The sequence below is a fragment of the Octopus sinensis genome, linkage group LG16 (genome assembly GCF_006345805.1).
Source record: "Octopus sinensis linkage group LG16, ASM634580v1, whole genome shotgun sequence".
NCBI classification, from domain to species: domain Eukaryota; kingdom Metazoa; phylum Mollusca; class Cephalopoda; order Octopoda; family Octopodidae; genus Octopus; species Octopus sinensis.
In genome coordinates, this window is record NC_043012.1 from 15,305,832 (window position 1) to 15,377,920 (window position 72,089).

The window sequence follows — 72,089 nt, forward strand, 5'->3', positions numbered from 1 at the left end:
GCAGCAGCAGCAGTAGTAGTAGTAGCAGCAGCAGTAATGTGTATAGGTGGGTGTGTTGTTGTTTGTGTATATGTGACAGTTTCAAAAATTTATTACTCAGTTCTCTTACAAATAATATAAATGTTGTGTCTATAATAAATTAAATCTTTGATTCTGTTCCATAGTTACATACAAAACTATTTCAGAATAACATTGTAGATTCATTGTTATGGTACATTGGATGAATAAATATTTAGCCTTATATATCCACAATTATATATTTATCTTATATTAATGATTATCAGATGAATTTTATTTGTTTTACTTAAATTTGGTCTCACTTCGACCTAAACCAAAATTGAAGTGAGACGACAAACAGAAAAAGGTTTCTGCTTTGTTCTGTTTAGGTATTTCAAAATATTTTAAAATCAGTTTTTTTTTTAATGTTGTAACCTATCCATCTATTCTGTAAGTTCCCAGTTGTTTTATCTTTATAAAAATTGTTTACCATAAATCCTCAAGTATAGTTCGCCCTTGAGTATAATATGCAGGGGATTTTTAGGGGGCTGTACCTCTGAAAAACCTAAACCTTGTGTATAATACGCACCCCTTCTCTAACTTGAGTCAAGGAGGTCTATATAACGTCCTTGGTTTGTAAAAATGTATACGGTATCGTACTTTATTATTATTGTATATATTACATAATGCAAACGTGTAGCTTTTTTGTGCATTTTATTTGCAGAAAATAAAGAAATAACAGTAATAACATTTAATAAATGTTGCTTACTGCAAGTTATGGATGATTCTTTTATGACTTCATTGCTTTCAGGCTTAGCTTAAGGTATTTTCGCGCCCGACATCACAAAAGTGTCTGAATAAACATTGCTGGACAGCAAATAGAGACTCGGACATTGCTTAGAAAATAATTTTCATTTTTAACCTCGCATATAGTACACACTAGGGATTTTGACCTTTAAATTTTGGGGAAAAAATGCGGATTATACTCGAGGATTTATGGTACTAAAATTCAAATTAATTTTGAAAAATACTTTTAAAAGTCTTTAAAAATGAATCCTCTTTAATTTCAGGAATTTTCTTTCTTTATGTTTTGTGGTATTTTTGTCTGTAAATTAACATTTTATTTTCTCCAGATTGTTGATTTAAAAGAAGCTCGGAAACTGGCATCAGAGATAACACTAAAAGGAGCTACACTCTATGACCTCTTGGCAAAGGAAGCTGATTTACAGGTGAGTTTTTGCATGTCAGGATTTCATTGTTGAGGTTGTTGTTTGTAGAACTTCATTATTTACATTTCTTTTCTTTTTTCCCCCAGTCATTCATTGAATGGGATTGTTGGATTCAAGAGCAGGCATGGCTGTGTGCTTAAGAAACTCACTTGGGAACCACATAGTTTCAGGTTCAGTCCATCAGTGTGGCACCTTGGGCAGTTGTCTTTAACAATGGCCCAGGGCTAACCAAAAATGCTTTGTGAGTGGATTTGGTAGGCAGAAATGTGTTGGAAGCCCATTGTGTGTGTGTGTATATATATACATCATCATCATCATTTAGCGTCCGCTTTCCATGCTAGCATGGGTTGGACGGTTCAACTGGGGTCTGGGAAGCCAGGAGGCTGCACCAGGCCCAGTCTGATCTGGCAGTGTTTCTATGGCTGGATGCCCTTCCTAACACCAACCACTCCGTGAGTGTAGTGGGTGCTTTTTATGTGCCACCCGCACAGGTGCCAGACGGGGCTGGCAAACGGCCACGGACGGATGGTGCTTTTTACGTGCCAATGGCACGGGGGCCAGGCAAGGCTGGCAACGGGCACGATCGGATGGTGCTTTTTACGTGCCACCGGCACGGGGGCCAGGCGAGGCTGGCAACGGCCACGATCGGATGGTGCTTTTTACGTGCAACCGGCACGGAGGCCAGTCGGGGCAGCGCTGGCAACGGCCACAATCGGATGGTTCGCTTACTTGTCACCGGCACTGGTATCGCAGCTGCAATTTCCATTGATGTTGATCGACTTCGATTTTGGTTCTGATTTCTGATTTGATTTGATTTGATTTGATTTTGATTTCCGATTTCCACTTGCCTTAACGGGTCTTCACAAGTGGAGTTTTGTGTCCCAAGAAGGAAAGGTATGCATAAGTCAACTGGCTACATACCAGGTAGAGGCCACGGGTAATGGTCTCACTAGTCCTGCCGAGTCTTCTCATGCACAGCATACTTCCATAGGTCTCGGTCTCTAGTCATCTCCTCAGTGAGACCTAAAGTTCGAAGGTTGTGCTTCACCACCTCGTCCCAGGTTTTCCTGGGTCTGCCTCTTCCACAGGTTCCCTCAACAGCTAGGGTGTGGCACTTTTTCACACAACTATCTTCATCCATTCTCACCACATGACCATACCAGCGCAAACGTCTCTCTTGCACACCACATCTGATGCTTCTTAGGTCCAGCTTTTCTCTCAAGGTACTTACACTCTGTCGAGTATGAACACTGACATTACACATTCATCGGAGCATACTGGCTTCATTTCTTGCGAGCTTACGCATATCCTCAGCAGTCACGGCCCATGTTTCACTGCCATGTAGCATGGCTGTTCGTACACACGCGTCATACAGTCTGCCTTTTACTCTGAGCGAGAGGCCTTTTGTCACCAGCAGAGGTAAGAGCTCTCTGAACTTTGCTCAAGCTATTCTTACTCTAGCATTTACACTTTCAGCACACCCGCCCCCGCTACTGACTTGGTCACCTAGGTAACGGAAACTATCAACTATTTCTAGTTTTTCTCCCTGGAAAGTGGCAGAAGTTGGTCTCAGAGCATTTTCAGTGTTTATTGCTCCTGAGCATCTACCACATACAAAAACTATCTTCCTAGTTAGCCTTCCTTTGACATTGCTGCACCTCTTATGTGTCCATAGCTTACACTTGGTGCATCTTATAGAGTTTCTACCTACACCTTTTCTACAGATCGAGCAGGGCCATCAACCTGAAGGCATTTGTGATTTGTCTACCTTACTACTTATTAGGACTTTGGTTTTAGCTAGATTGACTCTAAGGCCCTTCGATTCTAATCCTTGCTTCCACACCTGAAACTTCTCCTCCAGTTCTGATAGAGACTCAGCAATTAGAGCAAGGTCATCAGCATAGAGGAGCTCCCAGGGGCATCCTGTCTTGAATTCCTCCGTTATTGCCTGGAGAACTATGGTAAATAGGAGGGGGCTGAGGACTGAGCGATGGTGGACCCCTACCTCTACCCGGAATTCTTCACTGTACTCGTTGCCAACCCTCACCTTACTAGCAGCGTCCCTGTACATGGCTCGCACAGCTCTCACTAACCATTCATCTATCCCTAGTTTCCTCATTAACCACCAGATAAGGGATCAGGGGACCCTGTCGAAGGCTTTCTCCATGTCAACAAAAGCCAGATACAGGGGCTTATCTTTGGCTAGGTATTTCTCCTGCAGCTGCCTTACCAGGAATATAGCATCAGTGGTACTTTTCCCTGGCACGAACCCAAACTGCATCTCATCTAGGCTAACTCTCTCTCTAATTAGTTGGGCTATGACCCTCTCCGTAACCTTCATTACCTGATCTAACAGCTTGATACCTCTGTAATTATTTGTATCTAGGGCATCACCTTTACCTTTGTAGCAGTTGACTATTATGCTGCTACACCAGTCATTGGGTATGACTCCTTCGTGTATCACCTGATTAACTATACGGGTGACTAGGCTATAGCCGACACTACCAGATATTTTGAGCATCTCTGCAGTGATTCCTGATGGGCCTGGGGCTTTCCCTGTCTTCATGCTTCTAATTGCCTTTACTACCAAGGAACTGTCAACTCGGATAGCTGGTCCCTCTGTTGGGTCAACATTTGGCAGTCTCTCTTTATCCCATTCATTTTCTTTATTCAGCAACCTGAATATATATGTATATGTATATCATCATCATCATCATCATCATCGTTTAACGTCCGTTTTCCGTGCTAGCACGGGTTGGACGGTTCGACCGGGGTCTAGGGAGCCAGGGGCTGCTCCAGGCTCCAGTCTGATCTGGCAGTGTTTCTACAGCTGGATGCCCTTCCTAACACCAACCACTCCGTGAGTGTAGTGGGTGCTTTTTACATGCCACCTGCACAGGTGCCAGAGGGGTCTGGCATCGGCCACGATTGGTTGGTGCTTTTTATGTGCCACCGGCACAGAAGCCAGTCGAGATATATGTATATATATATATATATATATATGAAAAAACAAGTCAAAATAGAAAATGCTAAAATAATTTTATAAAGAACATTTCAGTACCGGTTTCGGTCATTTTGAGACCTTTTCAACTGTAACGATTAAATAATTAAATTTAGAAAAATTAAAGAAAAGTTTTTTTAAAGGAATATTTGTATAGTGTTCAAATATAAATGGCATTCTGCCTTTCTCTGTCTCCCTTGTTTGCACTTGTGTGTTCGAGGCCGTTGTGAATCACAACGGCCTCGAACACACAAGTGCAAACAAGGGAGTCAGAGAAAGGCAGAATGCCACTTAAATCTGAACACTACTATAGAAATATTCCTTTAAAAAAACTTTTCTTTAATTTTTCTAAATTTAATTATTCAATCGTTACAGTTGAAAAGGTCTCAAAATGACCGAAACCGGTACTGAAATGTTCTTTATAAAATTATTTTAGCATTTTCTATTTTGACTTGTTTTTTCATATATATCAACTCGTGTGTTCCTTTTCTCCCTTATACATATATATATATATATATAGGCACATGAGTGGCTGTGTGGTAAGTAGCTTGCTTACCAACCACATAGTTCTGGGTTCAGTCCCACTGCGTGGCACCTTGGGCAAGTGTCTTCTACTATATCCTCGAGCTGACCAAAACTTTGTGAGTGGATTTGGTAGATGGAAGCTGAAAGAAGCCTGTCGTATATATATGTATATGTATATACATGTGTTTGTCCCCCACCCCCCCAACATCGCTTGACAACCGATGCTGGTGTGTTTACGTCTCCGTAACCTAGCAGTTCAGCAAAAGAGACTGATAGAATATGTACTAGGCTTACAAAGAATAAGTCCTGGGGTCGATTTGCTTGACTAAAGGTGGTGCTCCAGCATGGCCACAGTCAAATGATTGAAACAAGTAAATGAGTAAAAGAGAGTAAAGAGTATATATAATTAGCTGAGGCATTGCTAGACTTTATTCAGTCGATAAAAACTTTGATGAAGTTACATCTTGATTTCTCTTACTATTTATTTTTTGAAGGAAAGTCGATCCTCTGTTATTGCACGGCCCCTGGAAATAAACGAAGTTGAAAAAGGAATAAATGCATCAATGAAGATAGTTCAGGTAAGGTAAAACAGAATTCAAGTGGAATGGCACAGTTGGATGGATAAGTGATTGATGTTGTATCGAAGTGGAACTTGAGCAGAAAAGATGAGAGAAAAGACTGAAAGAATTAGGCTGGAAAAGATGTTGGAAAAGATGAGAGTTGAAGACAGTTTGAGTCATTGGCACTCTTCCTTACTGGTTTAGGTTGCAAGAGAAATGTTTATGATATTTGTTTCTTAAACAAGTCTTTTGAATCTGAAATCCTGTTTTCCTGTTTCACAGAGTGATATTCAAAAAACTGTTGCTATGTTGGAGAATATTGCTGCCGATGAATCAACTTTGGATAACAAAATTGAAAAGAGGAAAATAGAACTTGACAGAAATCAGAAAAGATTGCAGACTTTACAAAATGTTAGGTTGGTTGTTCACAACATTTCTGTGAGATTTTCTTTTCTTTTTTTTCTTTTGAATGAATTTTGAAACTCTTTATTGAATAACAAATGTCAGTCCTCCTCCTCATCATCATTTAAATTTGTTCTCCATCCTGGCACGGGTTCGATGGTTTGATAGGATCTGATGAGCTACAGGTCTACATTGAGATGCAATGTCAGGCTTGACATGGTTTCTATGGCCAGATGCCCTTCCTAATTAATGCCAACCACTTTACAGCCTGTAGTGGCTGCTTTTTTTTTCGTGCCATCAGCACCGGTGAAGTTGCTAAGTTACAAGGCAAGAAAATAACAAGAAAAGGAAAAAAGCTATCTTGAGTGAATGGGGGAAATGTTTTAGAGGATGGGAGGTGGCTTTATGGCAGGTGTGGGAGGTTAAAGCATGATAAAGGGACAGGTTCAGGTGTTATTTTTCATAATTAATGTTGAGCTACACTAGAAACTGTAAGTGTATAGAAGCAGCTTACAAAAAGTTTACCGTAAATCCTCGAGTATAGTCTGTTCTTGAGTATAATACGCAGGGGATTTTTAGGGGGCTGTACCTCTGAAAAACCTAAACCTTGTGTATAATACGCACCCCTTCTCTAACTTGAGTCGTGTGTAATTAAGCTAGCAACACCTAGTCGAACAAACACTTCCGCGCATGCGTAATACAATAATGGGAATGTAAATATGTTTGCAAATTGTTTTTGTTACATGTTATTCTGTGTTCTGAATACTTTTATTCTAATAAATGTTGCTTACTGCAAGTTATGGATGATTCTTTTATGACTTCATTGCTTTCAGGCTTAGCTTAAGGTATTTTCGTGCCCGACATCACAAAATGTGTCTGAATAAACATTGCCTGACAACAAATAATCTTGGACATTGCTTAGAAAATATTTTTCATTTTTAACCTCGTATATAGTACGCACTAGGGATTTTGACCTTTAAATTTTGGGAAAAAAGTGTGGATTATACTCAAGGATTTACGGTATATTGATTTTATCAACAGACATAGAATAAACTTCAGTTCAATATGAATGAGCTAGGTTTATTTTATTGCTCTGTCGGGGGAGGAATGGAGTCTCTATGGGCCTCTGAGACTGGTAGAAATAGAGAGCAGGTTATCTTCAGACAGGGACACCTGACTTGAATGTTTGCAATAATGTGGATTCTGTGAAAGGTTCCCAATGGCCTGATCATAGTATTGAGTACAACCATTTCACTCCTCATAAAGGCCACTACTGAATTTTCCCTGGTTTTGATGTCAGTCACTTTGTAGATAATATTCTCAAAAATGTTCATATATATATTCTCCATTTCATCATCATTTAATGTCTGTCTTCCATGCTGGCATGGGTTGGACGTTTTGACAGGAGCTGGCCAGGTAGAAGGCTACTCCAGGCTACTGTATCTGTTTTAGCATGGTTTTTATGGATGGATGCCCTTCCTAACACCAACCACCCTGTAGTGTGGATTGAGTGATTTTTACATGACACAAGCACAGGTGAGGTCAGTTTTGGCATGGTTTTTACAGCTGGATGCCCTTCCAAATGCCAACCACTTCATGCTTTTTATGTGGCTCCACTTCTAAAACATAATTTTTGTGTCCTTTATAGAGACATAATGAAATGATTCCACTAATCCTTAAACTGGCTTTCATTTCACTTGTACAATGTAAACTACAGAAAGACACGATCCAAATTTGTGGTGTTACCTAGCTTAAAGTGCAGTTGTTCATATCCAGCCTTCCCTGAAAAACATGTCTGAGCATGGGGAAATATCACCTTACATGGGGAAAAGTGAGGGCTAGTGGCAGGAAGGGCATTTGACATAGAAAATTTGCCTCAACAAATTCCATCTGAGCCATGTAAACATGAAAAGTGGACATTAAATGATGATGCTTTAGAAATATCTTTTTTGCATCAATATAATTCTTACAGAGAGTCTCATTTTTATTTTAAGGCCTGCTTATATGGATGAATATGAAAGACTGGAACAAGAATTAGAGAAACTATACGAAGCTTACATTATCAAGTTCCGCAATCTCACATACCTTGAACAACAACTTGAAGAATACAGTAAAATGGAACAAGATAAAGTGAAAGTTTGTATATTTCATTGTTGGTGTGTTACTGTATTTTTTGGTATACAAGTCAATGTAGAATATTTTAGGGTAAACATGTTGTGTAAACATCGAAACATCATCAGTTGCTTTCCAAATCCTGAAGCATTTTACATGGAATTTTTGGTCTGGGAAATTCAACTTGTATGCCAGGAAATATGGCATTTGTTCTATCAGTAGACTTGTTAGGTTGTTTGTAAACATCACATACTTGTGTACTATATTGATATTTGATTTATCAGCTGTTACATCTGTGGTATGACAGATTTTATGTTATTATTGATTCTCTAGGAAAATCAATATGCTCTGAAATCGACAGCCGAGGCATTACGCCAAGTTGAAAGAGACCCCAAGAATATTTTTGATGAAGATGACGAAGATGATGATTTCAGCCAAACCTCAGGTTAGTATCTTTGTTTATGATTTATTTCATGTTAGTATTTCCAACTTATACACGTGTCTTTTCTGATTTAATGGTATACGAGGGGCGTTCAATAAGTAATACCCCTGACCCACTTCCCATAGCAGTAGAGCAACGAAACTTGGCACAGTTATTAGTCTTTTTCTATATAGGAACCATCCAGAGTTACGCATTTCTACCATCGTTTGATGCAGCTCTGGAGACCGTTTTTGTAGAAGACCCCAGCTTGGCCCTCCAATCTGAACGTGACTTCAGAAATCAAGGCTGCATCATCTGGGAAACACTTTCCTTTCAAAAACAACTTCATGATTGGGAAGAGGTGAAAATCAGAGGGTGCAAGGTCAGGAAAGTAGGAGGGATGGGGAGGAGTTCATAGCCATACACCTGTGCTTCTGATCTGGCGACAAGCGAGTTGTGGACCGGAGCGTTGTCCTGCAGGAGGAGGATGCCTTTGCTGATCTTGCCCCGCCTCGTGATTTTGATAACTTCTCTTAATTTCCTCAAAAGTGAAGCATAATAGGCTCCTGCAATTGTGGTACCCTTTGCCAGGAAATCTGTCATCACTACTCCGTCCTGGTCCCAGAAGACTGTGAGCATGACCTTGCCAGCGGAGGGCTGCACCCTTGCCTTCTTTGGAGGGGGTGAGTCACGGTGCTTCCACTGCATTGACTGGGCTTTGGTCTCTGGATCATCGTGATGGACCCAGGTTTCATCCTGTATAATCAGTCTTTTGAAAAATTTTGACTCATCTTCTTGGCACATCTCCAAATTCACCCTCGAGCACTCGACGCGTTCCTGCTTCTGGAAAGGCATGAGCAACCTGGGAATCCATCTGGCAGACACCTGTTGCATATGCAAATGGTCATGAATGATAGTTTCCACAGACCCGGTACTAATCTTGACCTCATGGGCTATTTGGCGAATAATTATGTGTCGATCTTCCAAAATTGCAGCCTCAACTTGACAGACAGATGCCTCATCAATGGCAGAAGGGGGCGACCAGATCTGGGAACTGTTTCCACAGAGTTCCGACCATGTTTGAATTCACGATGCCAGCGTTTTACAAGGTCATATGATGGGGCATCATCACCATAAGTTACTTTCATTTCATCAAAAGGCTCCCGTGGTGTGCGTCCTTTCAAATACAAAAACCGGATCACTGCTCGGCACTCAACAGGCTCCATTTCACACTTGACTCGGTTCAAACACCTGTAAATCAGAAACCATAATTAATTCAGAGCTGTAATTTGCCACTTACTCTATAGAGATATAAATGATTGCACATGCAAAATTTCAGCTAGATCAAACAACTGCAAGTGGGTCAGAGGCATTACTTATTGAACGTCCCTCGTATAATGGTATTGGCACCTAGACTTGGTTTTAAATTCTTGTACTTAATTTAAGGCTTTAATTGTTGATTGGGCAGAATCATTGAGTGGGGGTCAGATAGGGACCTTGTAGTAATTATTCTGATCTTTTATCTTTTACTTGTTTTAATCATTAGACTGTGGTCATGCTGGGGCACTGCCTCGAATTTTTTTAGTTAAATGAATTGGTCTCAGGACTTATATATACTTTAAACCTGGTATTTATTCTATTGATCTCTTTTGCTGAACCATTAAGTTACAGGCATGTAAATACACCGTCAGAGGAGGCACATGGCCTAGTGGTTAGAGCAGCGGACTCGTGGTCGAGGGATCGCGGGTTCGAATCTCAGACTGGGCAGTGTGTGTGTTTATGAGTGAAACACCTAAGCTCTACGCGGCTCCGGCAGAAGGTAATGGCGAACTTTGCTGACTCTTTCGCCACAATTTTCTCTCACTCTTTCCTCCTGCATCTTGCAACTCACCTGCGATGGACCGGCGTCTCGTCCAGGTGGGGAACCTATACGGCAAGGAACCGGGAAACCGGCCCTTATGAGCCAGGCATGGCTCGAGAAGGAACAAACAACAACAAATACACCAGTTGTGAAGCAGTAGTGGGGAACAATCACAGACACAAAGGCTCACACATATATGATGGGCTTCTTTCAGTTTCTGTCTACCAAATCCACTCATAAGTCCATAATATGAGACACTTGCCCAAGGTGCCATGCAGTGGGTTTGGATCCAGAACCATGTGGTTAGGAAGCTAGCTTCTTACCCCACACACACACACACACCTTCACCTATCCTTTGCCTTTTCAATTCCAATCCTACTAAGGTCAATTTTGACTTTCATCTCTCTCCTGGAGTGGGTCAATAAAAAAAAGTGCCAACCAAGAACTGGCTCTCAGAATTGTTGATGCTTCACTGTGATAGGGCTGTTGGGTGAGATCATTCACTCCAAGGAATGGAAGAGGAGTAAAAACCTACAGAATTGGTTCCTAGAGCAGTGGAAGAATGTTATTTTCTCGGACAAGTCATCCTTTACCTTATTTCCAAACACCAGCCGAGTATATATGTGGAGAGAGCCAGACCCAGACTACCTTCTTCCAACTGTTAAACATGGAGGGGGATCTGTGGGGTGGGGCTATATCTTGGAAATCCGCCAGCCCAATGATTTTCCTTCATGGCAGAATTAATAAAGACTATTTAAGCATTTTATTTGATCAAATTCATCCTATGGTTGAGGATCTGTTTCCGGAGGGAAATGGAATCTTTCAGGATGATAATGCACCAATTCATACAGCTAAAGTTGTTACTGAATAGCACAAGGAACATTCTAGTGGAGTTGAACATCTTATCTGGCCACCACAGTCCCCAGATCTCAATGTTATTGAACATTTATGGTGCATTTTAAAAAAATAAGTAAGGAGTCGATATCCTCCACCATCATCACTACAAGAACTGGAGACTGTTTTAGCTGAAGAATGGACAAAAATTCCTTTGGAAACAATTCAAACGTTGTATGAGTCCATACCTTGTAGAATTCAAGCTGTAATTGCTGCCAAAGGCAGTCCTACCCCATATTAAAATAAATTAGTTTGAAATTTTAAGGTGTTTCCATTATTTTGTCCAATCCCTGTATATTATATAATAATGATGGTATGGTCATGGGGCTGGAATGCGTTTGATCATAAATTTGCTTGATCAGGGCTGATCTGGTGCCAAGTATCAATATCCAGTGGATTATATTTAGCTCATTCTAACACTAATAACTATTTCCTTGCACTGCACATTTGAATTTACAAGTTTTATGTGAAGTGAGAGAATCCTTTTGTAATTATTAAAAGCTCTAGAACCCTAAACTCTCTCTATGGTTTGTCTCTTTTCTTTTGCCTTACAGATGTCTTAGACAGTGGTTCTGAATTAGATGATAGTCAGGTTCAACGTCCAATTCGACCTGTCCACAGCAGAACAAGGCCTGAAGGTAAATTCTAGAAAATGAAAGATTCTGTTGTTAAGCAAGGCACCATACTCTACTTTCAGACTATTGTGCATGGCTCTATATTTTACATTCATATTATTGTTCAGCAAGACACCATACTTTACTTCCTACATGTAAAAAATGTGTTTCAAATTCTTATGATTCCTGTTATTTGTTTTGCTGTAGGTGCCAGCTTGACACATAGTGAGAGAAAAGCTCATGTGCAAGGTTCAATGTTCATTGATGACTCAGAAGATGTAAGTAAAAGAGAAACATCCAAAGATATTCCCTATTCTTGTCCTTACAGCTGATTGGAAAACTTGAAATATTTTCTGAACAAATTTAACTGTCTTTTTCTAATATACAAAATATGCTGGGGTTTATTCTTTTTTTAATGGCATTAAGTATTGGACAGCAGCATTGGACACTGCTATTGGCCTTAAGACGAAGGCATTAATCTCACATCTTCTTATCCTCTGCATCCAAATACAAATTCTTAGTTAAGTAGAATTACTTCTGATGATTAGAGTACAATCCTGAGTCTGTGGATTGTAAAATATACAAAAGAAAACCAATTTGGATTTACTGAAATTTTACAATTTTTAGTCCCAAGGAATTGGAATATGGCAAAGGCAAGAATAAAATACTTGTTCTTTGTGTGTATCCCAGTTTATAGAAATAAGTACACCATATCTGTGTGAGTTGTAAGAGTCAACTAAAAGTGGTTGGTGTCTTAAAAGGCATTAGGCCAGAAAGTTGTTTCAGATAGTATGTCAGCCTGAAAGAGCTGATGATAGCAATTCTTGAAATGTTCTGAATTTAAATAACTATCAAACCTAGCATTGGTATATACTGTAATTGAAAAAAAATACAGAAAAGTTGTGGTTGATGGAAATCTTGTTTGCTTGATTTACTTGACTGATTCCCTAGTATTTTCTTTTATCCAAAGCCAGGAACTTTTCAGCATCAGGTCACACACACTCACATATATAAAATTGTAAATTTTATTTATTTTCGCCACAGGAATCTGGCAGTGACTCGGATATCGATCTTGATGATAACAATGAGGGTGATCTTGATGACGATGAAGATATTGAAATAGCAGTGAAAGCGAAAACAGCACCAGGCAGTGCTGTGCTACGACACAAAATGATTGAAGAAGATGATGACAGCGACAACGATTTCTAATACAGTTCTTGGTAATGATGGAACGATTTTCTGCCTGATTATTGTGTAAAATATTTTAGTTCATTAAATTTTTTTTTTTTTTTACCAAAAACATACTGTTCAAAAATAAATAAACTATTTTCAGTTTTCTTTGGAGCATGGTTTAGTATTTAAAAAAAAAGTTTTTTTACTTGTTTCAGTCATTTGCCTGTGACCATGCTGGGGCACTACCTTGGAGGCTTTTTTAGTTGAACAAATCAATCTGAGGACTTATTTTTTTAAGCCTAGTACTTATTCTATTGGTCCCTTTTATGGGGACATAAAAAGACCAACACATAGGCGCAGGAGTGGCTGTGTGGTAAGTAGCTTGCTAACCAACCACATGGTTCCGGGTTCAGTCCCACTGCGTGGCATCTTGGGCAAGTGTCTTCTGCTATAGCCCCGGGCCGACCAGTGCCTTGTGAGTGGATTTGGTAGACGGAAACTGAAAGAAGCCTGTCGTATATATGTATATATATATAAGTGTGTGTGTCCCCCTAGCATTGCTTGACAACCGATGCTGGTGTGTTTACGTCCCCGCCACTTAGCAGTTCGGCAAAAGAGACTGATAGCATAAGTACTGGGCTTACAAAGAATAAGTCCCGGGGTCGATTTGCTCGACTAAAGGCGGTGCTCCAGTCAAATGACTGAAACAAGTAAAAGAGTAAAGAGTAAAGAGTTGTCAAGCAGTGATAAGGGGACAAACACAGACACAAACTCATACGAGGGGCGTTCAATAAGTAATGCCCCTGACCCACTTCCCATAGCAGTAGAGCAACGAAACTTGGAACAGTTATTAGTCTTTTTCTACATAGGAACCACCCAGAGTTACGCATTTCTCCCATCGTTTGATGCAGCTCTGAAGACCGTTTTTGTAGAAGACCCCAGCTTGGTCCTCCAACCTGAACGTGACTTCAGAAATCAAGGCTGCATCATCTGGGAAACGCTTTCCTTTCAAAAACAACTTCATGGCTGGGAAGAGGTGAAAATCAGACGGTGCAAGGTCAGGAGAGTAGGGGGGATGAGGGATGAGTTCATAGCCGCACGCCTGTGCTTCTGATCTGGCGACACGCGAGTTGTGGATCGGAGCGTTGTCCTGCAGGAGGAGGATGCCTTTGCTGATCTTGCCCTGCCTCTTGATTTTGATAACTTCTCTTAATTTCCTCAAAAGTGAAGCATAATAGACTCCTGTAATTGTGGCACCCTTTGCCAGGAAATCTGTCTTCACTACTCCGTCCTGATCCCAGAAGACTGTAAGCATGACCTTGCCAGCGGAGGGCTGCACCCTTGCCTTCTTTGGAGGAGGTGAGTCACGGTGCTTCCACTGCATTGACTGGGCTTTGGTCTCTGGATCATAGTGATGGACCCAGGTTTTATCCTATGCAATCAGTCTTTTGAAAAATTTTGACTCATCTTCTTGGCACATCTCCAAATTCATCCTTGAGCAATCGACGCGTTCTTGCTTCTGGAAAGGTGTGAGCAACCTGGGAATCCATCTGGCAGACACCTTTTGCCTATGCAAATGGTCATGAATGATAGTTTCCACAGACCCGGTACTAATCTTGACCTCATGGGCTATTTGGCGAATAGTTATGCGTCGATCTTCCAAAATGGCAGCCTCAACTTGACAGACAGATGCCTCATCAATGGCAGAAGGGGGCAACCAGATCTGGGAGCTGTTTCCACAGAGTTCCGACCATGTTTGAATTCACAATGCCAGCGTTTTACAAGGTCATATGATGGGGCATCATCACCATAAGTTACTTTCATTTCATCAAAAGTCTCCCGTGGTGTGCGTCCTTTCAAATACAAAAACCGGATCACTGCTCGACACTCAACATGCTCCATTTCACAATTGACTCAGTTCAAACACCTGTAAATCGGAAACCACAAGTAGTTCAGAGCTGTAATTTGCCACTTAATCTATAGATATATAGGTAATTGCACATGCAAAATTTCAGCTAGATCAAACAACTGCAAGTGGGTCAGAGGCATTACTTATTGAATATATAATTGTTCAAGAGGAAAACAAATGTTAAGGCGAGGAAAATATTTCAAATCATATACATTGTTATTATTGGAAAAAATTCAGTCCTACAGCTGGTTCTAGGATAAAGAAAGCCATTGTGAGGCAGTAACCTCTTACACAAGTCAAAAAATCAATAATACCATACAAATGAGGCACCAAACCTCTTACTATCCTTCGGCTCTTCTTTTTAAACTTCTTGATAAAGTTCTCCATTGTTCCTCCCTTATGGAAGAGGACTACAAACTCCTTCTCCACAGCATGGGAGGGATCTACAGTTTTTACTTTCGGTGGCATAATTCCCACAGAAGGTACTTCGGGACAAGCCAACAGTGTATCACAAACCGCTGGCAATGTCCCATTTTACTTATTTGCCTTGAGCCACGGGAGGGTGGTGTTCCTCTGCTTTGTCCAGCAGATCTTCCCTCCTCCCGCAGCCTTCGGATCCTTCTGTGGGCAACCATTGTTGCCCACCTTTCATTTTTTCCCTTTTTTCGAGGAGGTTTCCAAGTTTCTTACCACACAACCATGCCTGCACCTATAAAATTATTTGGTTTCACCAATTCTGCAAATTCAAAGGCAGGTATAATTTTCTACTGAAGACTTATTGTTCACAGACAGCTCACTACTATGTGACATAGAGGGTACTGTAGAGCAGTTATTCACCCCCGCTCCACATATCTTTAACATGATTCTACAAGTGTAACATGTAACTATCAGATGATGATATAAATGATAAGCAAAGTTGAAAGAAAATATAACTGAAATAATTTTATTCTAGTTTTGCAGAAATATCAGACAATTGTTAGATATAAGAGAAATAATGGTCCTGAAATAGAAAAACATGGAATAATAACTGATGTAAAGTATTTTCTGATTTCATCAATGCGAGTTCAATATCTGAAATGAGAAAGAAAAGTTTATTTAATAAAAGACAAAATACTCTGTTAACACTTTGCAACACAATATTTTGTCCATGGGGAGCAACTGTTATTTCCTATTTGCTTACCCCTGGAAAGTATGAGAAATGGCTAACATTTCCTTCAAACATTGCTTTTGTTACCTTTATTCAAATCCAAAGAATCCCTTTCAACACATGGCTATTGTTCCCCCACTACCCCTGCTCATGATTAGAGATGCACATGTTGTCAGCTGGTAAGGGACATTGCTCAAGTGGTTAAGGTCAAGCAAATGACAAGCAGATCTGTGGTATGGAGCAGAATATTTGCTATAATGAGATTTCTGCCACAGAAACTCAGTACTGAATCTGTCTGAAATGTAATGGAAAATAGGTCAGTTTCAAAATATTGGTGTTCAGGTCACAAAATCAAAGTTTGATGGGAACAGTAGTCATTTTCTTTGATTTCTAGATAATAGCAAATATGAAATAATATTTACTGACCAAAGACAAAAAAAAATCTTGTTATACAATGTTACACTATTTAAACAGTCCTGTAAGTATTGAGGACTGTTTAAATAATGTGTTGTTAGTTTAATAAGGATTAACAGAAGTTTTAATACGACCATAAGAAAACATTGTAAAACCACTTCAGAAAAATGATGGTGTTCTCTTAAAGTTGATATCCCAGAGAAATTTACAGAAAAATAAGTAGATGGATTGTAAAATTTTAGAAAACTTTTATCAGAAGATAGCAGTCATATGCTGGAATTAACAATCTAGCAGTAAAGATACCTTTGACCAAATATTTCTCAGATAATGAAAAACTCAACTTACATTTAGGCTGTAACACTTGGTCCATAGTTTCTCACAAGACGGTCAAATTCATTCTCCTGTAAATAATAAACATTTTCATAGATGATTCAACCCCAGAGTTAATGAAAACAAAATGTAACATTTTGTGGTTTTGGGTTCAATTCCACAGTATGGTAGGGTTTATGTCTTTTCCTAAAGCCTCAGGCTCACCAAAGACTTGAGAGTGAAATTGGTAGATAGGAACTTTATAAAAGCCAGTTGTATATGCATCATCCTCATCCTCCTCCTCACTTTAATGCCCACTTTTCCTTCTGCAGCCAAATACCAACTCTCAGCATGTCCTCATATAGAATATGAATGACATTGCTTGTATGTCAGTGACACACATTTACAACTATCACACAAAGGCAAGACAATGAGACACAAATACACTTACACACGTGGTAAAAAGTTTCTTTCTCAACCACATGGTCTTGGGTTCAGTCCCACAGCTGTTTAACTGGGATTTATGAAGCCGTGTAGAGTTTAACCCTTTAGCATTCAGATCACTGTCAGATATAATGCTTATTTATTCATAATGTTTTGAATCAATTATGCATTATCTTGCAGCCATGAGATTTTCATGATGTAGTTATTTAGTTTAGAATGACATGGTAGGACAGTGTGAGAGACCAGATCCGCCCATTATGAATATTAAAGGTAGAGTATTTGGGTAGGAAATGCCAAACAGTTGATGTGCATGATTTTGCTGATAATGTTTATAAAATACCTACCTTGTGTAAATAATCTACAACAAAAGGGTGGTTTTTATGCGAGTCCTTCAATTGAGAGATATATCTGTTACCGACCTGAAATAGATACAATACATGTGATGAGTGTAGACATATAAAAACGTCCTGGTCTAAATTAATAAGAAATAAGTTATTTTAAACATTTCTGTGTTAATATGTTTATAAAGGATTATGAAAATATATTTAGTTGCACAATGATAGTTTATGAGGCAGTTTGACTTCAACTGTGCATCTAAAGGAAAATGCAATAAGGAATATGTTACCAGCAGCAGTAGAAAATCGGTCATTAGTCATTAAGCTAAGAACAATTGAAATAGTTCTTTCTAGAATGAAAGATGCTCTCTTTCTCTCTCTCTCTCTCTCTCTCTCTCTATATATATATATATATATAGAGAGAGAGAGAGAGAGATAGACATAGTAAGAGTTTATAAAAGGTGGCGAGCTGGCAGAAATGTTAGCATACCAGGCGAAATGCTTAGCGGTATTTCGTCTGCCGCTACGTTCTGAGTTCAAATTCCGCCGAGGTCAACTTTGCCTTTTATCCTTTCGGGGTCAAATAAGTACCAGTTACACACTGGGGTCGATATAATTGACTTAATCCGTTTGTCTGTCCTTGTATGTTCCCTTGTGTTCCCCTTGTGGGCAGTAAAGTTTATAAAAGAAACCTCAACATTCCTCTAGTTCTGTGGAAGCAAAGAAATTGTTTCGCTAGATTGGAATAAATTTGGTTTGTAAAGTAAACTAAAATATTTTCATTTTTTAAGTACATTGGAAACTGGTTAGAACAACTTATGCTATAAGATAATCTTTGATGTATATATTTTGATTTTTGTTTTAAGGACAAGATATTTGAAAATGGACATCATATTTCTCCCCTTTTTTTCCAAGTAATTTAGTGGTTCATTAGTTCTGCAAGAAAGTAAAAAAAAATATCTTTCAAAACTCCAGTCAGAGTAACCACAAAATTAGTAAATTTCTTTGATTTGAATTGTACTAACAACATTTTCTTTCACACTTAATGGAATAGTTTTAATAAAGTGTAGAAACACTGCCAGATCTGACTGGAGCCTGGTGCAGCCTCCTGGCTTCCCAGACCCCGGTCGAACTGTCCAACCCATGCTAGCATGGAAAACGTACGTTAAATGATGATGATGATTGATTGGATAGTAGTACATTGCATCAAGCAATTTGGAACCCTGTCGGGTAGAGAAATCTTCATAAACAGGCAACTAGAGAACATTCAATAAATGATGCTGGCAGTGAAAAACAGATACTAAAATTATGACAAAACGATAATAATTAATGTGCCAAATTAGGGTTAGGGTTGAAAATTAGAAACTAGCTTAACGATTATAACAATTAAGAACATTTTGCTTTCTATAAAAGAATGTTTACTTACTTCTGGTGCTTTACCCAAATGTTGTGAAAGGACAATCATATTCACCAGGGTCTCTGGATTGTTGCTATCCTATAATATGGAAAGATGCAATTCATGTTTACCAAATATTTATAAATCAAACCAAATCAAATCAGATATCAGAAAGCAGAACCAAAATCGAAGTTGATCAACATCAATGGAAATTGCAGCTGTGATTCCAGTGCCGGTGACAAGTAAGCGAACCATCTGATCATGGCCGTTGCCAGCGCCACCCCGACTGGCCTCCGTGCCGGTGGCATGTAAAAAGCACCATCCGTTCGTGGCCGTTGCCAGCCTCGCCTGGCCCCCATGCCGGTGGCACGTAAAAAGCACCATCCGTCCGTGGCCGTTTGCCAGCTCCGTCTGGCACCTGTGCGGGTGGCACGTAAAAAGCACCCACTACACTCACGGAGTGGTTGGCGTTAGGAAGGGCATCCAGCCGTAGAAACACTGCCAGATCAGACTGGGCCTGATGTAGCCTTCTGGCTTCACAGACCCCAGTTGAACCGTCCAACCCATGCTAGCATGGAAAGCAGACGCTAAATGATGATGATGATGATGATGATAGTATGATATTCATTAATAAACTAATAAGCTAAAAGCTTGTGTGTATACATGTGTAACACACACACACACACCTCATACACATAGCACACACAGAAAAACAAATATTTCATTTTTACAGCTCAATTTGTTGGTACAATGAGTAGTTAACCAATAGCTTGATTGAATAAATAAGCCTTTTGTTTACATATGCCACAAATGGCATCAGTGCTAGAGCACCATACGAGTGTGATCATTGACAGACTGGCTAACCGGCTTCTGTGCCAGTGGCACTTAAAAGGCACCATTCGAGCGTGATTGTTACCAGCGGCACACTACTGGCACTCGAGCCCCGTGCTAGTAGAGTATTAAGAGCACCATCTGAGCGTGATTGTTGCCAGAGTGGCCAACTGGCCTCCGTGCCGGTGGCACGTAAAAGACACCATTCGAGCATGATCGTTACCAGCATCGACTTACTGGTACCTGCGCCGGTGGCGTGTGTAAAAGATTCAAGCGAGGTCATTGCGAGTGCTGTCTGACTGGCCCCGTGCTGGTGGCACGTAAAAGCACCCACTACACTCTCGGAGTGGTTGGCGTTAGGAAGGGCATCCACCTGTAGAAACTCTGCCAGATCAAGATTGAAGCCTGGTGCAGCCATCTGGTTCGCCATCCCTCAGTCATACGTCCAACCCATGCTAGCATGGAAAGCGGATGTTAAACGATGATGATGATGATGATGATGACATACACACAAGGTAGTGGTGAACAGTGAGAATGAGCGCTAACACTGCAATTGGAGGATAAATATTCTGATCCCTTTATAGGATTTATAAAGTACAAACCGTGTGATGCCAGCTGTGTTATATATGTACACAAGTTTGAATTCAAGGATGAGTTCCCAAGAACAAATAAAGAACATTTTTACTGCTGTTAAGCATATTATTTATATATGTCAACATTATATTTATTACATCTTAATTTAATCAAACTGGGAAGGCGGTGAGTTGGCCAAGAAACCATGATCGAGATTTCACAGTCTACCCAGAAATGACATTGCTATAAGCAGTAATGATATATTTCTCAAAAATATTTTTAACTCTATGAACCAGACAATGTAGAAGGTCTTTTGTTTTTTTTTTTTTATTGAAACAAGTAAGAAACAAGTAAAGAGATTTATTGTATTGCTCACTTTGTCCATCGCCTCATGAAGCAGTGACTCAGCGTCTTCAAAGTGTCCCTGCGCCATGCAGCAAGCAGCTTGACCATTCAATAAAAGTGGAGTGGCTGCATGTTTGTCCGCTTGCTCTTGGAAGATGTAGTAAGCGTCTTGATATTTTTCTCCACCCTAAGAAAGACAAGTAAATTTGAAGATACTGGTTCGAGAGAGTGAAATGGTGGGTGAGGATATGGTAAGTTTTTATAATACAGACCTTAGGCTCTGCTTTCTCTCTCTCTCTAAATTAGAATGTGTCTGATTTCTAATGTCTTTTAGGCAAAACAAATGATGATTGATCTTGGTCAGTGAACCTTAGTGAAATAATTCTCAGTTTAGGTGTGACTACATTGTATTAAAAAATCTAAAACTAGAATATACAGGGTGTCCACAAAGTTTGGCTACATGGGGTAAATAAAATCATAACATAAATAATTAAATATAAGAAACAATAATTTCTTAAAGTATGTGTTAATCCCCATCTACCCAAACTTTGTGGACACCCTGAATATAAATACATTTTCAGAACCAACCAAATCTTGTGGCATCAACAGACATTGGAAACATTTTACAATAGTATATAGTCAAGAATTTTCCTTCATAATTACAAGGTCCTGGGTCTGATCCTAAAGTATGCTATCTTGGGCAAATGTCTTTTGCTATGGCCTCAAGCCTCACTAGTGAAATCATTGAGATGGAAAATATATGGAAGCCTGTTGGAGGGACTCTAGCAATAATTTAAAGGTCTTGCTATATCACATTGATTTCTCCTGATAACTAGATTAGGGGTATCTTTGCCTGTGGTATACTCAGTCACTTGACATGCTAATTCAATAAGCAGGTAGAAATCAATTACTCATCACTTATTGATAGTTAATGCCATTGACATCGTATGACAACTTGACGGAGTGAGTAGTCATTGACAACAAACTGATTAGTTTACTTTGAGTTTAAGTAAACCACGGAGAACAAGCAAACTTTTTAAACAAATAACTAGGATTTTAAATATCAGCAATATTTGAAAATGCAGAATGAAAGCCTTAGGAAATAAATCAATTTACTCACCACGGCTAAATTAAACCAAGCCAATGCTAACTGGGTCAAAATACTATCTTCATCAGCGTCTTGCATTTTCTTCAGCTCTTTTCTGAAATGAAGATCAAATCCTCTCATTTTTGTCAAAGAAAGAAAAAACAAAAAAGCAATCAATATAGGTTAAAACTTGTCTAGCCCATTAGCATTTAAGCTGGCCATATCAGGTGAAAATGTTCCACCTGTTTTATGTTCAAACTAAGCAGATCTGGCCTCTCACACCTAACCAACAATGTCATTGTCAAAATAATCACATCACTGAAATCTTGAAGCTACAAGATAATGCATTCAAAACAATGTGAATAAATAAGCATTACATTTGACAGAGAAGTAATCTGAATGCTGAAGGGTGGGAGTAGTCCTTAGGTGTCTGGATTATAAGTAATAATATATTATCTAGCATAACACTATGTTTAACTATACAAGTTGCTTCAAGTGGAAAATGCTACAAATCTTCTGCTCAGTTTGCTGTAGATTATTTTGTAGATAGAAGACACTACAGATATGTAAATGTATATTTGTAAGAGGAAGACTGAAAATTGTAAGAACTAAACACTAAAGATTTTGAAATTTGTTTCTCACCAACTAGAAACGCATTTCTAAATTTAGATTTTTATCAGTGCCTCTTTGTAATCGACAAAAGCCTTCCTTAATTTGTTAATTATTTCCTTAATTATTTATTAAATTTAAAAAATGCTTTTTTTTCCCAATTTGTATAGTTTTTTTGTCCACTTTTCTTTCTTTTTAGAAATCTGTGACAAAACACTTGCATCAAAACAACATTAAACTGTCACATTATTGCATTTTAATTAGATTGTTTATAATATAATGCAAAATTATATAATAATTTTACATTTATCATAAGAGATGCAAAAAACAAGTGGGATTCTATGTTCCCTGGAATAGTGGTAGATTAACTAAAATTGAATGTAAAGAACGGAATTTAATCCTTCAGATCCGGATTGGGAAACTGAACTCTTCTTTTCTTCATTATATTTAATTTCCCATAATAGCTTGGCAACAAAACTAGCTGCACCGTTCAGTCCTCTTCTTTTATTACTTAGTCTGAGAAAGAGGAGGAGGAGGAACAGGACAGTATTCTAAGGCTTTTAGAAAAAATATTGGATAATTACAGGTGCAGGCTTGGTTGTGAGGTAAGAAGTTTGCTTCCCAGTTAATTCAAATTATAAACTTACTTGAATTACATTCCTTCGGTATTGTTACGTCATCCCATAAATAATGCGGTTTTTTTTCAATTGCATGAATTAAAAGTTAGAGGGAGCCGGGATAAACTACCTACATCAACTTGCTATAAAAGCAGGTAGTAATTTTAACTTGGTCTTATTCTTAGTGCATGTTTTGAAGAGTGCAGTTCGATTTTAACAGTTATTTTTTTCAAAGCTATGATGGAAGTGATGAAGGAGCATATTTGGCATATTTTGCTTTATGAGTTCAATAAAAGCGACAACATCACAGAAAGTGCAAGGAATATTAGTGCAGTATATGAGGATTGGACAATAAGCGTAAACCAGTGTCAACAGTGATTTCAGAAATTCCAAACCGGAAACTACAGCCTAGAAGACGAGCCTTGTCCTGGAAGATCTGTAGAGCTCGATGAGGACATCCTGCAAAGCCTGGTGGAAGAAAATCTCATTGTAACTGTTGTGGAACTCGCAGAGAAGCTTGGATTTGGTCATTCAACCATTCATTCAAGTCAGTGCTAGGAGAAAAACGACCACCTTTGGTTTCAAGATGAAAGGTATCCTTCCATCGAGATAATGCTCGGCCACATACAGTGAGGATGACATTCCCAAGGCTGGAGCAGTTTAAATGGGAAATGATGCCCCACCCCACCATATTCGCCAGACACTGCCCCATTTGATTATCATTTATTCCGCAGTTTGGATTAAAAGAGAACTTTGTTTATCTTAACTTTGAAAAGTAAATTCATTTATGGGATGACCCAACCTCTATGACAGCATATTGTCAAATTTTCAACAAACAGTAATCAAAATATACAAACATATTAAATACACTAAATTATAAGGTTGTCCCAAAAGTTCGTAGAAAGTCTTGGAAAATAATGGTCTTTATTTTGAGGAATAATTTTTGTTGTTTTTGTTAGTACTTGGCGAGTAAAAATTCAATTTTCGCAAGTGTTTACAAACTTTTGGGACAACCTAATATTAGATAAATTGAAGGTAAAATTGAAGACTTACTTTGCAAGATCAACTCTATCAAGTCGCAATAACAGCTGAACAGACAAAGCAATGCTAGAAATAGATACACAAAGTAAAGAAATCGAAATAATTCAAACAATCATGTGAAGACAGGCTCACTTTCAGTCACAAATGATCTGATACTCTAAGGTTATTCTATGAGAATAGATACTTAGGAAATTTCCATTTGCACATTCTGGGACAAAAACGTATTGCTGCTTTACTTACATGTGTAGGGGTTACAGTTATATATTTTCTGATAGTTTTTATATAATAAACATTTAAGTAGATGGTATGAAAACTAGACAAACAGGTCTCTCCTCAAGTTACGGTGATAAAAAAAAAGTATGAGAAATAAAATGGTAATAAATGGTGACTGGTTTTTAGAATTCAAAATCAAAGGCACCTCTTTCTCTCCCTCTATCATATTTTAGCTTTGCATTATCTGTATATATATAAAGCAGGATGTGTGTGTGTGTGTGTGTGTATATGTGATTGCAATTTATGCACGTCCACAAATTAGCATGCATGTCGCTCCAATTTTAGGAGGACATTCGTCAACATCATTTCTGGGTTTTGTCAACTTATTTTTTTCCCGAGGCACCCGCGGATACAGGTAAAAATCTATTTTCAGACATAGCTTTTACTTATTTTGAAGGTTGCTAACATGGCCGGGTTATACTGCTAGTCTAGCATAAAGCTTCCTTTGATGCTACACTCAACTCAGTTGAGTGGAGGACTTGTGAGTTATTTGGCAACCTCACTAGTGCCATGTAAAAAGCACCAATAGACTTTGTAAAGTGGTTTGTATTAAGCAGAGCATCCAGCTGTAGAAACTATGTCAAAGCAGACACTGGAGTTTAGTGCAGTCCTTTGGTTCACCAGGTCCTGTTGAACAGTTCAACCCACACCAGGAAAGAAAACAGACAGTAAATAAAGATGATGATGATGGTAAATTTTATTATAGTAAGATCAGAACTAGGTTACAATTAATAGATATTTAGAAGATATTAGATATGCTAGGTTAAGTCTTTGTTTTTGTAGAAGTTAAAACATTAGAACATTCTTCTTTAAAAATATCTTTATGAACATCTTTATAGTAAATGAGCAAAACGCCCCCCCCCCCCCCGTCCAATGGATGGTGCTGAGTTGTCAAACATTTAAACCAAATTTTCTCAAAACAACTTGTCTGACTGTCCCATAGGCCTCCCCTTTGAGAAACATTGATTTAACCTAAATTTGAGACACCAAACAGGCCAGGTTTTTTTGCGCAATCTGCACGTGCATTTTTCTCGTGTACGTGTAGTATCGATCGCAACAGCTGATGTACTTGCACGTTCCCACGGCTTTATCGATCGCATTCTCACCTGGAATCGATTTTTGTAGTTTTTTCAAGACTTATACATGCCCTGAAACCATCGGTATCTACATATCAAATTTGAGTGCAATCGGATGGAGGATACCCGAGATCCTAGAAGACAGACAGACAACGGATTTTATATAATAGATGACCTTTCTCTGTAAACTTTAGACATATAAAATCAATGTTTCAACAATGAAAAGAAACTTCTATCCCAGAAATGCTGAAGATATAATGTTAAAAAAACAAAAAAAAAAACTAGTTCCTATTCACTCATACAATTACTTCTGATTCTGCTGGTATTTTTACAGCTGAATGCTATTTTGCTACCCACACAAAAGAAAGCTACCAGTTTTCATCAAAATGGCTTGGGGAACTGAGTTAATGTAGCCATATTACATATTTACACCTAAATAGACTCTGCCAGCAAGTGCTTTGGCTATAGACATAGACTCTGCCAGCAAGTGCTTTGGCTATAGACATAGACTCTGCCAGCAAGTGCTTTGGCTATAGACATAGACTCTGCCAGCAAGTGCTTTCGCTATAGACATAGACTCTGCTAGCAAGTGCTTTGGCTATAGACAAAGACTCTGCCAGCAAGTGCTTTGGCTATAGACATAGACTCTGCCAGCAAGTGCTTTCGCTATAGACATAGACTCTGCCAGCAAGTGCTTTCGCTATAGACATAGACTCTGCCAGCAAGTGCTTTGGCTATAGACATAGACTCTGCCAGCAAGTGCTTTCGCTATAGACATAGACTCTGCCAGCAAGTGCTTTCGCTATAGACATAGACTCTGCCAGCAAGTGCTTTCGCTATAGACATAGACTCTGCCAGCAAGTGCTTTCGCTATAGACATAGACTCTGCCAGCAAGTGCTTTCGCTATAGACATAGACTCTGCTAGCAAGTGCTTTCGCTATAGACATAGACTCTGCCAGCAAGTGCTTTCGCTATAGACATAGACTCTGCCAGCAAGTGCTTTCGCTATAGACGTAGACTCTGCCAGCAAGTGCTTTCGCTATAGACATAGACTCTGCCAGCAAGTGCTTTCGCTATAGACATAGAGCAGTTCTTGTAAAAGAAATCTTCAATCCTTTGGATGGTGATCTGATTTCTTAACTTAGCCAAATGTGATTCAATGATAAAAATGCTTTTGATCGAAGACACTTACCATTCCAGGGAATCAGATTGGTGCAATACCCTCAATGCAGCATCATAATTCTAAAAATAGTAACATAAAATTATATTAGTTCTTTGTTTCGTAGAGCAATTATTTCTATAAATATGGCAACCTTCCTATTGCCAATAACTGAAAGAATGAACTTGGTATAGCGTGGAACAGATTTTAGCATAACATGACTTGAGTTAAGCAGATGAATGTGCTTGTTGAGTCAGAAAGAGAGCCAAATCTTCTTCAACAAACTTTGTATTGCCTTTTAAATGAAGGCAACATATTCATGTCCCAAACCTGAGGATATTTCACTTTATGATAAAGATGAGACGGTCACAGCCAGAACACTATCAAAACAAAGTTTACTCCTTTAGCATTTAACCATCCATATCTGGCCAAAATATTCTGTCTGCTTTACATTCAAACAGGCCTGATCTGGCCCATCATACCTACCCTACAATTCTAAAAGTAAACTACCACATCAATCGAAATTTTGAAGCTGTGAGATAATACATGATTAATTCAAAGCAATGTGAATAGACAAGCATCCCATTTAACAGAATAATCTGAATGCTAAAGGGTTGACCTTCATTTACACACTGAACAACTGATATTAGCTATTTTTTTTTAGACAGCTGGACTAATGAGTTATTACTAATTGCTAGATTGGTGTCATGCATAACTGATTGATGCTAATTAACAATAATCCAATAACAATGACAAAATTTGGTATTTAATATATGGTGGCACGTAAAAAGCACCATCCGTCCGTGGCCGTTTGCCAGCCCCGTCTGGCACCTGTGCGGGTGGCACGTAAAAAGCACCCACTACACTCACGGAGTGGTTGGCGTTAGGAAGGGCATCCAGCCGTAGAAACACTGCCAGATCAGACTGGGCCTGGTGCAGCCTTCTGGCTTCCCAGACCCCAGTTGAACCGTCCAACCCATGCTAGCATGGAAAGCGGACACTAAATGATGATGATGATAAAATATGTTTGGCTAACTTAGTTAAAACATATTCACAATATCATTTTTAAGAACGTGCATTTCAATGTCCATAATGTATGAACAAAAATGAAAGAAGCAGGTGAAATATTTGAAATGACTTTTCCTGATATGTTCCGTCCATACTAGAATGCATTCGCTGGTCCCGTGAATGATATTTATAATGAATTACTAGAGCAATTATTTTCAAACTGGAATCATTACTCAATCAACAAGTGGAACTGATATCTACTTTGTGATTCCATAAGCTGAAGTAATTCACTTGTTTAACGCTTTTGTTACCAGATAACACCTTTGTTTCATTTAATTTTTAAAGATATGAAAAACGACAAATTTATTTACTTTGTCATTTAAGCTGGCATTTAGAATATAAATCAACACGGAATTTTAATGGAAGATCGTAACTTTAAAACAGGCTGTTTATATCAGAGTGAAGGGCAGACTCAGGCAAGCTTGCATCAAAAGGATTAAACAAATCATCATTTAACGTCCATTGTCCATGCTGGCATGGATTAGATGGTGTGACCAGAACTGGCAAGCTGTTGGGCTGCACCAGAATCCAGTCTGATTTAACATGGTTTCTATGGCTGGACGAAGCCCTTTCTAACATGCCAACCTCTTTACAGAGTGTGAAGGATGCTTTTACATGGCACTGCACAAGTGCTTTTATGTGGCACCACACGGGTGCTTTTCCATGGTACCACATGGGTACTTTTACATTACGTAGCACTGCACGGCACTTTTATGTGATGCTGCATGGACGCTTTTATGTGGTATTGCACAGGCCCTTCATGTGGCACTGCCAAGAGTGTTTTACACTCGGTCTTAATACTTTTGCTGAAAAAAAAAAGATTCGAGCGAGGTCGGAGTGGTTGGCATTAGGAAGGGCATCTAGCTGTAGAAACTCTGCCAGATCAAGATTGGAGCCTGGTGCAGCCATCTGGTTCGCCAGCCCTCAGTCAAAATCGTCCAACCCATGCTAGCATGGAAAGCGGACATTAAACGATGATAGAATCATAAATGTGGTAGAATTCAGAAATAAACGAGTTATGATCCTTGATGATGATGATGGGAGAAGTATCACAGATATCGTCATAATACAGGATTGGTGAGGTATCTAATACTGCTAATGCAAGCAAGGAAATGCAGTCATTTAGAGTGATATTAATAGCTAGTGCACCACCACTTCCAAGACACACATATCTATCTGGTATCAAAACCTTACTATTACATTTGATTTATCTAGCTGCATCAACTGGCAACATCAGAATTAAGGAGTACAGCTACATCTACAAAGCCATCTTATTTTTGTCAATAGAAGAAAATAAATGTAAAACTAAATTAACAATAAAAAAAGGATATATTCATGGTTTTATTGTCTTTTATCTTTTACTTGTTTTAGTCATTGGACTGTGACCATGCTGGGGCACTTGTCTTGAAGGAGTTAAATAAACTGACCCCCAGTAGTTATTTATTTTAAAACCTGATACTTACTTAACCAGTCTTTTTGGCTAAACTGCTAACTTACAGGGACATAAATCAATACTGGTTGTAAGTGGGGTGGGGGACAAACAAAGACACACCTGGATATGTATACACACACACACATATACAACAGGTATTTAGTTTCACAGATACAAAGATACACACACGACAGTTTCAATCAACCAAATTTACTCACAGTGCACTGGTCAGCCTGGGGTTATAGTAGAAGATACTTGCCCAAGATGCTACACAGAGGGACTAAATCCAGAACCACGTGGTTGGGTAGCAAACTCCTTACCACACAGACTACGTACACTGCATCCCTGTGCTTCATGAGCAGCAGCTAAAAGAGTTGACCACAAGAAGAGCTGCCTCCGGAAAACTGCTCAACTCGGGCCTATAGGAAAAAGCAGACATATAATGCAAATCACGATGATGTATTTAAGATCAAAAGTGAATGGTAAGCTTACCAATTCATTGAAATAAATAGAAGCAGCCATCAGCAGAAATGTGCTGTTGCTGATGTCCACGTTGCCACTCATCTTGGTATCCAGCTCATGAAGAATGGCATCTCTGAAAGTAAAAACAAACATATTGTTTTCAAGTTTGATTACTTTGATATGAAACTTAACAAAGTAACATCATTTACCCTGATTAAATACAAGCATCCCACCTATTATGACAGCATTGAATGATAAGGTTGATGTTAGTGAACACTGTAGTTTGTTACATATTTTTATTTTTTAAAATTCCCTCACTTAACACATGTGCTTTAATGCAATTAATTATCACCTGCTCAATCGAAACATTTGTTTATAAAATATGGACAATGATAGATATCATCATCATCATTTAATGTCTGCTTTCCATGCTAGCATGGGTTGGATGATTTGACTGAGGTTTGGCGAACCAGACTCCAATCTGATCTGGCAGAGTTTCTACAGCTGGATGCCCTTCCTAATGCCAACCGAGAGTGTAGTGGGTGCTTTTATGTGCCACCAACACGAGGGTCAGTTTGGTGGTACTGGCAATGGCCACGCCCAAATGGTGCTTTTTATGTGCCACCCGCACAGGAGCCAGTCCAGCAGCACTGACAACAACCTTGCTTGAATGTTTCATGTCACACCAGCATAAGTGCTAATAAGGCGACACATAAAAAGCACCATTTGGGCATGGCTGTTGCCAGTACCACCAAACTGGCCCTCAAAAATGAAAAGGATTATTCAAATAAAAAAAATAAACATGTACTGCATGTAGGAGGTGTCAGCCTCCACAATAACTACATTGAAGCCAATTCAATAATAGGTGCACAAGAAGGAATGCACTTCCTAATACCTTGAATGAAACTGACTCAAAATGATGCCAACCTTCATTTCATTTTGGAACAAGTTCATCTTCCCCTCTAAGGATGTTCTACTCTCTAACAATACATGAGGCACAGGGCCATACAGTTAATAAAATTGCAACTAATCAACATTTAATCAATATACATAAGTTTTATCTTTTTAATTCATCTTTTTATTTCCTTAAACTATAAATCACATCATATCTGTCAAGCGTATTACAAGGAGGTAAATAAGCTTCAACATTCAATGACAGGATCATCATCATCATCAACTCCTTTCTTCTGTTCAATATACTAACAATTTTTTCAAAGGTGCTGACTGTGGAATTTCCAAAATTCAATTCTAAAAGAATATTTCAAATCAACTTTAAGATTGAAAATAATGACAAATTACAAATAAGTATTTCTAAGCTATTTCTATATTTTGCTTGTAGTGACCTTTTCAGCATTTCTGTTTTAAGAAGAATATCATCAACAGATGAGTTACCGTTTGTTTTCATTTGCTAAATAGTCTGCCAACATTTTCACAGCTTGAAGTTCAGGACCATAAGTAGAATTCACTTCATCAAGTACAACTCCATATTTTCTCTGAGCAATAAATGCCCTGTACATTATTACATCTCTTTGGGTTTTCAAATCTGGGTTGTTTAGCTAAAAAAACAAAAAAATAGTGAAAAGTGTGTTGACACAAATTCTAATAAAGTAAAAAAAAAAAAGTTTTACTACAGCAAATATACGATATATATTCATGTACAACACTGCATAGTCTATTGTAAATATTTCGGAAACATTTTTTCACGCTGAGAGTTGCTGAAGCATGGAACAAACTGCCGGCATCAGTTGTTAGTTGTCAGAGCACTGCATCCTTCAAAACTTCCATGCTTCCTGAGATTCGCCACCACTATACCTGATTTTCTCCCCTCCATACACAAGCATGTATCTGACTCATGCATTGTTCGCTTTCCAGACATTTGTACATTACTGCATATGCTTTATACGCACTTTTGACAAGTTGTGGTGCACCTGAGCACTGCATACAATAATTTCATTATTATTTATTAAAAAACATTTTGATCAGCGGATTGATTTTGAGTTATCTCCCTTGTCTCTTGTAGTTTTGGCTTTTAAATATCCTACGCGTATTATTTATATGTAGAGTACAGAACGGCCCACTGATGTATTTACCCTGAAATTTTGTTGATAAACGGTAAAGGTGATGGTGCACGACCACTACCATCATTACTGATCAACAAAGTTAATGAACGAAAGAAACATTCTGGTTAACGAGCTTACCTCTCCCAAGGGGAAACTATTCAATACAAGGAAATATCAACATTAATATTTATGAATTTACTGCACATTAATAAAAGTACTAGATTTCTCATAAAATAGCAGCCTGGATTTTGAATCCAGCGACCCAAGTTCGCGTCTCGGTGGAACCTAGAAAGTTGACTTTTTTTTTTATAGCTGCAGGCGTGGCTGTGGGTAAGAGATTTGCTTCCCATTCACATAGTTTCGGGTTCAGTTACACTACGTAGCATCTTGGGTGTCTTCTACTATAGCTTCGGATCGACCTAAGCCGTGCGAGTGGATTTGGTAGATGGAAATTAAAAGAAACCCGATGTATACCCGTAACTTAGCGGTTCGGAAAAAAGAAACCAACAGAATAGGTACCAAACTTTAAAAAAAAAAGTTCTGGAACCGATTTGCTCGACTAAACTCTTTAAGGTGCCCCAGCATGGCCGTAGTCCCATAAACAAAGCAAGTAAAAGATTTATACTAAAGATAATAAATAAGCAAAAAGAAAAAGAAGAGGGGAAAATGATTTTGCCCACAAAAATTTAAGTAGCACGTATGAAGTGGATTTTATTGACAACAACCGGTGTTCAAATTGTGTCAGTCATTTTCCCAGTAAAAACAGTAAAAAATAAATTCAAATGGAAATTTTCATAGAAAAAGCAAAGAATTTCTAAAATGTCTGTTTGTTCAATCCTATTCACGAGGTAGAATAATTCGTTTCTATTTCGAGACCAAGTTCAGTTGTTTTGCAACTTCGTAAAGGGAAATATAACTTTATTCATGACAAACCAGGTTAGTCAATAATACTGCTTAAGGCAAGTGATGTATATTAGAGGAAATTTTGTAATTTAGACAACAATTGCAGCGTGGAAGGTGTTTATAAGCCATTTAAGAAACACACAAAAACCGTTCGATTCACTGACAAAACTTCAGTGAATCAAACGGTTTTTGTGTGTTTCTTAAATGGCTTATAAACACCTTCCACGCTGCAATTGTTTTCGTTCCAGCACACGATCTCAGATCAAGTCACTTGCTATGCAAGTACATCTTGTAAATTTGTAATTTAGGTTTTCTCAAAATGAGATTAGCAACCTAAGAGAAAAAGAATTAAAGATTCTTGAAGTCAAGTCAACTGGAAGGAGACCTATTTCTTTACTACCCACAAGGGGCTAAACACAGAGAGGACAAACAAGGACAGACAAACGGATTAAGTCGATTACATCGACCCCAGTGGAGGAAAGACCCCGAAAGGAGGAAAGGCAAAGTCGACCTCGGCGGAATTTGAACTCAGAACGTAGCGGCAGACGAAATACCGCTTGGCATTTCGCCCGGTGCGCTAACCACTCTGCCATCTCGCCGCCTTTTGGCAGGAAACCTGAGAGTAAGAGGAACAACAATTGGAAAGTCTAATGACAGTTGTTCTGAGAGGAAAGTATCCCGTGGACTCTACCTTCTTGATCCTCCCAGGAATAACGGAAAGAGAGACACATGGATGTAAGGATCAACATTTGGGTGTAAATTCAAGAGTAAAACGTCAAAATAGAAATCAAAAGCGATTTATATTTTGAGGTGGTTCTTTACGCAAATCATAAAAACACAAAAGATATACCAATTATATCTAATAAAAGTAAAGGAAAATTACGAGTACACACCCTCATTTTGTGAGCTTCGTTGATACATTGTTGGTAATTTCCGATACAGAAAGAAGTCCGGATTTCAAAAAGTTCGTCTACAGTGTCGTTCGCCATGATGCTAACAGCGAGTGCGCATGCTCAGCCACGTAACATGTAGGAAACGTGTCTAGGAAGAAAAAAGGAAAGGAGCAGCATGTAGGGGAGGTAAACACTTCAATATATATATACACAATATTTGAAGACGGAGTTACTGCCCATTAATCAGCCTTTGAAGATCAGAAACTAAGGAGGGCGTTTGAACATTGCCAAATATTTAACACTTATAAAGATATAAACACACACACATACACACACACACACACACTGTAAAGATTTATGAAAACTTTCCAGAAATTTAGCATTTGAGTATATATGCGCATGTCTAGACATGCAACCACATGCATGAGAATACATACATGATACAAAGCTACACATGCACAAACTCCAAATACTTCACGCATACACACATATATACACAAATACCCCGTTGATGTTTAATTTAAATTCCAATGAAGGAATCTTGGATCTAGGTTAGAAACCGCTCTTTCTCTATTGGTAAGAAATTTTGAAATAAAATTGAATAATATACATACGCACATGCATACATACATACATACATACATACATACATACATACATACATACATACATACATACATACATACATTATGGCTGCTCCCTCTTTATCGAGTATGGCCATTGCACGAAGCTTAACTGTTACTGGTGCTGTGATCGAATGTGACTTTTTAGCCCAGCTAAAGATCTACAATGTCTTGTACAGAATTGGCAACTAAAACCTTTACTGGTAATAGCCGGCTGTAGTTGTAACTGGGCTTCATGTAATTTTGCATGTCGTTTAAGTCCTCCTGCCGAATTACACTCTCTTCCACATGCCCGACAGATATGCCTCAGACGGATCTATGGCATTAAGTGGAAAGACTGCATCAGTGATCTTGAAATACTCGAAGGCTCTCGGTGTGGAAGCATAGAAGCTCTTGTGTTAAAGCAAAGGCTCAGATGGAGTGGTCATCTGGTCAGAATGAAGGATTCAAGGATGCCAAAACAACTCTTTTATGGAGAGTTAGCTAAAGGAGAACGACCTCCACATAAACCAAAAAAGAGGTATAAGGACTTGCTGAAGGCTTCCTTCAGAGATGCTTGTATCTCTCCTGACACATGGGAAGGCATAGCTATTGATCGTAGCAGGTGGAGAAGGATTGTGCATGAGGGGACAGTCACGTTTGAGAAATCTCGAGTTGCACATGAGAAAGTAAGGAGGGATGTCAGGAAGGGCATCACTAGTAGACTTCCAGAAAGGAAGGGTCTCCCTTTGATTCTGACATGCAATGTCTGTGCAAGACCCTGCCTCAGTAAAGCTGGACTCAAGAGTCATCTTCGTAGTCATAAAACGAGACAGATGAGTGACAACCTGGCCACCGGTGGTGGTGTAACACACCATACTAATCACATACATACATACATACATATATAGTACATACATACATACATGCATACATACATACATGCATACATACATATATACGTACATACATACATACATGCATACATACATACATATATACGTACATACATACATACATACATACATACATACATACATACATACATATATACATACATATATACGTACATACATACATACATACATACATACATACATACATACATACGCACACACATACGTACAGCCATGCATACACACATATACGCGTACATAGATGCATAGTGGGAAAGGAAGATACAATATTTGGGAGTCTTTGAGTTGGATAAGATCAAGGAGAAAGAAATGAAAATGTTAAAAGAAAAATATCCCAAACGGTTGAGACTTGTAATGGTGTCTAAACCAGTGCTTCTCAAACTATCTGATGTGGCGTGCCGGCAGTTTTTTTCCCCCCCAATGTGCCAGGGACCTGTATTATTTCTTAGTAATATTAATTTACACCGGAAACAATATATATAATGAATATGATAAAAGTTGACAATTTTTGTTTATCTTATATTTATTTTGTAAACAAATAATACAATATTATGTAAGCATTTTATAAGGTTTCTTTCTTTTCTGGAAACTCGCCGCGTACCGGCAGCTGATGGCTCACGGACCGGCACCGGTCCGCGGATCACCACTTTGAGTAGCACTGGTCTAAACTGAATGGAAGGGATATGATCAATGCGACAAAAACATTGGCTGTGTCCCTCATACCCTACGAGGGCAGGGGTTATTAAATGGAGGAAAACAAATTAGAAAATACTGACAGGAGAACTAGGAAATTGGGATCTTTACCTTTTGACCGACAGATTTTAAAAATAATTTTTTGCAACTAAACACTTTCAAACTTCAGACACTGGTAGAATGTGTCATATAAAACAGGTTTTACTCTTAGCATTTTTGAGAAAAAACTTATATTTACGAAGTTATTTCATGTTAAAATTCTCGTATTTCGGTAATTTCAACCAATCAATGACGTGTATTCAACTGAATAAAATTACTGCCGTTTTTTGTCGACAACAACTATCGGCGGTGTATATTTCGTTTGTCACTGTTATTTATGACATCGTTCGTGCGTTTGTACTGGGTTAGGGTTAGGGTTAAGGTTTTAGGGTTAGGTTTAGGGTTTTAGGGTTAGGGTTGTCAGTGACAAACGAAATATACACCGCCGGAAGTTCTTGTTAACAAACAACAGCAGTAATTATTTTCAGCTGAATACACGTCATTGATTGGTTGAAATTACCGAAATATAACTTTAACGTGAAATAACTTCGTAAATATAAGTTTTTTCTCAAAAACGCTAAGAGTAAAAGACGTTTTATATGAGACATTCTACCAGTGCCTGAAGTTTGAAAGTGTTTAGTAACAAAAAATTATTCTTTAAATCTGTAGGTCAAAAGATCCGGAAATTGTGCTAAGAAGGCACTGCGAGAGTATAAAAGATGACATGATAGTGTTGTCAGATATATCCACTGGATGATATTTGAGAAATATGGGCTTGCCAGAGCAGCTAACTGGTATGAACAGAAACCAGAAGGAATGTCAGCAAATGATAAATTTAAGCTTTTGTGGGACCATTCAATATGATAGAATGTTACCTTGCACACACACACACACGATTCTACCAGCTCGCCGCCTTATTGCGACTAAATATCAAATTAACTACTCAATCAGTCAAACATTTTTTCTACTTGAGAGGTATGGGTTTCGATACTCTGTAGCGGATTGCAGGCCACTTTATAACATATTTTTTCATAATCTCCAGGAAGTGAGTATGGTTAAAAAAAGTTGATTGATTTTAGCAGCTCTTTGAAAGTTTCATATTTGTACGGAACTGTCAATGAGAATTACATTGAATTCTGACATTGACACAAGACTATAAATTCTAGAAATTCGATATAGTCAATTATACTAATTATATCAACCGCAGGAAGATGTAAGGTAAGATGATTTTGCTGTGAAACGAAGTCAGAAGTTGAGCTTTTAGTTAGGCTATGAAGCTGTAATGCACCTCAGTAAAAACGTGTATTGGTGCGCAGCATATCGGCCAGAGACAGCTTTAATCATAAGATATTTTGTGAACATAATAAATAATGTAATTGATACGTTATCGGCTCGTGAGTAAAGGTAATAATGTTCAATCTAATCAATAAGAGATTTATAATAGGAAAATACACTTGAGTGTAGTCTTACAGGAGAAACATTAAATTACTTGTTTCATGCATTAGATTAATTATTCATTGAGAGAAAAGCAATATTAGTTATTGATTTACATAATTTTAAATATATCAATAAATACTGGAGGGAAGTTCTACTGTTCTCACTCTGGTCAAAAAAGTAATGAGAAAATCACAAAGTGAATGTAATCTGGTTGGTGCGAAAGTAATTGCAGATGTTAACTATCGATTTTGCAGCAATATATCTCAGTTTAGTATAAATTTCATTAATCGAAATGATAGCCATTAAAATCAATGTAACTTTTACCTATATGAAGTAAGTTGTGGCTGTTAACATGTCGCTACCACTTGTACTAGAGAATGCGCCGGCTAAGACTACGCGCCTTCACTAGTCAGTTAAGGTGAGACAGTGTCACGTGACAACTTGCTGGGGCTGCCTACTGGAGCCTAGCGGCAGGTATTTAAAGGGAAAAATTTGACAAGTCAGTCAGTCACCGGCTGACGATACATCGAAGAGGCCAGGGAACAGAAGACATGCACCCAACACCAGAGCTGAAGACACCTCCGAAAGGGGAGGGGGCACCACGTCAAAACGGTAGAGGAGTAGGGGCCGAAACCGGACGTGGTTCCTCCTGATGATGTCTTGAGCTAACTGGATCCTATAAAGGAGCTGTTGTGATAGCAGACCACGAAACACGGTTGTAATTCCTGCTAGGATCTGTAAATGGTTGCTGATGTTGGGAGCTGTTGGCTACTGACTGTTATTTCTAGCGTCGGAGGTCAACAGTTGTACATAGAAGAAAACGACGAAATCTGGTGAGATTATTACGAATAAACTTTTATTCCTTTTGAGAGTTTAGATGTTACCGTTCTTGGTGTAATTAAAATAGTATTCGAAAAGTTACTGCTAGTCGTTGTGCTGCTGCCGGTAGTTCGTTATGATGATATTAGCTCGGTCCAGCCACTTGCTCGTGTCTGTTCGCTATCCGTCTGCCTTGAAGCGCGCCAAAAGCTGATATTGGCCACTGGAGCCTATTCCGCGTGGAGTCGTGATTGGCCAGATTTTGTTGATCATTTGGGTAAAAGTCTTTGCAGACGAAGTCGCGATTGGTCGGTTTCGCTGATTAAATGGGCTACATTCCAGCGAATCGCGACATCAGGTGATTGCTGAATATTCCGCCACAAAGATCTATTTATTCTAGTTACATATAGCATTCAATTCTGGAGTCTTGAAATAGATGAATTCTTCGAGGACCTTTAAAAGAAAAAATTACGGTTTTTGTTATTTGTTATTAGTTGTTGAAGACCTTCTTTCACAGGTAATCAAAATGTTTGTGATAGCAGGGGTTGGCCAGGATTATGTGAGGGTTTCGAAGTTATGTTATTTCAATTTCTGTAGTTTTTGATGCACTTTGTTGATTTCTTAGCAGCTTTTCCTTGTTGTGATAGTTTACCTGAATTCAAGAAATAGTAATAGATAATTCCACCTGTCGAGCCCAAACAATAAACAAACTATTTTTGATGTAAAGTGCTTTAGTGCTTCAACCCCTGTCCAGCCACTGTACTGAATGCTGTCTGTCAGTCATCGTATAGAATTTTTTGTCACCCCACAAAGCCATCAAAAAAGTGAATTATTTTGTTGTACAAAAAAGAAGCGATGAGTAGACTTCGTAATGGAAATATTTGTTGTTATCACGCAGGATTCATTAATCGGAATTTTTCAAAATTCAATGACAATATCGAACAATGCAATGCAAATGTCGAACCACTGTTGAATAGTCAAAGTTCAATCCTTTAACCCCTCGAGTTGTTTTGCGTGGGTCTCTTCAATAGTGGTCCTCAAAAAGTTATCAATCGTAGAAAGTCTTCCCAAATTTTCCGCATCTTCAAGGCTCTCGTCTTGTACTACGAAATTTTCATACAATATAATCGCTCGAGTTTAATCCTCCACCTATCATTGATTTGATAGCCTAAAACAGAGAAAAATAAACAACGAAAGCAAAACTACTAGTATAAATCAATATACTGAAATCTATACTTCAGAGTGTTATATGAGTAGGGAAGACCGGGGTCAGTTGACTACATTTTTTACATTTTCACTGACAGAGCAATACTATTCAATGTATTCTACTGCATCTTGTATTGCACGCATAAATCAACCACAGCAGAAGACTTACAAAGCTAGAGATCTCATCTGCTTATTGTCTGGATTTATATTTTGTGCATTTTCTAAGACCACTTAAATGTGTCAACTTGCCCCGATACCGTGGAAGGGTTACCCTCTCGCTTTTGCGTTTGTAGTGTCGTACCATGGCAATTGTAGATCTATGCCTGTAAAGAGAGCGAGAGAGAGGGAGAAAAAAAGCAATTTAGCTCATTGCATAATCCAACAGTGAAAGCAAAACGAATGCTTATATAACAGTGGTACAGGTTTGTAACGGCAGATATTGATTAGGTGCACATTATTATGAAATGTCGGTGGAGGCAATTGTAACGATAAGGATTTGTGGTTATAATTGTTTTCTGTAGGATGTGAAAGATGAACAATGCATGAAGTTTTAAGGAAATGTTTATTTGCCGTTACGTTACAAATACCTTGTCTCGACGGGCAGGTTATGATAAATGCAAAAGCATGCGAAACAAAGTTTGTGTTTGTGAACTCTTCATTGTTTAGTAGTAAATACAGAGAGAGAGAGAGAGAGAGAGAGAGAGAGAGAGAGAGAGGAGAGAGAGAGAGAGAGAGAATGATAAGAGAGTAGAATTAGAGCTAGAGAGAATTGTAGGGTGTGGAAAGTTGTCTCACAGCTGCTGGCAGTAAACTTAATTTCTCCCTCTGACACACTGTGTCAACGTGCCCCTGTTTACATGTGTCAACTTGCCCCGACCCCATTCCCCTCGTAAATGTAAACACTGAGAGAAAGCCACTAGGGTTTCGCAAGAATCCATTTGTATAGAGTCGTGAGAGATATTTTACTAACTCCTTAAGGTTTAATACACATAATGCAGTCTTAAATAATATCCAAAATAACTAATAATCAAAAATGTCGACAATAACTTACCAAGTGGAAAATTCCAATGTTGTCCGCGTGTAGCAGACAAACTCTCACAACGGCGACGAAATCAAATGAGGGGGAAGCTTATACTAACAGCACTACTACTGTGTCTGAACGTGTCAAAGTCCTGTCATCTGCCTGTTGGCTCTCCTCCTGCAACTCAACTTGATTTCGAGCCGGATCGTCTACTGCTGGAGAGGACCGATCAGGTAAAGGACCTGGGTATCTTGGTGGATTCCGCCTTTTCGCCTTCGTCCCAGTGCGTCCATGCTGCCAACAAAGCACGCGGAGTTCTGTTCTTGATTCGACGGTCATTCGGAATGCTCACAGCAGCCATATTCCTACCGCTCTATGTCACGCTGGTGAGACCCATATTGGAGTACGGGATTCAAGCCTCTTCTCCTTATCTCCTCAAAGACATACAGCATCTCGAAAGAGTCTAGAAGCTGGCTACCCGCATGGTTCTTGGTCTCAAGAATTTGTCTTATGAAGAAAGGCTGAAAACGCCCAACCTTTATTCTCTAGAAAAACGACGACGCCGTGGTGATCTCATTCTTGCTCACAACATCATAAGCGGAAAGTGTAATCTCTCGAAAGAGCTGTTCTTCACTCATGCTCCAGAGCGTCGGCTGCGGGGTCCATTTGCTGTCAATATCCGTTGAACGGAGGACTGGGCATGCCGTGGTTGATGATGCGCAGGCATGGGCTGAGACTGCGACATCTCTGGAACTTCATCGATGACGGTGAACAGGTGTGGGCGCCGTTTGTGAGGCGCGCCTTCCCGCAGCTCGTCTCACTGACCGAACTGCAAACGTGGATCAGGAAGAGACCGAAACTGGGCGATTGGCACCGAGAGTGTCGCCAAGCTCTACAGCAGCTCTGCCGACCGGGGTCAAACTTGTGCAACTTACAAACGACTAAAGCGTTCTATAGAGGACTAGTGGAGGGGAGGTCCGACGACACACTCGGGGCAAACCTGGGCGTCGACGAGAAATTCCTAACCCGCCTGTTCAGGACGACTTTCGGGACGGGGCCTATGGATAACTTCCAGAAATCCCTGGCTTGGCAATGCTATCGAGACGCACTACCTGTTCGAGAGAAGAGCTACAGGCACGGATCGAAAACCATCACCGGACCGACCTGCCCGATATGCGGTCAGAGCGACGAAACCGTTCTGCACGCACTCGTGCAGTGTTCAGATATTTCAGAGCTGTGGACCTTCGTCGAACAGCTGTTGTCGCGCGTAGGTCGGGCCCGCCTATCGGCCGAGTCTATCGTGAATATTGTTCTACCACCTTCCTTTAAACGGGAAGGGAAAACGATTTTCGTTACGCTGATGGCTATGGCGAAAGAATGTGTGTGGTGGACGCGTTTGAAAGGACTGCAAACAAACACCTTCCTCTCTGGTCAGTCTCTCGTCAACTTTTTCAAGTACCACTTGAAAAGGAGGATGAGAATAGAGAGGAAGGCTTTGTCGAACGAATGTTTTAATAAAAAGTGGGTAAAAGTGGCAAAAATGGTCAGTATGAAAGACGACACTATTTTAAGCGTAAATCTGTAACCAAAAGAGACAACGAGAGGTAAGGCGACTTACTCATGTGTTCATTTTCGAACTGTCTGAGGTGACCTTGGTCTTTTTGTAGGTTTTTCTTTCCAGGGCTACACCTAAACTGTGAACTTTATTTATATACATATATATTATATTTTTATACACCACACAACCCACAGATCCCTATTGATCGACCTTTTTTTTCTTTGTGTCCCACCCATCCCGCCTCGAAAAGAAAAAAACTCTACATTGTATTTCGTCCATTTTTATTCTGTGTTTAGCCCTGTGTGGCCACAATAAAAAGTTATCTATCCGTCCATCCATCCATCCATCCATCCATCCATCCATCCATCCATCCATCATCTATCTATCTATCTATCTATCTATCTATTTATCTATTAGCCTTTCTTTCTTTCTTTCTTTCTTTCTTTCTTTCTTTCTTTCTTTCTTTCTTTCTTTCTTTCTTTCTTTCTTTCTTTCTTTCTTTCTTTCTTTCTTTCTTTCTTTCTTTCTTTCTGTTGTGTGGACGCCCCCAGACGATGAAGTAGGCTAGCCCAATACGTAGATATATAGAGAGAAGTCTAGACGTCGATTATTGAGTGGAGCGGAGTAACAGGTGTTGTTTTTGAAGTTGAGTTATATTTGTGAATGGAATTTGTTGTTGATTGTTGCTGTTGTTGGTGCAGTTGCTAGTATCGTTCAAATTTTTCTTTCTTTCTTTCTTTCTTTCTTTCTTTCTTTCTTTCTTTCTTTCTTTCTTTCTTTCTTTCTTTCTTCCTTCCTTTCTTTCTTTCTCCCTCCCCTCCCCCATCTCTCTCATATCCCTACAGACTATTACAAACTTGTTAAACAGGTTCGTTATTGGCGACAGATTTCTTTTTATAAACTCCTGGGATTTACTTCTTTCCCCCTTAACCTCTCTTTTTGCTCTCTTCTTTCATTACTTGTTTTTCTAAACTAAAATCAGCTTTAAGAATGTCGGTTTGGTATAGAAAGCAATCACTTGTGTGTCAGTGATTCTAGTCTGTCTTTAACTTTAAAATCTGGACAACTGTATTGTTGCTGATTGAAACTTTAGATTTGTAGCGTAACTGATATCCTCACTGTTTGAGAGACATATTAGAAATGATCTCGTGGTAGATAACAACCATCTTTGGCTAGTTTAACCCTGTTGTGTCCACTGCTCTGATTGGTTGGCGTTGGCGCAGTTTGTCTGTCGACTTATTTCGCGCCAGTGTGTAAGCCAACGAATCACGGCCTTCGGATAAGGTCCCATGACAGTCTTTTTGGGGTTCTCACTGGAGCCCACCATCGGCTTTATAAGGCCCCAGCATTCACTATTTCTCGTCCTTTGGCTGTAGACCTTTTAAGGTCTAGTCACTGACCACAGAGCTACTCAATCATGTTCCTGCAACACCGGTCTTAGGTTCCAGTCCTATTCAGGACTAACCTCTGACCCCGAGCGACTCATCCATGTTCCAGTTCTAGCGACAGACGACCAGTCAGTCAACCATGTTCCTGATCCAGCTATGACGATGCTAATATACACCAGCAGCGTATGACGTCTCCACCACCTTCGCCGTTACCAGCGTCAACTTCAAATACGTACACAGCACTCGTTCAGGTTTAAACTCCACGCTGTTGTGAATATTTCAACGAGGTAAACACTTCCAGTCTACCTGAAAGAACTTTCTGTATCAAGAGACTCGGCACGGCATCAAAGCCACAACAGCTACACGACATGTGTCCAACCGGCATTCTGCCTCGTGACCCCCAACAATTTGTTACAGAACTATTGCTATTTTGTACCTCACTTACGAACTGGTAAACCAATTCCATCTTAACTCAATATGCTGATCTTATGCTCTGTATTCTGTTTTATACGCATACACCTTCTGTCGCACACACGAACACACAGACACAAGCACCTATGCGCACGCATTCAGACACTACACTTTGCTAGCACCCATACTTTATCTTTGTACACTTTGTAAATAAAGTCTTCTTCTCTCTCAAACAGTAGAACGGTTGTCGTTTTCATTTATTCCTTTTGGCACTGTATCTTATATCATGTATTTGACTTCTTATTTTGTTAGGGGCGACTGTGCGGCGTTCAAAAGGAGACATCATCGGTAACCACAGAGCCGCAGGTTTTATGTCGGAGTTATCCCAGTTACCTGAGTTACCTTCTCCTAGAAGGATGCCCTAACAAGGGCTAGGAGTCCTTCACTCCCAATGGTTTAACCGCGCGTTCGGGTATTCAGTTCGATTATTTCTATGTCCCCGCGCATGATACATCCTTAAGACATTTATTGGATGGCCGTTGACTCTCAAGAATTCCTCCGCCCTTTGATGGGTTTTGTTTTTCTTCCCGCAGAGTGTCCAATAAACACCCTCCTCACCAAGCAAGCTGTATAGGTCCCTTTACCTTTCCCTTGGGGTTGCCGGTTTAGTCGCCGACAACCCGACCATGCAACAGGTTGTACTGGGTTACATGTTACCAGTAGCACTCGAAAGTGACCTGACATAAACACACACACACACACACACACACACACACACACCAGATCTTTTCTGTTTGGCTGCACCTGTGGAAATTTTAAAGTTTAGTGAAAATACATACAACCAAATATACAAGACTCCTGAGACCCCCCTTCGGTCATGACTGACCATGGGATTGCACCTAGAAAGTTACCCTCCCAGGCACAAGTCCGGGCAAGGTTGTTTATGGAAGACCAGCAGTCGCCAAACATACCACCCTCCCCTCTCCACATCACCGGTGTTACCCAAGGGAAAGGTAAAGGGGCCTATACAGCTTGGCACCTGTGACGTCGCAACTCATTTCTACAGCTGAGTGAACTGAAGCAACGTGAAATAAAGTATCTTGCTCAAGAACACAACACGCAGCCCGATCCAGGATTCGAACTCACAGCCTCACGATCCTAAGTTCGACGCTCTAACCACTGAGCCATGCGCCTTCACAAATATATGCAAGTACAAGTATGCATATTCACATACGTGCACGCGTGCGCGCGCACACACACACACACACGCTCATACTATTGCTTTAGATTATTAAAAAAAAACCGTAAGATGTGAGTTAAGTGAGTGACAAAGTAACTCAGAACTGAGATGAACTTAACACCTTGTGGTATTCAATGACGTCCTTTTACATTCTGAGTTGAAATCCCGTCGGCGCGGTCTTTGCCTTTCATCTCCACGAGGTCGATTAAATAAGACCGTTCATAGTTGTCACGATTATGATCCTTATAACCATAATTTCATGTTCATTCTATCATACTACATAATTAAGTAATTCCAGTTGTACTGCATCTGTAATAATCATAGACGAGGACGAAGTATAGCAGGATGCGAAGTAGAGTAAGCTGTTGTGACAGAAGCTAAAACGGTGATTTTCTATTTAATTACAATATGACAACTTGAGATGATATTGCATTGTTACGCCTTCATTTAGCTTCCCAGGTTTGACCTGAATAAAAAAAAGAGCTGTCATCATTTTGTTTTCACTGCATAACTGTCTATCTTTTCATTTTTTAAAATTAATCCTTTACTTTTTAAGACAACAGCGAGTGATTCGAGCTAAATTTATTTAATCATTTCTTTTAGGTTTTATCAGAGAGTAGGAGTGTCAAGCAGGTTTAATCTGGCTTCGGCTCAACTTATATTATATATATATATTATATATATATATATATATATATATATATAATATATATATATATATATAATATATATATATATAAGTAATATATATATATATTGGATGGCCGTTGACTCTCAAGAATTCATCCGCCCTTTGATGGGTTTTGTTTTTCTTCCCGCAGAGTGTCCAATAAACACCCTCCTCACAAGCAAGCTGTATAGGTCCCTTACCTTTCCTTGGGGTTGCCGGTTTAGTCGCCGACAACCCGACCATGCAACAGGTTGTACTGGGTACATGTTACAGTAGCACTCGAAAGTGACCTGACATAAACACACCACACACACACACACACACACACACACACACACACACACACACACCAGATCTTTTGTTTGGCTTGCACATGTGGAAATTTTAAAGTTTAGTGAAAATACATACAACCAAATATACAAGACTCCTGAGACCCCCCTTCGGTCATGACTGACCATGGGATTGCACCACCTAGAAAGTTACCCTCCAGGCACAAGTCACGGGCAAGGTTGTTTATGGAAGACCAGCAGTCGCCAAAACATCCACCCTCCCCTCTCCACATCACCGGGTTACCCAAGGGAAGGTTAAAGGCCTATACAGCTTGGCACCTGTGACGTCGCAACTCATTCTACAGCTGAGTGAACTGAAGCAACGTGAAATAAAGTATCTTGCTCAAGAACACAACACGCAGCCCGATCCAGGATTCGAACTCACAGCCTCACGATCCTAAGTTCGACGCTCTAACCACTGAGCCATGCGCCTTCACAAATATATGCAAGTACAAGTATGCATATTCACATACGTGCACGCGTGCGCGCGCGCCACACCACACCCACGCTCATACTATTGCTTTAGATTATTAAAAAAAAACCGTAAGATGTGAGTTAAGTGAGTGACAAAGTAACTCAGAACTGAGATGAACTTAACACCTTGTGGTATTCAATGACGTCCTTTTACATTCTGAGTTGAAATCCCGTCGGCGCGGTCTTTGCCTTTCATCTCCACGAGGTCGATTAAATAAGACCGTTCATAGTTGTCACGATTATGATCCTTATAACCATAATTTCATGTTCATTCTACCATACTACATAATTAAGTAATTCCAGTTGTACTGCATCTGTAATAATCATAGACGAGGACGAAGTATAGCAGGATGCGAAGTAGAGTAAGCTGTTTGTGACAGAAGCTAAAACCGGTGATTTTCTATTTAATTACAATATGACAACTTGAGATGATATTGCATTTGTTACGCCTTCATTTAGCTTCCCAGGTTTGACCTGAATAAAAAAAAGAGCTGTCATCATTTTGTTATTCACTGCATAACTTGTCTATCTTTTCATTTTTTAAAATTAATCCTTTACTTTTTAAGACAACAGCGAGTGATTCGAGCTAAATTTATTTAATCATTTCTTTTAGGTTTTATCAGAGAGTAGGAGTGTCAAGCAGGTTTAATCTGGCTTCCGGCTCAACTTATATATATATATATATATATATATATTATATATATAATATATATATATATATATATATTATATATTTTATGTATATGTATATATATATTAGAATGGTTGTATACTGTCAATCTAACGTGAACGTGACAGTAGGGGGTTACACCACCGCTGTTTAGCCCTAGGAAGCATCGACGCTTCCTGCTGGCTTCGACACATTTTTCCTGTGTCCTTATATACATTTACGAAGGGGAGACAAACACCCGCAGCAGCCAGGCCTGCATCTAGAGACATGCATGTTTCAGGATCATTGTCCATCATCGGTCTAGAGCCGCGGATATCTACCCCGATTTGCAAATGTATATATCTAATTTTCAGTGAAGTTTATATCTCTATGAGAGATTTAGAAATTTAATATTTCTGATTTTGGTAATCAGTGAATAAACTTCACTGAAAATTAGATATATACATTTGCGAATCGGGACAGATATCCGCGGCTGGCGGGCGTCTGCTACTCTAGACCGATGAAGGACAATGATCCTGAAACATGCATGTCTCTAGATGCAGGCCTGGCTGCTGGGGATGTTTGTCTCCCCTTCGTAAATGTATATAAGGACACAGGAAAAATGTGTCCAAGCCATCAGGAGGTGTCGATGCTTCCTAGGGCTAAACAGCGGTGGTGTAACCCCCTACTGTCACGTTCACGTTAGATTGACAGTATACAACCATTCTATCGCCCCACCACCGTACATATCTCTATGAGAGATTTAGAAATTTAATATTTCTGATATATATATATATATATATATATATATATATATATATATATATATATATATATATATATATATATATATATATATATATTATATATATATACATGTATATATATATATGTATACATAAACTTAGATAAACTTAGATATGTTTCGACCAATGATTGGTCCAGGCCATGTCTAACTTAGTAGCACCCCCTGATATGATTATCTAAATCCTGTTTAAGTCAAGTTTTGCTTATAGTAGGGCACCGCCTTGAAAGAATTTAGTCGAAAGGATCGACGCCAGTACTTGTTTTCTTTTTAAGCCAGGTACTTAATCTGGTGGTCTCTTTTGCCGAACCGCTAAGTTACGGGGACGTAAACACACCAATACCGGTTGTCAAGTTGTAGTGGGGAACACACACACATACATACATACATACTAGTGGTGGTGGTAGTGGTAGTAGTAACAGCAGCAGCAGCAGTTATAGCAACAGCATCAGTAGCATCAGCAGCATCAGCAGCAGCAGCATCAGTAGTAGTAGTAATAGTAGTAGTAGTAGTAGTAGTAGTAGTAGTAGTAGTAGTGGTAGTAGTCTCTACGTGATGTTTGTACTTTCTGTAAACCCGTTGTCATTCATGTTAAGGAAGTCTAAAGGATATCTCACTGATTTACTAGGAAACAGAGATACCAAAATTACGCACTGTTTCTTTGTGGATGACTTGAAACTTTATGCAAAGAATATGCAAGAGATGAAAAAGAGCCTTGGCCTAGTCACAACATTCTCGAAGGATGAAGGGTTGGAGTTTGGTCAGGATAAATGTTGTTATATGGTTGTGAAAAGAGGGAAAACTGTAAACTAGACTAACAACAGCTCCAGCAATAACTTGACTGTTCCCCTATATCTGATGAATGTTACAGATATCTAGGGTTGAGTGAAAACATATCTTACGATGGTAACTGCAACAAAACACGTGTCACTAAAGAATATTACAGCCGAATAAAGAAAATTTGGGCCTCGGATTTCTCTGCTTTCAATAAAACAGTGGTACACAATGTGTTTGCAGTGCCAGTACTCATTCCAACATTTGCGATGTTTGAGCGGACGTTTGATGAGATCCGAGCCATTGATGTGAAAACCCGGAAGACTCTAACAAGCACATATAATTTTCACATCAACAGTGACGTAGACAACCTCTATCTAAAACGAAAACAAGGCGGCAGAAGCTTAACATCGATCCAAAATTCCTTTGAATGTCGTATCATATTCCTTCGACATCTTTTAACTACCAAGTGTCAAAGTGCATCACTTGACAAAGTTTGAATACGTGAGGCTGATAACATCATAAGACTTGGAAGGTAGCTCCATGAGCAGCATTCCTTGTCTGATAACCTTAAATACACGCCCAAAGATGTCGCGCAACTCTACCGCAACCTATCATCTGATGAAAAGATGAGCATATATGAGCAGAAGACCATGCATGGTTATGTTAGTAGAAAACTCAGAGATGATATTAACGTTGATCATCAAAGCAGTCTATGATGGACCAACAACCGGATTACTACTTCCCACTTTGCCGGATTACAACCTCCCACTTTGCCGGATTACTACCTCCCACTTTGCCGGATTACTACCTCCCACTTTGCCGGATTACAACCTCCCGCTTTGCTGGATTACAACCTCCCACTTTGCCGGATTACTACCTCCCACTTTGCCGGATTACAACCTCCCGCTTTGCCGGATTACAACCTCCCGCTTTGCCGGATTACAACCTCCCACTTTGCCGGATTACTACCTCCCACTTTGCCGGATTACAACCACCCGCTTTGCCGGATTACTACCTCCCACTTTGCCGGATTACTACCTCCCACTTTGCCGGATTACTACCTCCCACTTTGCCGGATTACTACCTCCCACTTTGAAGGGTATGCGTTTGCAATCCAGGAACAGGAAATATCAACCAAATACTTTATGCACAAAAGGGACAGGGATGCAGGAAAAGCAGTAAAATGTGAAAACCGATGCAGACTTTGTGGAGTTAACACCGAAGATATCATCTACGGTAATGCCATCACGGTATTATCTACCGATGAGACATGATGTAGCAAAAACACGGTAGTTGAAATATTGTATCAAGAAGTTGTGGTGATTATGTAGAGCCGGATTTGCGTTACATGACGTACAAAGTTGTGGCTGTAATGCTGCTGCCTGGGTCACTTGGTACTGAAGTTCTCGCAGGTTGTACATTCGCTGTTAAACATGGTGAAGTAATTCACGAACAGTACTATGTTGAAACCTGGGTGTGTTGCTGTTGGACGGGTGTTGTCGTCTGGCGTTGTCGCTGGAACTGGCTATGTCTTGTGTCGTCAGTGGCTAGACCTTAAAAGGTCTAGAACCAAAGACCTCGAGACGAGGAGAAAGTGAGTTTTTATAAGGCACAGTAGGTTCAAAATGGTTGATCTTATTTAGGGGCTCCGATTGGTTATATGCTGCATATTGGCGCAATAGAGTAAGGGACAAATTACGTCAATGCTCACCAATCAGAGTAGTGGACACAGCAGGGTCCAAATAGCGGCCAAAGGCTAGCTGTTATCCGCTACGCTCGAATGCTTGTATATATGATAAAGGGGAATAGAATTTCACTCGAGTGTGGAAGCACTCCGTCGGTTACAACGATGAGTCACTCGAGTGTATGCTACAGAGAAAAAGTGCCGAGCCCTAAATTTGTTGTTTAGTGTTCGAACCGCAACAGAATTCCATTTACTATTTATCATTTGAGAATCGATAAAATTAACACCAGTTATATTAATTATTGTCATTTAGCCTCATTTGCAATTGAACATACATCTCGTCAAAGGCATTCTAACTGTGAAAGATTTTTTTTTCTCTAGATAAAATCTGATTTCGGTTCTGATCATATTTAGCTAGAATCGACATATCCAATATGTCACTTCTCTTTAAGACGCCGGGGTATTATTTAAGGAAGTTTATATATTAATGAAATTTTATAGAAACACCGTTCAAATGGTACAAATTACGGTTATAAAGAAATTTCTGGTGATTTCTGGAAGTGGGTGGGTGGGTTATAGGAAGATTTCGGAAAATTCACACGATCCGTCCCCCCCACCTCATAACTTTCAGGAAAATGGATATCTTTCATTGAAATTTTTACAGAAACACCTTTCAAAAAGCATAGATTACAATTATAAAGAAATTTGTGGGGAAAACTGTTTTCCGAAGGGGTGAGGGAGAGGACATTGAAACAATGATGCGAAAATGCATCACTCTAACAATTTTGAAGATAGCACCCAGAGAAGATGCACACACATTGAAAGACTTTGAAGGGACATAAAGGAATCAACCAAAAAGCCATGAATTCGATCAAAATATCTACAACATCTTGCAAGATATTTATTTAGAACTTCTCAACATGAAGAAAGTCTGTTGCGCAAATTCTTCATAGAGGCAACCAAGTTATACCTTCAACTCTCGAATCGTTGCCGTCAATTAATTACCAAAACGAAGGTATGAACATGTTTATTTGCGTAAATTTTTGTTTTCATATTCGTTTTCTATACGTTTATTTTTTCGCTTTGGTAACCGGGCACTAAACTAGATCCTGAAATTTGTGAGGGGGAAAAAAACGGATTATGTGAATTTTCCAAAATCCTCTCCGCACACCATCGGAAAACATTTTCACCAGAAATTTCTTTATAATCATTTGTGCCATTTGAACTGTATTTTCATAAAATGTCATCAATATATATCCAATTTCCTGAAAGTTATGAGGGAAAAATCGGATCTTGCGAATTTTCCGAAAGTCCTCTCTCCACCCCACCCCATTCGTTTGCGCAAATTTTTGTTTTCATATCCGTTTTTTTAAAAAAAATTTTAAAACATCTAGTAGGCTGGTTTTATTTTTGTTTTCATAACCGGGTCTTAAACTGTATATTGATCTCTTCCGCTAGTAAATTACTTCATACACACATGCAACCACGAAAACTGTACGATGTAAGCTCCTACTTCAGAATTATTAGGAAGATACACACAACTATGATACTTCGGTGTTTCCATATGGTTTTGTATCAACAAATTTCGCTTACGGGTACTCAAGTGGTTTACGGGTTTCTTCTGGCTTTTCAGCTAATAAACTCTACACACAATACTCCCGTTCAGTCTTACACTGCTTCATGGAACTGATCCCTACATTTTTCATAAACCTTTCAGTAGCATCTCTCTCCCAATGCTTCTACCTACAAAAGATGCCACGAAAGAACAAATCTTACCAATACTCTTTTACTCTTTTACTTGTTTCAGTCATTTGATTGCGGCCATGCTGGAGCACCACCTTTAGTCGAGCAAATCGACCCCAGGACTTATTCTTTGTAAGCCTAGTACTTATTCTATCGGTCTCTTTTGCCGAACTTCTAAGTTATTTATATATATATATATACGACGGCCTTCTTTTCATTTTCCGTCTACCAAATCAACTCATAAGGCTTTGGTCGGCCCGAGGCTTGTACTTATTCTATCGGTGTTTTTTTGCACGTAAACACACAAGCATCGGTTGTCAAACGATGTTGAGGGTACAAACACAGACACACAAACATATAAGCACACATACATATATATAGATATATATATATATATATATATATATATATATATATATATATATCTATATATATATATATACATATATACGACGGGCTTCTTTCAGTTTCCGTCAACCAAATTCACTCACAAGGCTTTGGTCAGCCCGAGGCACTAGTAGAAAACACTTGCCCAAGGTGCCACACAGCGGGACTGAACCCGGAACCATGTGGTTGGTAAGCAAGCTACTTACCTCACAGTCACTCCTACGCCTATAGGTCAAATAATTAATATGTAAATAAACAAACTCAGTATTATATCACGATGCAGCCGTTTACTATTCTCACAGCAGTTATTTGCGCACTGCTGGAATACTGTCGATAATCAGGTAAGATAAGAAAAATAAGCAAATTTTACTATTTTCAAGAATTTTTCAGTAATTACAAGTAAGTGTTTTCACTGACAGTTATTGCGAAATTTGTTGCTTTGGTCATAGAAATATATGTTTCTATAAAAAGAAGAAAAAGTTTCCTCCCCAATCTGCTCCCTAGAAGCGTGTCAGCACCGAGCGTAATGAATCACTCGCCCGCCATTGTAACTTTAAACTAATTTTTATTTTACTCTCCTTTCTGTAATAAAAGCAATATGATAAACATGCCCCTCACTAATATGGTGTACTGGACAGCATTGCCCCCTCACTATTCAATAGTACACCTTCAGATTTACTCCACTTTAACATTATTACAAATCAGTGCCCACCCAGAATATTTTGAAACACCCCCAGGCACCAAAATCTAGCGATTGGCCTGCGGACCAAGTGAAAGTTTTTCTTATTGCACCTCGCTTTATCAGAACCGAACTATAGGAAGACATTAAGTACTTTATATCTTTCCTCTCTTTAAAGAAAGGGAGGGGTCTAGAAGTTTATTTCTAACACGTTTCCAAAAACTTACATGTATTGTTTAGTGAGCTTTCAAACTTATAAGATAGACGGGCACACCCTAACAAACTGCAGTGAAGGCCAGCAAATGCACGCTAATAATCAATATTGTGTAAAATGTATTTTATTTGGCATATTTCACTTTGTTTTAAACGTTAACGGAAATAATGTAATCATAAACAATAGTAATAACTAATGCATTTTGCGTGTATGTGTGATTCTGCGCGCACATGTACGTATTATTTGTATATATATATATATATATTATATATATATAATTGCAGCGAGGAAGGTGTTTGTAAGCCATTTAAGAAACACACAAAAGTCGTTCGATTCACTTCAACATTTAAGTTTAATTTGTCAAAATATTTTCGTCGCTAAAATCCGCGATATGTTCACTGACAAAAATCCGTTTTTTGTCAGTGAACAGGTCGCGGATTTTAAAGAAAGGGAGGGGTCTAGAAGTTTATTTCCCACCACCCCCTAACACGTTTCCAAAAACTTACATGTATTGTTTAGTGAGCTTTCAAACTTATGTCATTGTAAGAAAAAAATTTATAATATTCTTCAGACATATTGACTCAAATATATATTTTTTAACCTTTTAAAACAAGCCTTCTGTAGTCTTTTCACTTTTTACTATTTTCTATATATATATATATATATATATATATATATTTACATATATGCATTATTATTTGTTTATATATACATAAATATATATTTATGTATATTATATATATAGGCGAACGTCAGCAATAGGTAGCACACACACACACGTTGAAATTTCCCCGTTTTTACAGGGATTAAAAAATTATTTTTCACGATGCGTTTGGAAATGATAGGAGCATCTTAAGAAAGGAAAATAAAATTTTTTTAAATTTACGGTTTAAGGGAAATAACTATTATCTGTCTTTTGCTTCTTTCTAATTTCCTATTCTTTTCCCTGTTTTCAACCCTCCCTTTTAATATGTACTTCCTTCTCGCCTTTTCTCTCGTCCTATGCTATGTGGGTAGTGTCTGAATATTGTACTACTAGGTCACCAGACATGTTATAAAACACTGTCTGGCTTGTTCTCAGCATATGAAGCCAATAGTAGTACATAAAAACATATATCGTGTTTAATCATCACCACCATCATCATCATCATCATCATTTAACGTCCATTGTCCATGCTGGCATGGGTTGGACGGTTTGACTGGCCTGGCATGCTGGAAAGCTGCACCAGACTCCAGTCTGATTTGGCATGGTTTTCTACGGCTGGACACCCTTCCTAACGCCAAACCCCCGGGATTGTAAGGGGTGCTTTTACGTGCCACCGGTACGGGTGCCGTTTGCGTGACACCAGTATTTGTCACGGCTGCGATTTTGATCAGCTTGATGGGTCTTCGTCTCAAGCACGAGATAATGCCAAAGGCCTCCATGAGGCCCAAACACTGGAAAGGGTCTCAACCACTTTGCCTCCATGAGGCAAAGGAACTCGCTCGAAAGGAAACCAGTCACTTTGCCTCTGTCAGGCCCAACGCCCGAAAGGTACTCAGCCACTTTGTCTCCATGAGGCCCGACATTCAAAAGTTGATTTTTTTACGTGCCACCAGTACAAGTGCACTTGGCTTCATGGTTCCTCTTAAGCATTGCACATCGCCAAAGGACTCGGTCATTAGTCATTGGCTCTGTGAGGTTCAAAGTTCGAAGGTCATGCTTCACCGCCTCATTCCATGTCTTCCTGGGTCTACCTCTACCACAGGTCCCCTGCACAGTTAGCGATCGGCACTTCTTTACACACCTGTCCTTGTCCACATGCATCACGTGACCATACCAGCACAGTCATCTCTCTTGCACACCACATCTGATGCCTCTTATGCCTAACCTTTCTCTCATCGGGTTCGCCAGTCCTCAGTCAAATCGTCCAACCCATGGAAAGCGGACGTTAAATGATGATGATGATTGGTTTCATTTCATTATTAAATTGCTATGTTAAACTTTGACCTACTGACGTATTTGATAACCTACTATGAACTTAGTAAAAATAATATCTGAACTTGACAAGTTAAATGTTATCTGGTTTGATATTTCTAGCCTAAAGAGATACAGTGCAATGCGGATTTTAAAATGTTGGCATTCCAAATATGGCTTGCGTTTACAGAGACACCATGTTGCAGTTACAATACTTATTGTTATTATAATAACATTGTGGCAAAGTAAGTTGTCCTTACATTTCATTATTGTTTATCTAAGGCAGGAAAACTGAAAATAGTAATACATATTATAGAACAGGGGTGGGCAAATTTGCTTAATGTAAGAGCCACATCCAATGAGGTCCAGATGCTCGAACAAAATGTACATTGTGTTTACATCTGTATATGTGTCTGTGTTTGTGCCCTGTAACTTAGATTGGAAAAAATAAGTATCAGACTCAACAAATTAAATACTAGGATTAATTTGATTGATCAGATACCTTCAAGGCAGCACCCCCAGCATGGCAGCTGTATAGTGACTAAAAGCACCCACTACACTCTCGGAGTGGTTGGCATTAGGAAGGGTATCCAGCTGTAGAAACTCTGCCAGATCAGATTGGATCATTCTCTTTTAGTGCCTTATTAATTTAACACACTCACTGGTCTGATTTTCTCTCATTTATTTACTTATTTCTTTATCTATTTTTACTATAAATAAGTAAATGAGTGGAAATCAGATTGGTGAGTGTGTTAAAACTAGTAAAATAAAAGAGTGAAGTTCAAATAGAAACACAGCTTTTAAGACCCATCATTCCCTTTTTTTGTTTTTTTCCAGATTTTTTCCAATTTTGTGTTTTGACTAATTCTATCTGGTACAATTTTACAAAAAAAAAAGACCCCCAAGAATTATTTTTAACTCCCCTCCCCAATCCTTAAAGTTTGAGATTTAATTGCATTTCTTATAAAAATTTACATTTTAAAAGTGGATATTACAAATATGTCATTTGTCTCTTTTCATAATTTCAAATCAACTTTTGAAATTGAAACAAAACTTTGTATGCACATACATGCGCACATGTACGTGTGCATGTGAACTCACTCATCTTTTTAGCTACATGGATGCATGAAATTTTGCTTAAATTAAAAAATTTGAAATTATGTGTAACAAATGACATATTCATTATGTGTACATTTAAAAATGCATATTAAAAGAAAACTGCAAAAAATCTCAAACTTTAAGAATTTTAGGGGCAAATTTTAAAAACTTAAAATTAAATGTATTTTCCTAAAATTGTATAAGATAGAGTTCATAGAACACAAAATAAAAAGATATTTCAAAAAAGACTCAAAAGCAAGAATATCTATCTATCTATCTATCTATCTATCTATCTATCTATCTATCTATCTATCTATCTATCTATCTATCTATCTATCCATCCATCCATCCATCCATCCACCCACCCACCCACCAAAAAACCCACCCATCCATCCATCCATCCATCCATCCATCCATCTACCATCTATCTATCTATCTATCTATCTATCTATCTATCTATATCTATCTATCTATCTATCTATCTATCTATCTATCTATCTATCTATCTATCTGCTACATGTGGAAAAGCCGGTGTGTGTTTGTTTGTGGCATTGTTATCTAACTCATACATCGTTTTATTGATTTTGATGAAACTTGACATGTGAGTAGAACTCATGTCTGGAAACCTCGTGACATACTTAGATTGTTGAAGAGACCTTTATATCTACCTCATATAACTATTTTTTAATCACCCAAGGGAAATAACCCATACCATCTGAACAATATTTTTATAAAAAACTCCAGGGAAATAATCAATTTCCTTGTTTATGTTCGATTACTTTGTATATTGATTTTTGTGTGTCCAGTTACTAATTTTTGCAGACCATATCACCTCTTTACTTTATTTGACACGTGAGTAAAACTCATGTCTGGAAACCTCGTGACATACTTAGATTATTGAAAAAAAAAATCAATAATAGGGCCCATCCAATGGATCCTCCTATCTACTACATATTACTAATATTTTATTTAAACAACACAAAGGAAATAGCCCATACCACCTGCAGTTTTTAGTGAAGCGATCAATATTTGATTCTCAAGATTAGCCGACCTAATTCTGCCTTTCACTACTCACAGTTTTGAACTGCCAAACATTATTGCACTTCCTTAATTTGAATCTTCAACATTCATACATTTCTATACATACATACTCTTTTGAATGCCCATTACTCTGATAATTTTGCATTTTTACAGTTGCACTTTCTCCATGACAGTAGATAATTTTTTTCCACAGCGTATTTGTAGTGGCTTCATGCAGGCATAGCGTGAATTTGATCCTTGATTGCCAAATTTCACTTAACACTTCAACAGTGCTTTTCTCATGGTAAAACAATAGTTTTTCTGTGAACGACAACCTCTCTCGCCAACCTCCAAAAACCTCTCTCAACAACCTCCAACAATCTCTCATACCAGGACATGGCTTCCGTCCTGGAAGGAGCTGCCTAACACAGCTTTTACAACACTTCGACTGGATACTAAAACAACAGCTCAACCATTCAGATGTGGATGTGATATATCTTGACTTTTGCCAAGGCCTTTGACAAAGTCAATAATGGGATGATATATCAAATATTGCGTGACTTCTGTATCGCTGGTAGACTGGGAGAGTCGCTGCATGATTTCCTGAAGGGCAGAAGTCGGCTGTCATAGCAAATGGTGCTCTTTCTGAAGTGACACGAATCCTCCGTGGAGTCCCTCAGGGAACAGTGCTGGGACTACTGCTGTTTGGTTGCTCGCTCGGATATGCTCTCGGCCATAGGGTCAGCCACACTCACCAGCTACACTGATGATACAAAAGCATCGCAGGTGGTCAAGGATCCTAAGACTGCAGACTGGCCCGAACGCAATATATAAGTGGTTGAGGAGAGTAATATGCAGTTCAATGCCTCAAAATTTCAAGCACTCCGTTATCAGCCCACAAATAAACTACAACTGAAGTACACGGGACCAGCAGACCATGTAGTTCCAGAGTTAGAGTCGGTGCGCGATCTGGAGATCCACATGAGCAACGATGCAACTTTCCATGTGCACATTGCTCAGATGGCACTACTATGCTGGCAGGTTGGATCCTGAGATCTTTCGGGATCAGGAAGAGACACACACTGCTACTGCTTTGAAGAAACGTTTTTCTCAGTCGTCTGAACAACTACTTCTAATTGTGGTCATCGCAGAGTGCAAAACTAATTGCGCAACTAGAGGCTATCCTGCACCACTACACAAAGAAGACAGACTCAGTAAAACACATGGGCTACAGCGAGAGGTTAAAAGAACCAGGACTCTACTCCCTGGAAAGGAGACGGGAGAGATATGCAGTGCTATACATATGGAAAATAATGGAGGATCTAGTTCCAAATTTTGGAATCGAAAGCTACAACAAACCACGAACTTGACAGCACTTCTCAGAACCAAAGGTCTCATCTTCGCCATCGAGGATACGAACCCAATATTTTAATAGCTTGGGATTCAAGGGACCACAACTTTTAATGACCTATCACGGAACACCATGGATCTGCGATGTGTGGACATGGCAGTCTTAAAAAAACCGCTAGACAGTCTTTATCTGCAATACCGGATATATATATATATATATATATATATATAGATTCAGATGAATTAGGTACTTAAGTTGAGGCATCAGAATTTAGTACGGTATTATCCATACAGTTTCAAAGTACGGTGATTAAAATCAAAATGAGCAACAGGATATCCAAAGGAAATGCAGTACGATCGTTTCAAGCGACTCCATTTAATTGAACAATGCAATCATTACATCAATTTAAATGCATGATGTAATGATTGCATTGTTCAATTAAATGGAGTAACTTGAAGCGATCGTACTGCATTATCTCTGGATATCCTTGTTACTTATTTTGATTATATATATATATATATATATATATATATATATATATAAGACCGTCTCAACGCAACGTATCAGCTACTGGGAAATATTGAAAGAATTAGTTTGTAAGTGTTATACTAATGTTCTCTAATGCAAAACATGAAATTGAAAAGAAGTGTGATTTTGTTTTTCAATGCAAAGCATCGAAGTTACACAGTATAAACATGGACATGTTCACACACACACACACACACACACACACACACACACACACACACACACACACACACACACACACACTTCCTCAAGGGATTCTCTCTAAAATTGAATGTTTGAAGGTAAAGCGGAAAATTTGCATTTTTTATTCCAAACGTAGCTCCTCTCTACGAATGTTCAGAACTACATTTCATCAAAAACTTCTTTCCAAAGTTGAATGTTTAAAAGAAAAGCGGAGACGGTACATTTTGTATTCTGTGCGCCGTGTCAGGTTATATGCACTATTCCACAATACCCTGCATCTAACGAAGACGACTGCTTCTCTGACCTGGGCCGCCGACCATCCCACTGGGCGCCGGCTCCTGACCAGTTCCAAGCAGTCGATACTTTTTGCGGGCATCTGTCAACGTGTTGTGGACTGGTTTAACTTTCGCAGGCGTCCCAAGACATTTGAACATATCCCTAGTCGAACTCTCGACCATTTGATGTCTCAAAGCCGCAAAGACATTATCATAAAATAAGCAGACGAGGGCGGAGCCATGGTGGTGTGGCGCGCAGACCTCTACAAGGCTGAAGCTCTCTGCCAACTTCAAGACACCTCCTCCTCTGCCTTCCAACCCCACGCTTAGCTATCAACAGACTGTGTCCTCCACTATCCATGACCTCATCTCATCCTCCCGTCTCACTCCCACCGCCCCCAACCTCATTTTCCTCACTTCTCGCATCCGCACCATTTACTTCCTTCCCAAAATCCACAAACCCAACAACTCTGGCCGCCCAATCGTCTTCGCCTGTAACTGTCCCACGGAACTGATCTCAAAATACCTTGAACGTGTTCTTGCCCCATAGTGGCTTCCCTCCCCTCACACATCCACGACACTAACCATGCTCTTCGTCTTTTCAACTCTTTCTCCTTCCCTCCTGGCCCCTCTAAACTTCTATTCACTCTTTATAACAAGAGTCTATATGCATTGATCCCACACCACGAAGGGCTTCTTGCCCTCAAACACTTCCTAGACCTTCGACCCAACCTCTAACCTGACATGTCCACACTTCTTTGTCTGGCCGAACTTGTTTTCTCCCTCAACTGTTTCTCATTCGCGGGGGCGGATTACCAAGAGGTCTCGGGTGTGGCCATGGGAACAAGTATGGGCCCCAACTATGCAAACCTGTTCGTTGGCTACATTGACGCCCAAATATTTCCAAGATTCACTGGTCCCACTCTCGAACTATACGGTCGTTATACTGATGGCTATCGGTGCTACCTAGCTCTCCCGTGAACAACTAGACTCCTTCCTCTCCTTTGTCCAATCCTTCCATCCTGCACTTGAATTCTCCTGCACTATTTCCAACACTTCCGTCGCCTTTCTCGACATTTCGGTCAATATACACAACTCTGCTTTCACTACTTCTATCCACTACAAATACACTGGCTCACACTCATACCGCAACTTCTCCTCCTCCCATCCTACCCACACCAAATTCTCCATCCACTACTCCCAATTCCTCCGTCTGCGCAGGCTCTGCAGTGACAACCATGACTTTGAGACTCAGTCTCAACTCATGGCTCGCTACTTCATCCTTCGTGGATATCCTCTCACCACTAGCTCGTTCCTCTGCTCCCGCCAACGCTGGCACACTTGCCCCTACCTCTCCAACATCACCATCATCACAGGCACCCATCATCGTCCCTATCATATCACTGACTCCTTTACCTGCACTTGTAGCAACATCATTTACTACATCTGCTCTTTCTATCCTCTGTACATCAGTCAAACGGGATGCCACTTGGCTAACTTGTTCACGGAGCACCCCCGAGTCATTAGACTCGGCAATGACACCCTGGTCTTGTGCCATTTTCACTCTGCCAGTCATTCATTACAACACCTGTCTGTGTTTGGATTGTCTTTGCACATAAGCCATCCAGACTCCCGCCTTCGCCGTGAACAAGAATTAATCCTCTCTCATCGTTCCTTTGCACCATATGGACTCAACCCCCCTCTTCATCCGACTCCCCTCATCTCCTCTCTTCATCTGACACCTACTTCCTCTCTTCACTCCTAACCACCTTCTCCCTTCATTGATACCCCCTCCATTCACATTGTTTTGATTGAATCATGCATTATCTTGTAGCTTCAAGATTACAATGCTTTGTTTGTATATCTTTAAATTGACATTGAAGGGTAGTTGTGAGGGGATGGATCTGATCAGTTATAATATAAAACAGGTCGAATATTTGAGCTGTATATGGCCAGGTTAAATGCGAAAGTGTTAAGGCTAATGATTTTATATTTTGTATTTTACATGCTATTGTATTTTGTAATTTATGGCAGGGGATTGACAGAATCATTAAAGTATCATAAGAAATGCTTTGTAGGCGAATGAGAAACAGCTCTTTATGTTCTGAGTTCTAATCCTATCATCTTTTGGTGGTTGATAAAACAAAGGGTAAACACCCCCTTTGGTCATGAATAACCATGAGATTGCATCTAGAAAGTTCCCCTCCAAGGCACAAGTCTGGACAAGCTTGTTTATGGGAGACCAGCAGTCGCCCATGCATACCAGTTTCCCCTCTCCATGCCACCAATGTTGTCCAAGGGAAAGGCAAAGGCTGATACAGCTTGGTACCAGTGATGTCGCAGCTCATTTCTACAGGTAAGTGAACTGGAGCAACATGAAATAAAGTATCTTGCTCAAGAACACAGCACACAGCCTGGTCCTGGAAACGAACTCACTACTTCATGATTGCAAGCCTGATGCTATAACCACTGAGCCAAGTGCCTTTGCAATAAAGCACCAGTAGAAGATTGGGCTTGATTAGATTGACTCCCTTTCTCCCCCAAATTTCAGGCTTTGTGTCTATATTAGAAACTATTATATTTTGTAATTTATATATTGTATTGTGTTTGTAATTGATATAATTATATGTTTTGTGTCTGGGCATGTTTTGCCCCTGTGGTAACATTCAGAAGGATAATTGTAAAATATATAATTATTACCATCACAGTTGAATGTAGTGAGACAGGTACAGCAAACAGCAGCTGTAACAGCCACAATAGCAGCAGCAACAGCAACAGTGGAGGTGCAATGGCTCAGTGGTTAGGGCAGCGGACTTGCAGTTGTAAGAACGTGGTTTCGATTCCCAGACTGGGCATCGTGAGTGTTTATTGAGCAAAGACATCTAAGCTCCACGAGGCTCTGGTGGGTGGTGGGTGGTGGGGTGGTGGTGAACACTGCTGTACTCTTTCCCCACAACTTTCTCTCACTCTTTCTCCCTACTTCTGCCACAAAGCAGAGGAACTATGGTGTGGTAAACTTTCAGACCATATCCTCTATACCCCAGGATGGTTCAGCTCTCCACACGTTAAAAGCCACCGTTTACGGAATGAAGATAACAACGTAGCTTTCGCACCCGTGCAACCGCCAGTCTATCGCGTGTGGTGGGTGGATCTTCAAGTTGCCACACGCATTCTTAGTAGCTTAGAGTAGGCTCGAATTAGAGATTATTCTTTGCGGCTAATGGCGTGAGTCCTGATTGGAAGAAGAAGAAGAGAAGAAGAAGAAGAAGAAGAAGAAGAAGAAGAAGAAGAAGAAGAAGAAACAGCAACAAAAGCAATAGCAACAACAACTATTACACAACAAAAATGAATACAACAAATTGGAAAGAAAAAAAACAAAGGCAAATAAATAAACAAACACAAAATACAAAGTCTGGGGTTGGAAAACTGGGAAAGAAATGCGTTTCTGCAGGTAAACAAGAAGAGAAACCTTTATTTTTGTTGTAGAAAAGACACACAATAACTTACACACACACACACACACAGACACACACACACACCACACACACACACACACACACACACACTCACGCTGATTGAAATACTGACCCTCAACCTTTTATTGCGATGAAGGATTTAGATATAATACTGGGAGTGGAGAAATGTAAGGTAAGCAAAGAGGAATTAAAGACTGACCCAATATTGGCAGACTCAAAGAAATGGAATCTCTTGATCTGCAACTAAAATCTCAGTGCTACCAATCTCATTGACGGTGACAACCTCAGTATGGTTGGTCAGTCTGCTAGAAATAGCAATAAAATCTCATGCTACAATATTATTTAGTCTTCAAATTATTATGGCTAAAAAAAAAAAAAAAAAAAATAGAACCTCAGCCAAAAATGTGCTGTTTATTAAGTATTCTGACCTAGGGCTAAATAAATCAACTTATTGAGTTGAGGGAGCTTCTGTCTCTTTTTGATCTTTTGCTTGTTACGTAAAAAGCATTGGTGTGGGCACCGGTGTCACATAAAAAGCTCTAGTGATGGTGCCACGTAAAAAGCAGCCTGTACATTTTGTGAAGTAGTTGGCATCAGGAAAGGACATCCAGCTGTAGAAACCAAGCCAAAACAGACTATGTAACTTGGTGCAGCCCCTAGCCTTGCCAGTTCCTGTCAAGCCGTTCAGCCCATGCCATTATGGGAAACAGGCATTAAATGTTGATGGTAGTGATTATGATATATATAGCACGGTAGATTTGGCTTTTTAAAGTAAGTTAAATATCATTTGTCAGAGAACTGCCAGAGCAGTTAAGAATAAGTACTGTCAACCCTTCCACTGGAGATCAAGCTCTTTACTGACTCAAATATTTATATTACAAACTAGGCTATGGCAAGAAGTGACTTAACGCATGTTAGCAAACTTCGAAATTGGTAAAAGTTATGGTTGAAAATAGATTTTACCGCTATCTGCAGGTGACTTGAGAAAAAATAAGTTGACAAAACCGAGGTAGAATGGTGACGAATGTCCTCCTAAAATTGGAGCGACATGCGTGCTAATTTGTGGACGTGCATAAACTACATTCATGTACACACACACACACACACACACACATCCTGCCTTTTATATATACAGATATTGATATTATATTGCAAAATTTGAACAGTCTACTGTTATAATTTCTCTCTAATTATTATTATTTCTTATACTTTCCATTAGTCAGGACTTCCTGCTTCAAAACTGAATTGAACCCAAAATATTTATATATGCAGCCAAGAGAAGATGTGGTCAGTAATCTTAGTGTTTATTTTGTGGGGAAACAAATGTAACATATCTGAAAGGAGAAAATGTTTTATCTTGAAAAATATTCTTCCTTTACAAATCATTGAAAATTTAGTGTGAATGCATCTTGTTTGCTTGTGTCTTTTCTAGATGATCTGCAGTAACTGGACATTACTGACATGGATGTTGAGATTGAATTGCAAGAGGGTTGAGTATCTCAGACACAAATGGTAAATGTCATTGAGATGTGCCTGTGGCTCACAAAGTTGGTGTTTAGCTTTTGCTTTTGGCATCAACTTATTTGCTGGATAAGACACCATCTATCATGACTAACATTCTGTAATAGGTATCAAATGACCTGACTCCTCTCTTTCTTCACATCTAGGTGAAGTGAGACACATGTATCCAGCCCAACTGATGCCTTTTGAATGCATAAACTAATATGTTAACTTTTCAGTTATTTTATAGACACAGAATAGCCGAGAAGCTAACATTAGTTTACCTGTTGAATAGGTCATTGGACATTGATGGATGCATGTGTAAACGACCGTGTGAAGGAGAGGTGATGAGAATGGGCTCCTTTAGTACACCACACGGTCGATTACAATAAATGCGAAAAGTATGAATGAGTACAAGCGCCAGAAGGAAAAGAGAGATACAACCGGGTAGAATGTTTAAGAGATTTTATTTATATGTTAAAATGTGTGTATATGTGTTATATATACATAATAATAGACAGGCTGTCAGGTATACAAAGTGTATGTGTGTCCATTAAGTACAGAGCAATGAAAGAGTCTATAATATAACTTTAGAAGAATGTTCAGACACAAGGATGATAGATTCCAGTTCGTAGTCAAGGTACACGATAGTTGAAGTGCTATAACAATAAGTTGTGGCTGCAATGCAGAGCCAGTTGAAGTACATGTCATACGAGAAGTTGTGGATACGATGCAGAGCTGGTCACTTGGTACAGGAAGTTCTCGAAGGTTGTATTTGCTGTTAACCATGGTGAAGTAATTCACAAACAGTGCTGCGATAGAACCTGTGTGAGGGTAGCTTGTTGCTGTGTATGTAGAGAGATGTTGACGATGTTAAGAAGACGGAGGCGACAAAGAAACAGACTGCCGTATGCTGTTGGATGAGTGTTGCTGCGTCTCCATGTGGCTACTGTTGTGTTGTCGCTGGAACTGGCTGTGTCCTGTGTGGTCAGTGGCTAGACCTTAAGAGGTCTTGAAACCAAAGACCTCGAGACGGTGTGAAGTTAGCATTTTATCCTGTGCAATCGGCTCACCGGAAGTTTTGGAAGAGACTGTCTCACGTGACCTTATCAGAAGGCTGTGATTGGTTGGATTGGATATTGGCGCACAAGAGAGCAAGAGACAAACTGCGCCAATACTAACCAATCAGAGTAGTGGACACAACAGGGTCCAAAAGGGCAGCCGAAGGTTAGCTGTTATTTACTACATCCATATTTGTGTATATATAACAGAAAGAGGGGAATTTTCCTAAGCGTACACTACACATACTTAAAATATGACTTATATTAATATATAACATCCACTGGATTCATTAGACACATGTGGTTTCTTATATTGTAAATAAAAATCATAGTAAGAGTAATGAATCCAAACCTTATCATGAATCATATCTTGGTAAAATACATAATTTAAATTTTTCCAATAACTTACAATTTTATGTCACAGCTGGAGGATGAGTGCCCAAGTGTGTACAAGTAGCTGCTCCAATTATATGTAAATGGCTAAATTTACAAAAAAGGAAAATAAAAATGAAAATATATACATAATTGAATGTGAAAAAAATTCCACTTCTTTATGAAAGGTTTAGAATTTATTAAATAAGTATAAATAAGTTTCCTACACTGTCCATACTATTTGTTCAGCTAAATTTTTGAATGAAGTTTGAAGCTTTGAGAATTATTAGAGGAAATTTGTGACATTTCTACCTTTCCTATGTTTGTAACATTGTGGAGCTATTACGAGTGGGAATTAAAATTTAGTTTTAGAATTTATATGCAATATAAATAATTTTTACTTCAGCAATAGTTTCTTCTGTTTCAGGTTTCAATGTCTATGAAGGAAAAACTCAAAGCATTTGAACATTCTGAAAATGTGACACTAGTTACAGCTTATTTCCAGTTAGACACCTTTAGAAAGGGTGAAAACAGTCATGTAAACCCCAAAGTATATAAAAAGTGGTGTTCTGTTTATTCTCGGATTCTCAATCCAGTAGTTTTCTTCACAGACTCTCCAGAGATTCTCTCAATGTTTAAAAAACTGCGATCACCAAGTTTAAATAACTTAACAAAATTGATCCTCGTTAATAGAACAGACTTGTGGGCATTTAGTCTGAAACCACGAATTGCTAAAATTTTCAGTCAAGCTGATTATCCAAAATTCCATCCAAACACTGTGATACCTGACTATTCTTGTGTGATGCATGCTAAATATGAGCTACTCAAAAAGTCTATCCAACAGAATTATTTTCACACAAACTTTTTCATGTGGATTGACTTTGGATATTTTCGGTAAGTGTTATGTATTTAAATAATAATTGTTTTTATTTATTCAGTACCTATGTCTGTCTACATATTTATATATATCTAATATAAATTTCTATACTTAGTTATAATTCAAATACTTATTTAAGGGGTTTCTCAAAGCTCTGTCCTTGGTCCTTTACTCTTCTTATAGTATATATATATATCAATGAATTACATTCTATCACACAGTATAGTTTATCATTTTGCAGATGATACAAATTTAATCTACAGAGAAGTCATAATAATAGAAAAGTTATAATAAATGGATATAATCGAGATTTAAGAAGCTTTTACCAATTTGTCTGCCTCTAATGCAACAAAATCAAAATTGTTCATTACTCTAAAAGAAGTACCATCATCATTTAACGTCTGCTTTCCATGCTAGCATAGGTTGGACGATTTGACTGAGGTCTGGCGAACCAAACTCCAATCTGATCTGGCAGAGTTTCTACAGCTGGGTGCCCTTCCTAATGCCAACCTTTCCGAGAGTATAGTGGGTGCTTTTGCGTGCCACTGGCACGAGGGCCAGTTTGGTGGTACTGGCAACGGCCATGCCCAAATGGTGCTTTTTACATCCCACCTGCACAGGAGACAGTCCAGCGGCACTGGTGACGACCTTGCTCGAATGTTTCACGTGCCACCAGCATAAGTGCTAGTAAGACGACGTGGTAACGATCACGCTCAAACGGTGTGCATATTTAGATATTAAAGTGAATTGCTAGGAGCTTAATTTATGCACGCACGCACACACACACACACATACACACACACACACACACACACACACACACACACATACACACACACACACAAGCGCGCGCGCGCACACACACACACACACACACACACACACACACACACACAGAGTATAGATATATAAAATATGAATTATTGATAAAACGGTAAGATAACAAAAGAAAGAAAGAGACCTCAATATTATGTAAATAGAGGAAATTTATCTATACAATATGTTACATTACTCGGTAGTCAAGATAAAACTCTGAGTTTCAGATGCCGAAGTGGAAATCCACAACACCATCTCTTCGGTTATCTTCGGAGATAACCGAAGAGATGGTGTTGTGGATTTCCACTTCGGCATCTGAAACTCAGAGTTTTATCTTGACTACCGAGTAATGTAACATATTGTATAGATAAAATATGAATTAGAGATAAAACCACTATTAGGCAACTCAAACAGTGATAGACATAAACCAATACATAAATAACAATATATATATAATTAATATAATATATATAAATTTTTCTTTTTTTTTCCAAAAAGTATAAAAAGAATGATAAATATAATATAAGTAATTCATATTTTATATATATATATATATATACACACACCATATGCACCCCTACACCCTTGCCCACATCTACATTCCCCTCCCATGTGCAAATTTAATTAGCTACATATGTGTTGATAAGCTTCATGCACAATAGATGTAATTGATTGATAAAGTCGTAATTGGTTAAAAGGTCAAAAATAAAAGGACAAAATGAACAAAGATAAAACCAAAATAAAACCAATGGGTATAAGATATGTAAGTATACGGTAAGGGGTTCATAGGGATGTTCTTGCTGTACATATTGAGAAGGGGACTAACGTTTTAAAACATACTTGGTGGCATCCAGAAGGGATTCATTTTCGACACTTTTGGCATTCTTAGAGTGACCAAGGCTTTAAAGGAAGGTAACTTCAAGGCAAGGTTTAACAACCCTAGGCGGCAAGCTGGCAGAAACGTTAGCACGCCGGGCGAAATGCGTAGTCGTATTTTGTCTGTCGTTACGTTCCGAGTTCAAATTCCGCCGAGGTCGACTTTGACATTTCTCCTTTCGGGGTCGATAAATTAAGTACCAGTTATGCACTGAAGTCAATGTAATCGACGTAATCCGTTTGTCTGTCCTTGTTTGTCTACTCTGTGCTTAGTTCCTTGTGGGTAGTAAAGAAATATATTTTTTCCTTTTGAGACTGGAGCAAGCATAAAACTGAAGCTCTCTAGTTATATATAGGCTTGAAAAGAGAAAGCCACCAGCCACACCATTAACTGGAAAATCAATTCTGTCAAAGATTAAGCCCTGTGCTAATGTAAGCTTATTTCAGGATGGAAGAGGTCAAATGATTAAGAGAATGTTTGGAGGTCAATTACTGTTCAGTAATAAAACTTCAAAGTGCGGCAGCTGACATTCAACTTGATTAAGGCATCGAAATCTGGCATCATGATGACACAGAATGCATCCTTTCTTTATATAATAGATATAAAATAATGGCTTCAAATTTTGACACAAGGCCAGCAATTTCATGGGCAGGGATAAGTTGATTACATTGACCCCAGTGCCCAAATGGTACTTATTTTATATTTTCATTTTTATTTAAGGCGGCGAGCTGGCAGAAACGTTAGCATGCCGGGCGAAATGCTTAGCGGTATTTCGCCTGCTGCTACGTTCTGAGTTCAAATTCCGCCGAGGTCAACTTTGCCTTTCATCCTTTCAGGGTCGATTAAAAAAGTACCAGTTATGCACTGGGGTCGATATAATCGACTTTATCCGTTTGTCTGTCCTTGTTTGTCCCTTCTGTGTTTAGCCCCATGTGGGTAGTAAAGAAATAGGTACTTATTTTATCAATCCTGGTAGTATTTGAATTCAGAAAAAAGTATTTTATCTGAAATGCAAATAATTCTACCAGCTCACTGCCTTAATTATAGATTTGAAATAACGGCAAAATTCTTTAAGTGATATATGCTAAAAAACCCATATATATGCTGAGATACACTTACATTTATATTGGTTAAATATTGGGTTGTCCGAAAGTTCGTGCCGATTTATAGCAGCTTATCTTTCGACTTATTTTAGAACATGGTTGAGTCCATAAAATAGGATTTGACTACACCTCCATTTAGAGCACAGTTTAAGCTATCTTTTCATAAAAGAAGGTTTATGTTCCTATAACCTGTGTTAATTCTGTAACCCTTTAAAATGGAAGATAAGAAAGTTCATTTTCAGCACTTGATGCTTTGGGAACCAGACAAAAATTGCTGCAGCTCGGCTGGGATGTGTTACCCCACCCTCCATATTCACCAGATATTGCTCCTTTGGATTTCTACTTATTCAGGTCTCTGCAGAATAGTCTTAATGGTAAAAATTTCAATTCCTTGGATGACGTAAAAAGATACCTTGATGAATTCTTTGCCATGAAACCACATCAGTTCTGGGAAGAGGGTATTTTCAAGTTAAAGAAAAGATGGAGATGCATTGTGCAACAAAATGTTCATATTTGGTTGATTAAAAACGTAATGACAAGTATTTATCGACCTTTTTCTTTCCTTAAAAATCGGCATGAACTTTCCAGACAACCCAATAAAATATACTTCGTAATGGTTTTATAGAATTGAAAATCAAAAATTTAAAAAAGAGTATAACAAAAAATAAATAGTAATGTTAAAAAGTACAGGAATAAGGCAAATCTTTTATCTTTTCTCTCTAACCTATCTCTACTGTGCAGGCTATATTCTACATTCCAAATTCGTCTTTCTGAAAATGGTGAAAATATATTTATTATTGTATACAACACCTGTAGGAAAGTTACCTACAATAACCAATTACTTAATCCCTACTGCAACACATGCAAACATCCATCTGGAAATTAAAGGATGCTTCCATGCATTCCACTGCATGCCAACTCTCTCTCACCCACTTCCAGTTTCCAGTTTTGACAGGGTTTTCTGGTCCTTTGCCAGTTTCTAGTAACCTTCCCAAATCCCCTTTGTTGCATGCAAAAATGGCTCTGTTAGCAGAACTCTTGCTACTAAAGTCATAGCATTTACTGTGTAATTTGTTTGAGGTACCTAATATTTTAAACAGAAAATTGGCTTTATACTTTGAAGATCAATATTGTCTACAACAGATTTGCTAATTTAATGGGGGTTTTTTTCTGTCTTTTTCAGCTATGAAGTAAACAAAACGGAAAATTTTGGCTTAAGTCTTCCAAAAGGATTTGACTTTAGAAGTGTGGCTTTCAGCTTAGAATGTAATTTTCAGAAAATACCTTTGAAAGAAATAATATGGAAAAACCTTGTTTGGGTTGCTGGAGGTGCAAACCTTGGACGTTATGATGTCTTAACAAGATTCTGTGATGACTACATTAGTAGTGTTAAAAGGGCTTTGAACCAAAACTTGATGAGTACTGACCAACAAATTATATATGCTATGAGTGTCTATAGAAGTTGGTCATCAACGACTTTACAGCTTTGCCATGCAGGTTGGTTTTGCTTAGGATATTTAGCAAAAGATGCATGGGAACAACAACACAAATAATCATGTGATAACTGCTGATTTGTTTTTTTACTGATTATCATTTTTGTGAATAACATTTAAATTTCATGAACAACATTTATTTTTGTAAAAAAAGAAAATATTCAGTTCTGTAAACAGTATTCCTACTAAATATCAGCAGACTTTTAGAATGTTTCTTGGGCACAGGTATGGGCATGGGGTTCAGAAGCTCACTTTACAGCCATGTGGTTTCAGCTTCAGTCCGACTGCATGACATATATCTACTATAGCCCCAGGTCAACCAATGCCTTTTCTATAAAAAATAGAAAAGAGTGAAAAAACTACAGAAAGCTTGTTTTATAAGGTTAACCTTATAAAACCAGCCTTCTGTAGTTTTTTCAATCTTTTCTATTTTTTATACATCCAACAACGTGCTTTCACACATCAACCACCCCATAACAGCACAAAATAACACTAGAATAAGAAACACACCACACACAAGTCACTACTATCCCATGACCCAGAATTACTGGTCCCCACCGAACACAAGACAAACACAAAATAACACTAAGTCAAGCAACATCCCACATACAAGCAATTCGAAGCAAAAATATATCACATACAGAAATTTTCCACACAAAGTGAAATATCTAAGATCAAATCAAATTTCACCTGTGCCTCGGAAAATCTTATCTATGCCATTACATGCTTAGGGTGTGGTAATAATTATATTGGCCAAACAGGAATATCACTCCGTCGAAGAACCACTCTCCACAAAGAACAAATCCGCCACCCACAATACTGACAGATACAGGTTAGTGAACACATAGAAATGTGTGCTAGGAATCTTATTCCTAATTTCCTAATTTTCCCCTTCTATCAATGTTCACAGAACACCTCAGTACAACAAAGAATGAATAAAGAGGCAACTTTTATCAATAAATATCTTCCACAACTCAATATGAACACATAACATAATACAGAACACTACTAACCTTTCAATTAATACCACTAACCCCCATACATCCCATACACCATTTACATTGCAGATCTATATCTATCCTAATTGCACCAAATCCAGAACTACTTACCTCCCTTACACATACTAGTTTTACTCAGGGACTAGTAGACCTGATACCGTTCATTAATCGGTGTGCATTCAAAGCAAT

At 38.9% G+C, this 72,089-nt stretch overlaps 3 protein-coding genes across 3 annotated transcripts in view; 2 read left to right on the forward strand and 1 right to left on the reverse strand.

Annotated features, from left to right (window-relative positions):
• Window positions 1–12,956, forward strand: part of LOC115220473 (clusterin-associated protein 1) — a 19,893-nt gene extending 6,937 nt beyond the window's left edge. Inside the window, exons 5-12 of the mRNA XM_029790602.2 lie at window positions 1,131–1,226; window positions 5,247–5,330; window positions 5,595–5,728; window positions 7,709–7,850; window positions 8,160–8,271; window positions 11,557–11,640; window positions 11,824–11,894; window positions 12,661–12,956. Of these exons, the coding sequence (XP_029646462.1) occupies window positions 1,131–1,226; window positions 5,247–5,330; window positions 5,595–5,728; window positions 7,709–7,850; window positions 8,160–8,271; window positions 11,557–11,640; window positions 11,824–11,894; window positions 12,661–12,825 (888 nt within the window). The 3' untranslated portion in view covers window positions 12,826–12,956. The remainder of the gene's footprint in view (window positions 1–1,130; window positions 1,227–5,246; window positions 5,331–5,594; window positions 5,729–7,708; window positions 7,851–8,159; window positions 8,272–11,556; window positions 11,641–11,823; window positions 11,895–12,660) is intronic.
• A 2,669-nt stretch (window positions 12,957–15,625) lies between these two features.
• Window positions 15,626–33,321, reverse strand: LOC115220551 (coatomer subunit epsilon). Its single transcript, XM_029790696.1, has 11 exons — window positions 33,174–33,321; window positions 30,710–30,873; window positions 29,348–29,450; window positions 26,389–26,438; window positions 23,859–23,912; window positions 21,613–21,694; window positions 20,524–20,679; window positions 18,774–18,842; window positions 17,357–17,431; window positions 16,605–16,660; window positions 15,626–15,769 (listed from the first exon to the last, which is right to left on the reverse strand). The coding sequence occupies exons 1-10, from the start codon at window positions 33,267–33,269 to the stop codon at window positions 16,607–16,609; spliced, it is 903 nt and encodes a 300-aa protein (XP_029646556.1). The 5' UTR covers window positions 33,270–33,321; the 3' UTR covers window positions 15,626–15,769; window positions 16,605–16,606.
• Window positions 33,322–52,301: 18,980 nt separating this feature from the next.
• On the forward strand, window positions 52,302–71,684 carry LOC115220539. Its single transcript, XM_029790683.2, has 5 exons — window positions 52,302–52,363; window positions 54,996–55,117; window positions 64,023–64,090; window positions 66,164–66,630; window positions 70,593–71,684. Exons 2-5 carry the CDS (start codon window positions 55,015–55,017, stop codon window positions 70,960–70,962), a joined length of 1,008 nt encoding a protein of 335 aa, XP_029646543.1. The 5' UTR covers window positions 52,302–52,363; window positions 54,996–55,014; the 3' UTR covers window positions 70,963–71,684.
• The last annotated feature ends 405 nt before the right edge of the window (window positions 71,685–72,089 follow it).

Excerpts from the sequence above, each read along its gene's own strand:
- LOC115220551 (XM_029790696.1), bottom strand. The coding sequence starts at position 33,269 with ATGGCGAACGACACTGTAGACGAACTTTTTGAAATCCGGACTTCTTTC. Across the intron at positions 30,874-33,173 it reads ACGAAGCTCACAAAATGAGG|CTAAACAACCCAGATTTGAA; the intron begins GTGTGTACTCGT and ends TTGTTTTTTTAG. Across the intron at positions 21,695-23,858 it reads GATAGAGTTGATCTTGCAAA|AAAAGAGCTGAAGAAAATGC; the intron begins GTAAGTCTTCAA and ends TCTTCATTTCAG.
- LOC115220539 (XM_029790683.2), top strand. The coding sequence starts at position 55,015 with ATGCGGATTTTAAAATGTTGGCATTCCAAATATGGCTTGCGTTTACAG. Across the intron at positions 55,118-64,022 it reads TATAATAACATTGTGGCAAA|TCAGGACTTCCTGCTTCAAA; the intron begins GTAAGTTGTCCT and ends ACTTTCCATTAG. Across the intron at positions 64,091-66,163 it reads TGCAGCCAAGAGAAGATGTG|GTTTCAATGTCTATGAAGGA; the intron begins GTCAGTAATCTT and ends CTTCTGTTTCAG.